The sequence below is a fragment of the Gossypium hirsutum genome, chromosome A05 (genome assembly GCF_007990345.1).
Source record: "Gossypium hirsutum isolate 1008001.06 chromosome A05, Gossypium_hirsutum_v2.1, whole genome shotgun sequence".
Taxonomy (NCBI): domain Eukaryota; kingdom Viridiplantae; phylum Streptophyta; class Magnoliopsida; order Malvales; family Malvaceae; genus Gossypium; species Gossypium hirsutum.
In genome coordinates, this window is record NC_053428.1 from 6,407,151 (window position 1) to 6,477,367 (window position 70,217).

General features: G+C 32.8%; 10 protein-coding genes and 1 long non-coding RNA gene across 16 annotated transcripts in view; 6 read left to right on the forward strand and 5 right to left on the reverse strand.

Moving 5' to 3' along the window:
* Positions 1–7,387: 7,387 nt before the first annotated feature.
* On the reverse strand, positions 7,388–13,196 carry LOC107959332 (zinc finger CCCH domain-containing protein 14). Its single transcript, XM_016895368.2, has 3 exons — positions 12,944–13,196; positions 11,202–11,262; positions 7,388–8,396 (listed from the first exon to the last, which is right to left on the reverse strand). Exons 1-3 carry the CDS (start codon positions 13,023–13,025, stop codon positions 7,640–7,642), a joined length of 900 nt encoding a protein of 299 aa, XP_016750857.1. The 5' UTR covers positions 13,026–13,196; the 3' UTR covers positions 7,388–7,639.
* Positions 13,197–14,053: 857 nt separating this feature from the next.
* Positions 14,054–17,675, reverse strand: LOC107959331 (non-structural maintenance of chromosomes element 4 homolog A). Of its 2 annotated transcripts, XM_016895367.2 has the most exons (8): positions 17,157–17,655; positions 16,935–17,015; positions 16,341–16,593; positions 16,121–16,214; positions 15,103–15,319; positions 14,924–15,015; positions 14,682–14,733; positions 14,054–14,506 (listed from the first exon to the last, which is right to left on the reverse strand). In XM_016895367.2, exons 1-8 carry the CDS (start codon positions 17,350–17,352, stop codon positions 14,415–14,417), a joined length of 1,077 nt encoding a protein of 358 aa, XP_016750856.2. In that variant the 5' UTR covers positions 17,353–17,655; the 3' UTR covers positions 14,054–14,414. The 2 variants fall into 2 exon arrangements, with proteins under 2 accessions (XP_016750856.2, XP_040968982.1); XM_041113048.1 differs by lacking the exon at positions 14,682–14,733 and having other exon boundaries at positions 17,157–17,675.
* A 2,003-nt stretch (positions 17,676–19,678) lies between these two features.
* On the forward strand, positions 19,679–21,745 carry LOC107959330 (uncharacterized). Its single transcript, XM_016895365.2, has 2 exons — positions 19,679–20,217; positions 21,291–21,745. Exons 1-2 carry the CDS (start codon positions 19,872–19,874, stop codon positions 21,611–21,613), a joined length of 669 nt encoding a protein of 222 aa, XP_016750854.1. The 5' UTR covers positions 19,679–19,871; the 3' UTR covers positions 21,614–21,745.
* A 74-nt stretch (positions 21,746–21,819) lies between these two features.
* On the reverse strand, positions 21,820–26,917 carry LOC107959329 (protein EMSY-LIKE 3). Of its 4 annotated transcripts, none has more exons than XM_016895363.2 (11): positions 26,398–26,917; positions 25,321–25,393; positions 24,795–25,003; positions 24,590–24,699; positions 24,249–24,486; positions 23,949–24,143; positions 23,807–23,875; positions 22,947–23,192; positions 22,794–22,862; positions 22,648–22,711; positions 21,820–22,205 (listed from the first exon to the last, which is right to left on the reverse strand). In XM_016895363.2, exons 2-11 carry the CDS (start codon positions 25,346–25,348, stop codon positions 22,081–22,083), a joined length of 1,353 nt encoding a protein of 450 aa, XP_016750852.1. In that variant the 5' UTR covers positions 25,349–25,393; positions 26,398–26,917; the 3' UTR covers positions 21,820–22,080. The 4 variants fall into 4 exon arrangements, with proteins under 4 accessions (XP_016750852.1, XP_016750851.1, XP_016750853.1 ...); XM_016895362.2 differs by having other exon boundaries at positions 21,820–22,208; XM_016895364.2 differs by having other exon boundaries at positions 21,820–22,208; positions 23,949–24,134; positions 26,398–26,834.
* A 6,781-nt stretch (positions 26,918–33,698) lies between these two features.
* On the forward strand, positions 33,699–38,374 carry LOC107959328 (protein adenylyltransferase SelO). 2 transcript variants are annotated; one of them, XM_016895360.2, is made up of 8 exons: positions 33,699–34,079; positions 34,401–34,510; positions 35,423–35,479; positions 35,573–35,872; positions 35,992–36,239; positions 36,830–37,136; positions 37,216–37,489; positions 37,852–38,374. In XM_016895360.2, the coding sequence occupies exons 1-8, from the start codon at positions 33,864–33,866 to the stop codon at positions 38,104–38,106; spliced, it is 1,767 nt and encodes a 588-aa protein (XP_016750849.1). In that variant the 5' UTR covers positions 33,699–33,863; the 3' UTR covers positions 38,107–38,374. The 2 variants fall into 2 exon arrangements, with proteins under 2 accessions (XP_016750849.1, XP_016750850.1); XM_016895361.2 differs by lacking the exon at positions 33,699–34,079 and adding an exon at positions 34,889–34,994.
* A 12,633-nt stretch (positions 38,375–51,007) lies between these two features.
* On the reverse strand, positions 51,008–52,209 carry LOC121229263 (uncharacterized). Its single transcript, XR_005926993.1, has 2 exons — positions 51,665–52,209; positions 51,008–51,379 (listed from the first exon to the last, which is right to left on the reverse strand). It is a non-coding gene; the product is annotated as an uncharacterized lncRNA (long non-coding RNA).
* A 4,994-nt stretch (positions 52,210–57,203) lies between these two features.
* LOC121203409 (G-type lectin S-receptor-like serine/threonine-protein kinase RLK1) lies at positions 57,204–58,556 on the forward strand. Its single transcript, XM_041114141.1, has 2 exons — positions 57,204–58,054; positions 58,103–58,556. The coding sequence occupies exons 1-2, from the start codon at positions 57,204–57,206 to the stop codon at positions 58,554–58,556; spliced, it is 1,305 nt and encodes a 434-aa protein (XP_040970075.1).
* Positions 58,557–58,587: 31 nt separating this feature from the next.
* LOC121229541 (G-type lectin S-receptor-like serine/threonine-protein kinase RLK1) lies at positions 58,588–59,623 on the forward strand. The gene is given in 2 exon segments (XM_041114142.1): positions 58,588–59,564; positions 59,566–59,623. Coding segments are annotated over 2 exon segments (1,035 nt in total).
* A 2,880-nt stretch (positions 59,624–62,503) lies between these two features.
* On the forward strand, positions 62,504–65,342 carry LOC107960862 (G-type lectin S-receptor-like serine/threonine-protein kinase LECRK3). Its single transcript, XM_041113050.1, has one exon. The coding sequence runs from the start codon at positions 62,636–62,638 to the stop codon at positions 65,051–65,053; it is 2,418 nt and encodes an 805-aa protein (XP_040968984.1). The 5' UTR covers positions 62,504–62,635; the 3' UTR covers positions 65,054–65,342.
* An 877-nt stretch (positions 65,343–66,219) lies between these two features.
* On the forward strand, positions 66,220–68,176 carry LOC107959327 (pentatricopeptide repeat-containing protein At5g59600). Its single transcript, XM_016895359.2, has one exon. It carries the CDS (start codon positions 66,282–66,284, stop codon positions 67,899–67,901), a length of 1,620 nt encoding a protein of 539 aa, XP_016750848.1. The 5' UTR covers positions 66,220–66,281; the 3' UTR covers positions 67,902–68,176.
* LOC107959326 (linoleate 13S-lipoxygenase 2-1, chloroplastic) overlaps positions 68,174–70,217 on the reverse strand; it is a 10,886-nt gene continuing 8,842 nt past the window's right edge. The window contains exons 6-9 of the mRNA XM_016895358.2: positions 69,868–69,978; positions 69,487–69,788; positions 69,127–69,393; positions 68,174–69,048 (exon numbers count right to left, since the gene is read on the reverse strand). Of these exons, the coding sequence (XP_016750847.2) occupies positions 68,289–69,048; positions 69,127–69,393; positions 69,487–69,788; positions 69,868–69,978 (1,440 nt within the window). The 3' untranslated portion in view covers positions 68,174–68,288. The remainder of the gene's footprint in view (positions 69,049–69,126; positions 69,394–69,486; positions 69,789–69,867; positions 69,979–70,217) is intronic.

Consider the following 70,217-nt stretch of genomic DNA (forward strand, 5'->3'; position numbering starts at 1 on the left):
CCTTGTCTCACAAAATTCATTATATCTCAAAATTTACAAATCTATTGCTTACACCGTTTCTTCTATGAGAAACTAGACTCAATGATATTTAATTTAATATTTTTTTCATCTTCTAATTCGATTTATACAATTTATGGTGATTTTTCAAAGTTAGTCTACTGCTGCTGTCCAATACTGTTTTAGTACAAGATATTAATTACCATGTTATAACATCCTTATTTTCTTTTTCTACACCATTTCTCATCACTTTCTCTTATTTTCTCTTCACTAACATATCAAGAACATAAGACCTTATGTAAGAAAACTCTACTATAACATCATTTCCATGTTTTATCAATAATAACAAACTTAAAAACATATTGAAATCTTGATATACTTACCTTGTTCTATTGATACTAATCTTTAACTTGATTTTCTCTCTCCTCCAGCTTCTATTTCTTGAATCCAACTTGATATTCTAACTCCCCATGGCCTCCTTAACATTTCTCTCTCTTAGTAGCAATGGAAATTCTTTTGATTTCTGGGTGGAAATGGTGAATTTTTTGTGGAAGGACCAAATTGTAAAGAAAAGAAAATTTCTTTCTTTTCCTTCTCTTCTAACGTTGGCTGCATGCATGGAAAGATGATGAAAATTCTTCATCTTTCCTTCCTTTTATACTAAATAATTAATAATAAAATAATAATAAAATATCTCATTAAAATAATATATATCTAATTAAATAATCATAAAATATCATCAACATCATCATTACTTTCTAGATTTCTCTCTCTTCCAATTGACCATTTTGCCCTTTATTATCTTTTAAAATTCCATCCTTGAGTCATCATTTAATTTTGGTAAAATTGCAATTTAGTCCCTCATAGTTCTTCACCTATTCAATTTGGTCCTAATTCATCCATTTTCCTTAGTTTCTAGATCATTCCACTCTTAAAATATTTACACTATTGGTCCTTTAACTTTTTTCATATTTACACTTTAACCCCTTAAATTTTGAGTATTTACTCTTGTGCAACAAAACTTTTCTCACTTTTACAATTTAGTCCTTTCTTGAATTAATATATCATAATATACTTCTTAATATTGACATAACTCAAAATTTCCCTTTATGTCACTTTATTTCCTTATTTTACTATATCAAGGATAATATCTTACTGTAAAAATTTTCAGGGTATTACAGTCATTCTATACGATGTTATTGATATCAGAGCTGTACCTGGAATCACATCAATTACGAATTCAACCTCACGATTTAGGGGTAAACCATATAATTCCTCAAGAAACACATCAGTAACTCATTAACAACTGGCAATTGTTCCATCTTCAATTTAGAACCCTAAGTATCAAGAATATAAGCTAAAAATGATTCATTACCCTTCTGAATCAATTTCCGAGCCGTAAAGACTGAAATAATTCTGACATCATTCTTTTTATCTCCAAACTCAGCTGAAACTATTTCCCCTTTCTGACATTTTAAATCAATCCATTTTTCTCTACAATTCACTATGGCATCGTGTTTAGTCAACCAATCCATTCCAAGAATAACATCAAACTCTCAGAAAGGTTACAACATTAAATTAGCAGAGAATTCACAGCCTTTTATTTTCAGTGGATAATTCCGACATATTAAATTAACTAACTCACTTTGCCCTAGCGAATTAGTGCCTTGCACATCAAGGTCAGTGGACTCAACAGTTATTTTCTTTTCTGACACTAATGCAGTGCAAATATATGAATGCGTAGATCCAGGATCAATTAAAGCATACACAGAATCATTAAAAAGATAAAAAATACTAGCTATCACATCTGAAGCAGAAGTTTCTTCCCTTGCCCAGATAGCATATGTACGTGCAGGTGCCCTTGTTACTGATCGGACTACAGTATCTCTCATTCCCGAACGAGCAGTCCCAGCAGTACTGCTTTGACTCAAACGTTTACTTTTTTGAGGAGTATTAGCTTGCTTCTCACCTTGTTCTTTATCTTCTTTTAACAATTGAGGATAGTCCCGAATAAAATGATCAGTTTCACCACATCTATAACAAGCTCCAATTCTTCCCCAACATTCACCAATTTGAAATCTACCACAATTTTTGCATCTAGGTCTTGGAATATTTTGCACACTACTAGCACTAGCTGCTAGTTTATTAGTTACTCCGATATCTTGTTGAGTTGTTTTACTTTTATTCGATTGTTCTGGAATTGTAACAAGTCGACTAGAATCATCTCTGAACTTTTTAGCTAGAAAAGTCAAAATTGGTCTAGAGAAACTTCGTTACCTCTTCTTTCTCTTTGCATCTTTTTGTTATACACTTCTTCTATCTTTTGAGCTCGATCAGACAGAACCAAAAATTCTTGAATCTCTATGCCTCCAATTATTATTTTGATTTCATCATAATGCCCTTCTTCGAATCTAATGCACATTTCTTCCTCTATCGGTACAACTTCCTAAATATATCTACTGAGATACACAGATTCTCTATCATATTCAGCCACTGTTTTATTCCCTTGTCGAAGATCAAGAAATTCCCTCTTCTTCTTATCTAAATATCTCTTTCCCACATAATTCGTTTTAAACTCATTTTGGAAGAATTCCCAGGTAAGTTTATCTGCAGGTACCACTGCCTCAATGGTTTCCCACCAATTATACGCTTCTTCTTTCAATAGTGAAACTGCACACCTTAGATAATCCTTCGAAGAACACATAATCTGTTTAAAAACTCTCTCCAAACTCTTTAACCAATACTCTGCTTTAACTAGATCATCGTCTGATCTCCCTCGAAATTCTTTAACTCCAAAATTTTTGAGTTCTCAATCGGTGTTCTTTTGCTAGATTATCTATTAAAGGGGGAGCAACCGGGGTTGTAACTGGTGGTACAGTAGGGGGAGGAGGAGGTGGTTGCACTTGATTTCTTCTTTTATACCACTGATTCATTAACTCGTAAATCATATTTTTAAGTTCCTTCTCTCTCATCAAAGAAATCGAAACATTACTACTTGTTCCTTGCTTAGAAGTCTGTATTCTACTATTAACTTCCTCTTCTTAACCAGCACCCTCGGGTCTATCAGACATCTTTACAATCTATATAAAAAATTACTAGTTAGATCGGATTATTCACATCACATTATCACAGATTTATATGGCATGTATTTCCAGACACTTTACATATCACATTCGTCCTGAGAATCGACTAAACAAAAAATCTGATACCAATAAATGTAACACCCCTAACCCACATCCGTCGTCGAAACAGGGTTACAGGATGTTACTAAAATTTACAGAATAATTACACATAAATTCCATTATTTACTTATAGTCACATCAAAGCTTTCCACTTAAGTCATATTTACTAAATTATTTATATCTTAAGCTACAGAATTATAACTTAAGATCTGTAAAAGCATTTGAAACTAAACTCATATAAATTTCTACCATAAAATTTTTAGAATTTATGGATTGGCCAAAAAGTACAGTTTATTCTTGAAAGTTACCCATGTTCTGCTGTTTGACAACTTCGACCTTTCTTTACTAAAAATTAATTATCTCATAGTATGGAATTTGGGTGATGTTCCCATTTGTTTCTTTTGAAACTATACTCATTAAGGATTTTTTATATAAATTATAACCCATAAATATTTTTGTACAATTTTTAATGATTTTCCAAAGTTAGAATAGGGGAGCTCGAAATCACTCTAACCTTGTCTCACAAAAATTCAAATATCTCCTAATATGAAAGTCTTTTGCTTCCACCATTTCTTCTATGTGAAACTAGATTCAATAGCACTTAATTTCATATCTTATTCAACCTCTAATTCTATTTCCATAATTTATGGTGAATTTTCAAAGTCGAACTACTGCTACTAACCAAAAACTATTTTAGTACAAAATATTGTTAACTAGTTTATAACATCTTTACTTCATTTCATATAAACCCTATATATGCCATATAAATCTTTAAACATAAAACAAAAGCTAATGAAATTGATCTGGATAGTGAGCTTTGTTGTGATGATCCGATCTACCAACTTCCCTTTAATTCAATCTACATAAAAATATCAAACACACACAAATAAGCCTGTTGAAGCTTAGTAAGTTCATAGGTTTAAAAGTAATGCTTACCCATAATATTTCCAAACAATAACAAAATATTTACTAAAGTTCCCTGCCATTCACAACCATTGTTATAATACTTCACATAGTTGAGCTCAACATTAGCAACTACACGATTCTTTTTCATTTTATTTCACACCTCATATATTACTTATTATCAAATTAGGAAACTTCTTACGAAATTGAGTACGTTGTTGCTGAGTGCCACGATTCACAACTCAGTATGGTTTTCCTCATTGAAATATCATACCTACATTTCACAACTCCGTATGAAAAATGCCATATCTACGTTTCTTAACTCAGTATGGATAATATCATACTTACGTTTCACAACTCAGTATGGTTAATACCATACCTATGTTTCACACTTTGCCATGGATCAAACATGGTCTTATCCGTCAATTCATCACATGTCACAATACGAATGTACTTAATCCTGTGTTTTTCTTAATTTAAATTTCCACCTTTATTCTTTCATTTTATCAAAATTTTCACAATCCCACAGCAAATTCATATTTAATAACATATTATATCATTCAATTATTCAAAAATAAACATGTAAATTCAACCATATGAACTTACCCGGCTGATTTGTAGAATATATTGAAATTTAGGGATTATTCCACTTCTTCGTTTTTCTTTGGATTCCTGATCTATAATGTAAAATATTTTCACTCATTAGCATTTATTTCATTTATATTTCACTTCATAATTTATGCTCTTCAATTTTTGAAATTGCATTTGTACCCCAAAATTTATAGTTTTTACAATTTAGTCCCTGCTCAATTCACCCATCAATTGAACTAATTTTTCTCAATTAACACTTCATTTTATCATTATAAACTATTTCAAAACCTTTTATATTCTTAATTTCAACACCAACCTCTAATTCACAACTTTTTCCCAATTAGGTCCTAAATACTATTTTCTATCAAAATCACTTAATAAAACCACTTTAATATGAAATTAGAACTTAAATTTCATAATAATTCATCATAAAATTCCCTTACTCAGCCAGGGTAACTTCCAATTTCACCCACCAAATCAAAAACTAATGAATTCTATAAGTGGACCTAATTGTAAAAGTCATAAAAACATAAAAATTATCAAGAAAAAGCAAGAATTAAACTCAAATGATGTAAAAATATGAAAAAAAAAAATCTTCCTCCAGACCTCCTATGGCGTTTTGGCTGAGAAAATATGAAGAGATCTCTAGATTATTCAAATTTATCCTTATTTTATATGTTAAAATTGTGAAATTTCCAATTTTGCCCTTATTTCTCTTATTTTTCTATTGATTTTCTTTCCCTTTCCGTCCAACCTATTCACTTTTAGGCTTAATTCCCTTTAAATCCTCTTTATTTTAACACTTGAGCTATTTAATCCTTCTAGCAAATTTTGCATTTGTTACAATTTAGTCCTTTTTATTTAATTGACTACCCAAACGTTAAAATTTCTCAACCAAACTTTAATACTAACTTAGTGATACTCCATAAATATTTATAAAAATATTTATGGCTCGGTTTTCAAATTCAAGGTCTTGATACCTCGTTTTTGACCCGTTTAGCTTATTAAATTCTTTTAATTCACTCGATTCACCAATTACAAATTCTTCTAAATTCTTAGTTGACTCATAAATATTAAATTACTATCTTGTTCAATCCTACTTGTCGAATTTATTAATCTCAAATCACTATTTTCGACACCATTAAAAATTACGCTGTTACACTCTGCATCTTGGAAAAATTTTGAGATTTCGCGAAAAATCTCTGAGTACTTGGTTTAGTCTCGTCTTGTTTCTAATGTATGTTTTGGGCCTCGAGGGATCATATAAGGGACTTTATGAATAATTTCTAACATGAATGTTAAATAATATGAAATGTCTGTATTTGATATGTATATTCTGGTAATGGTCCGTAATCCTGTTCCGGCGATGGATACGGGTTAGGGGTGTTACATTCTAAGTGCTTGAAAAGGTGGTAGCGTTCTCCCCTCCAAATATCTTAAATGCTATAGGGCATGGGCTACGTATGATTCACCTTCTCAGGCATATAATGAGGCTCGCTCTCATTACCTATTTAAGCATTTAAGCTTTTGGTAAAATGGATAGGCAAAGCTCTCATAGGAGATAATATAAGACTTGTTGAAAGATTTCGTCGATTTCAAGAGAACCACACTTACGTCTCTAAAAAGAATAAAAAATCTCTCAGAACATGAAAAAGGATTTTTATATTGATAAAGTTTAATAAATAAAAATGTGATTTAATATATCTCTTTTGTTTTTTTGAACAAATATATAGTAAAATTTTAATAACTTAATTTTAACAGTAAATATTAAATTGTAATGACCAATAATTAAAATAATTAATATATAGTAATCCATTATTTTTGGAACAAATAGGAATGATGTGTCGGTTCCAAACATACCTTAAAGAGGTTAAGGCCATGTATTTGGAGGATTGTCCTTTCCTTTGATTCAGTCCTTGCTAGAAACAAATATATTTTTAGATAAATTGTTTCCTGCATTTTCGTTGCTTGGCGTAAGGGCATTTTGTTAATGAATATGATATATATGGCTCATGAGCTATTTTATATGACCCACCGTCTTAAATTTTGACAAAATACTACTCTTTAGATCAATTGTATTTACGAACATTAGGATACTTATTTTATGACTTCGTACACTCTTAACCAAGGAGGACTATCCACCATGACCTGTGATCCAGGCTAACTGTTAGTGTCCTCATCCACTATGATCTATGATCCAGGCTAACGGTTAGTGGCGCAGTATGAAATCCAAGGCGGTTTTTATTTATTTATTTATTTATTTTACTTTAAGAACTAAATGATATTTTAATTTAAGTTTTATTTCATATTAAATTTAATATGCATTTATTTAAATAAAAAGACAACGTGTCACAACACCAAACTAAGAGAACAATTTTTAACCAAACTAAACAATTGAATAAAAATGTAAGGAAATCATAATTTAATAAGTACACACTTTCCAGTTTCACACACACACACACACACAAACACAAAAAACAAAAAAAAAACATACTAACTTCACTCAATTTTTCAGACTCAAAAAAAAAAAATTGGCCAAAGTGACAATTTGTCATTATACAAATTTTGCATTAATACAATTGAATCAATATTTCAACTAAAACTAAAATTATATAATTGCATAAAATCAAAACATAGGACACAAAGGGCAATTTTGAAATTTATCACAGAAAGGAGAAAGCCAAAGAGAAAGTTTGGTTTCAAACAATGAGATGTAAGGTTAGAAAATCATATTAGGCACCTCCAGAGCCCATCCATACATGCATACATTCATTCATACAGAGAAAATCATTATCCATAAAATATAAAGAGGAAAGAAAAAAAAAATCCTAGAAGAAAAAATTGTTGCACTCCAAGCTACCTTTGCATCCGGCAAAAAGACATTATCAGCTACACCAAAATTATAATATAATCCAACGGCTAAAGCAAGAGTGATTACCTAACACAAAACAACATTATTGAGGAATTTACATTCCTGGCTTGCGCAATTCTTCTGTCCCATGCGCAAAGTGGCACCTTTCACCAAAAGTGCAGGATCCTTTAGAAAAGTTCTCGCACAGCTTAGTCTTAAAGTTGTTCCCTGAACCGGATCCACTCTTAGCGGTGTTCTTCATGCTACTTCCAGAGGCCGAACCAACATTTATAATCAGCTCGTGAACCATTGCACTGGCTTGCTTGATCTGATCAAATGTTCCCTCCAGCTCAATGTTCCTTGAACTAGGATCCGATTCATTCTCCCTTATAGAAAGTTTGGCTCCTGTAACCCTACAAATATGCTTCGAGTTCACACCATTTTTCCCAATAATAGCTCCTGCAAGAGATGCATCAATGCTGATCTTGGCAGTGGCAGATGCTCCGAAGCTGGCTGCAGCACCAAAACCTGGTGAGGGAGGCTCCAATCTGCCAGCCATCCTCCCAGGCATTGGTCCCATGGAACGAGGGTCTTCGTAAGTAGGACCAGTCCGCTTTCCAAGCTCCCATTCGCCATGAGCAAAATGGCATTTATCACCAAACTTGCAACCTTCAGGGGTGCTGAATTTGCTGCACAGGCGGGTCTTTACAGCTGGAGGAGATGAGCCATCAGGAAAGGATGGTGGGACTACTGAATTTCTGGCAGCGGCAGGAAGAGCTGGGTTGTTACCGAGCATCTGAGACACTGCTTTGATGCCACCCGGAACATAATGCAAGAAGTGGCAGCTCTCACCAAATTGGCACCCAGAAGTGCTGTGAAATCAACAAACTCAAGAATATCAAAGCTAATATCAACGCAATACCGTTTTGTTAATACTGTAATATAAGTACTAGTACAGTCTATGAGACGCAATTATGAATTTATTCAAGCTCCGTGTGCAGAGACTATAGCTCATACAATACAATGAAATTGGTCTTACTGCATGTAACATCAGGAATCACGCATAAAAGAATCTTATGTATTACCACATCATTGAGTAACAAGCACTAAGAACATGACACAACCCTTAACTATTGCCCAGAACCAAGCAAATCAGCAATCCTTTCTCCACAAAGCCACTTTCTTGAATGTATATATAGAAAAAGCATATCATATTAATTGACACTTCAATCAAGCAATCAATTCCTCTCCCTTAATATAGTCCTAAAACTGAAGAGATTAGAAGAAAAGTTTTCCATATCAGTCTAAAGGAAAATTCATAATCTCCCGTGCATCTAATAAGAAAAGCCAGTAATAAGCTTATCCCTATGATAAAAATAGTCTTGACAGATTGAATCCATCCTAAAATCAATGCTTTCTTCTCCTACTCAACATTTGAATCCATCCTAAAATCAATGCTTTCTTCTCCTACTCAACATCTCACCACAAGCAGCACTAGTCTTATACGATTACACTACTAATATGTTCATTAAACCTAATGCACAACTCACTTGATCAGGACACATCATATCTTCTTTTACAATAATATGGCAACAATCCATGTTACAATTAATTGTGCCAACGGCAAATTGCTATGAATTCTTGGATTGTTTGGGATTTGAACTTGATAACTTATCTGAGACAGCTTATCAGGGATAATTCGATCATCAAGAAGCAGGGGATAAACAATTAGAAATGTCATAAATCCACCCAGCATCCAGTGATATCAATCCAAAATATTTTGATCTTAATCCATGCTTTGAGAGCTTAACCAGAATAAAAACAGAGCTCATATCAATCAAGCTACTCATCATATATCTTTCCAATCTTACCATCAATTAGCACCCATGCAAAATATATACCAAGGACCCCTCCAAGCACAGTAAAGATCAAATTAATAACTTTCCTATTTAAAAATAAAAAATATATCAGCTATCTCAGTTAATGCACTTTTTTCTAATTTGCTGTAAAGTTCGGATCGATATTAGTGTACTGAAGCACTGCCAATTCCATACACCCAGAAAAAAACAGCTACTCTGCATCCTACTCTAGCTGTCATTTCTCAAGCATTTTCATTTTTATAAAATTAAAAATGGGTTTATCACTGGATAAATAGTTACCAAACTGTTTGACACAGACAAGAAAAATGTTCATAACTACCATTATTTCTAGGAGAGAGAAAGAGAGAGATTGATGCCCTCAATGTAATAACAGTAGTCATAAAAATACCATCGCACTATCATCCTCAAATTAATGAAGAAGAGTTTTATCAAATTCAATTACATTTCATTAACTGAACTGCTTACAAACTTCAATTGTCTATAAGCAAAATTTTCAAACAAAACAAGCTCCAGTGCCTAGAAAAATGCAAATATGCATTATCTTTCCCCCCAAGAAAAAGATATAAATTGATTCACAGGTAAAATAAATGCACACAAAACCAAGTACATAAATTCACTTAGTATCAAATCTTACTTACAAAAAAGAAACCCAGCTTGTTTCAATAGTTTCCCATAAAAGCATTAATTACTGTTCAGATGTATGACTTTTAAAAGTCTTGTATGAGTCCTACAATATGTAAATGATTATGATGTATTTTGAAAAGTAAAGGAAAGAAGTCTGTGTGGCTTTTACAGAGGATATATGAGACTCAAGAAACTTAAATCTTTAACCTTCCAGAGCAAACTTGACTAAAATAAGTTGACATATACAAGAATGCAACAAATGAATAAAGGCCCTAGATAAACATGCTACTCTATGAGTACATCCAAAAAAGTTTTTCCAAGAATGTTGGCCTTATTTTTTGACAAAGAAAATTTAATCAAGATGGGAAAACAATACTCATAACATAAAACAAAATTCTATATGGGCATGAATTATTAATCAAATAAGAAAAAAAAAATCTCAAATTACACAACAATATATGTATATATATAATAACAAGCGTTTCCTACTTTTTCCTTCCCTCTTCAATAAGAAAATCCTCAAAATTTATAAACCAATTAAGTAAAAGAAAGGAATTAAGTAAAGCTTACTCAAGCAAAGAATTGGAGGACAGCCTCCAAATATTTAGTTGGAAAAAGCCCATTATCAAATCCATGAAATACCTTATTATGTTACATATGCTGTTTAGAACTTAATAGCCCATAATTTTGCATCAGAACAAGGAGCCCTCAAATACAAGAAGCAACATTATATTCTAGAGTAAATTTAGGCTTAAGCCATTCTATTTCCATTATCTAGAAAATAGACTACCATGTACCAAATTTTCTGGTACTTACTAAATATTCCACACATAACACCTGTGTTTAATTGAAAAGATTATAGAAGTACACTATAATAGAAAAGTTTTGAATCCTGCATGGTTTCTTTCTGTTTACATATAGGCCAGTATGTAGTTAGTCCAAGAATTCACCAAGAAACAAACCATTTTTGTCCCATAGTCTTTCTTATCATGATTAGAGCCAAGAGCATTACCTGTATGATCATCACTTAACTGACCAATTAATTAGTCATAATCACATAAATTTTACTTCAGAAGGTTGTTGTCAAAGGAAAAGTTTACTTGTAACTTATAAAAATTAGAAAAAGATGGAAGTGCATTAGGCTAATTATTTTGTATAAGTTAAGATTTGAACCTGAAAAACTTTGTGCATGGCTTTGATTTGCTTCCTATACCAGTTGGAAAGGACTCCATTTCTGTTGCAGAACATTAATTAATTTATCTCAGTTACAATTTCAGAGATAATTAATTTTTAAAGTTTACAAAGTATTTAATACCCTGTTGACATTTCTTATCCTACTATAAAAGAAAAAATGCGCTTTATTAAATATGAAAAGTTGGTCTAGATAATTTTTAAAGTCATTAACCTTACTAATAAATTGAAATTATTGGATAGTTAGCTAACAACTTAGCAACTACTCCCACTACATACTTTTAAAAATGTTCTGTCCACTGAGTAAATACTTTGTTTCCTTCAAGAAAATGAGGAAATAAAGGGATAAAAAGATATTTTAACACATTGTTTTATATTTTTGGTTCCCAGAAAAAAAAACTCAACTTTGTGACTTTGAAAGTAAGTTGAGCTTCCTATTTTCCCAAGAACTGAGTTTCAGATGATTTAAAGAAAACAGCTTTCTGTTCTTTTTCTTTTTCCATGATGAAGAAATCAGATTTAAGGCAAATATCTATTCGCTTCAGACATTAATTCCAAAAACTTCAACAAGAATAACCATGAAAGAGAAATCTTCTAAATTTTCAAATACAATGTTATGTATGAAAAATCAAGACTATAACATGCGCCAAATCATGTATAAATATAATACTACATTCACTAACAAAGTAAGACATCATTGATGATCAAGTAAGAAAATCTTAACCATAATGACAAGGATCAATGAACTTAACATTCAATCTTTTACCCAAATAATAGAGGGATAAAGGAACAAGGGACAGAAAAAAATTCATCACCACAACCAATACAAGCCAAGCTATGCAACGACACAAGATGCTAATTATCATCACCAAAATACAAGAGCAATCATATGCAAATTCACTACTGCTTAAGCTCAGGAAACCCAAACTACAGGAGATAACACACACGGGGAGTGGATGATACCTTACACATTGGCAAAGGATTCAAAATGTCTACAAGCAAGTTTAACTGGTTGCTACAACCATGAATAAGTAAACAGCACATGCTATTAAATGAATCTGACAATCAACAACCCATTTTGGAGTATTTAAATTTTATGTTTAAAGAAAAGGAAATTTGCAGTAACCCCCCCCCCCGCCCCAAAAAAAAAAAAGAGTTCATACGTCTACCCAGTGCCAGGTAATTTGCTAATTCAATACTTTTTACATTGCTTTCTATAACTCCACGCAGCATGCATAAAGCTGCTCGTAGAGTTTCAGAACTCCACAACTGTGTTTGTGATTGAATGGGATAAAAATAAGCTAAATCTGAACTCAAAATGTCTTCTTTTTTTTATAAAGTTTATTTTCTCCTTTCACTAAGTTCCGATAGTAGAATTAAACTAGAACATAAATCAATCAATTGATATTTATCATCATGCATACCCAGAAATTTTTTTATATCCATTTACCAAAACTAAATCTAACATTCAAATCTCCATTAGTTACTTCCCAAGTAATCAAACACTCTTAAGCTACGGAAATTCCAAGCTTCCCACTTTCTCAGTACCTCGAGAAAGAAAGCGAAGAAAGATCATAAATAAAAAAGAGAAGGCAAAATAAAAGTGAAAGGAAAGTTCTCCAAACCCTAGAAATCACAATTTCATCACAAATATAGCACAAACAAGTCATATAAGCATAAACATAAACAATTTGACATACATATAAGTAGCAGAAAATTCGCACCTTGCTTGGATTTCTTGAAGCCGCCATTGCCGTTCAAGGCAGCCTCGGGCCTCACTCTCTTGCGTCCACCACCAAACTCCATTGGGCGAGCAACGAAATCCAAGAGAAAGAAACAAAAGTGAGAGAAAATGGAAAGCTAGGGTTCGGAGAAGAAGGGAAAGCGCGGAGGGAGGAGAAAGGAAAAGGGTGGAAATAGGTTTAAAAGTGGTTGATGGTGATGAATGAAAGAATGATGTGTCTGAAAATTATGATTTTTATAATCCCGAAAGGACAGGGAGAAAATACTAGTGGCGTTGATGATCACGTGACTGCTCACGTGCTACGACTGATATCATTACTTCGCAATTTTTTTTCCTTTTTCTTTCTTCAGAAAAACAACAAACTTCTTAAGATTAAAAAAAAAACAAAAAAAAACAAAAGAGGAATGGGAAAAGAAATATAAAAGAGAATTCATAGCAAATATTAAGAGTGTACTTCGATAAAAATTTTAAAATATATAAAAATTTTAAAATATTTGAAAAACGTTAAAATATATTTTTATAATTATTTAAAATTTTCATCTAAAATACACTCTTAGTTGCAAAAAAGTATAACCTTTGTTTGTAAGAATTTATAAATATTATTAATAGTATAAAAGCAAACAATATTATTATTAAAAATTATAGTTTCTTGAGACTTGTATCTTATGTTGTGCCATATGGAAGAAAAAAGGTGACGGAATTTGAAGAAAATTTGAAAAAATCTTTATAATTTCAATATCGAATTTGAGATCCTCAAATTTTATTTGAAAAAAAAACAGAAAAATTGCTTTATTGATAAATAAATAATTCTGTAGGTAAAGATATTTTCATTAATTATTTAAGATGTTCAAAGTTAATTTTTTCAAAAATATTTTACAAATAACTAATACGTGTATATGTTAAAAAAACAAATTCATCAATACATCAAATATGTAATATTAGAAGGTCAAAATTCTCAAAATATTAAGGCCAACATAATACTCAAGATTAAGATATGGTAATAAGAGACAGACATAAACAAGCAACTCAAATGCATGGTGAAGTACAATATCAAATTACTTAATTAGTCTACTCCAAAAACAGCATAACCTAGCGAAAATGCATTCACGTATCTACGAATCCAAAAGTGAACATGCTCCTAGTTAGTAAATAGGTCAGAGAGTTGCTCCGGGCTCGTACAGCAGAGGAATCTACTACAAAAAAGATGAGTGTTACCGATTTGAGATTAAGCTACAGCTATTTACATTACAACATTCCAAATAATTGTACACAATGTGCTCTCGAGAGGAAAGTCAGTTGGTCAATTGAGCTTACGCCGGCATCTGCGAATACCAGGGCCTTTGTTGGCATCATCTGGTTCAGGCGAGTCGTCTACAATGGATTCTTGCAAAATCAACCCTCGGTTCCTAGATAATTTTCGGATTGGTGTTGTGGTTGATGCTCCTGAACTGTTAGCTGCTGGTTCCGCCTGGGACAAAGTCGGGTGTGAATCTTCCCTGTGAGGCATCAACTCGTCCCCAACTGGAACCGCATTCATCATTACCTAAAATCCCATTCATTCAAAAATGTAAATTAGAAGGTAAAACAAATTAGCCTAAAACTGTGCTGGCAATTTTTTTTTGTAAAAACAAGCAACTGATGTATAGAGTTTAGTCAACTTAATACTTCACTATTTAATTATAAAGAATATCAATACCCATACACTATTTCTCCATTACCTTCCCTATGTGGCATTAGCTCCTCACCAACAGGTACCACATTCATCAATAACTGAAAGCCAGTTCATTCAAAACCAGAACTAAAAGGAAAGAAATTAACCTATAAACACTATACAAGAAAATAATAATTTATTCTAGCCAATTAAAATAGTTCGTTACACTGATAAAGCAAAAGCACTGAACATAATACTCAATAGTTCTTGCAATATTGGGATTATATATGATGATAGCACATTCCATACCTTCCAGTCCTTAAAATCGAATCTGAACACAAAATGGCTGTAAGCAGCCTCACCACTTGCTATGGACGAGGCAGCAGGGGCATTTTTAGGTGCTGAAAGAAAACAGTAAATGAGACAATAGCATTATCAAGGTATAATGCTAAGTGAATTGTCTATCAATTGTCTTGATATATACTTACAGACAATATGAGAACCAGATCCATTCACCACTATTTTGGCTCTTCCATCTTTAACTAAGAACGAAAGGGCAAATAAATTCTCGACAGTCTGTGCAAATGAACTTCTATTCAAGATCAAACTTTCAAGCTTCACTTGTCTCTTTCTCCTTAAAATTTCAAACATCACTGCCATATTCCTGTCAGTATCAGTTTTCTCTTCAGCACCAGTTTCATCAACCTGTAGAAAACGACAATAACTCTTTGTCAACAATGGTTGTTAAAAGAGTATATAGACACAATACAAATTATGATTGCTAAGCTTATGGTACCAAATAGTAAACATTCAACCACACAACGCTAAACACTGCACATCAGGATACACGTTTCATTTACTTCCACAACATCTCTAACCATCAATTAATAGAAACCAAACAAGAAAGGGAAGTTTGAATATTCCCAAAAGATAGGGTGTGAATAACTCAAAAACACACCATCTCCATGAGATATGGCTATTACCAAGTAACTCAGCTCCAAATTATACACCTTCCTGATCATGCGTTCACTTAAAAATTAGTGTATTCCGTTAAATTCAGCAAGATTTTAACGGAAGTTTATACTGAATCAAATTATTGTAGTTAAATGAAGAAAACAAATCAAACCAAACTCTCTGTAAGCCACAACAAATTGAATACAGTTCTGTTTCATTATTCAGTTTTTAGACTTAAAAATAGTTAAGAGTTCGATAATATAATTCACCTAGTGACACAAAGAATAAATACTATTTTTATTTCATAAAAAAAAAAAAGATTAACAAAAGTCAAGTTGGTTAGGTTAGGCATGGCATGAACATATTTCAGTTTTTAATAACAAGAACTTTAAAGTGAACTGAATAGTTTTATCATAACTTGAAAAAAAAATTTTAAACTAAGAGACCAAAAAACAAAATGAAACGAGCACAATGATTTTATTGAGATTCTTCAACTATATTTCACAACCCTAAATGATGCCTAAAAACTAAAGACCAGAGAACACACTTCACCTCATCAGGCCGAGTAGTATCAGTTGGTCTGACAGCACGCTTTCTAGTAACCATAGGCTTCCGTTGCTTTAACTCATTACTCATAGGTCCAAGCCTAAAGATCAGCACAAAGCAAAACAATTCAGCAAGAATCCAACAATCCTTAACACCCAACCCATTAAAGACCAAAAAGAAAACTCAAAACAGTATCTATAAAAGAACTAACTATAAAAGAACTAACATAGTGCAAATTCCTTTGCAGGTTCTAAAGAATGGCGAAACAGCCACCCCAATTTCTTTCCAATCAATCGATATCTGCTCATTTTCTTGTGTTTCAAGGCTCCTGGTGGATTTCCCAAACTCCCTAATTAAACAATTGACGAAGTCTGCTAGGCTGATTCCTTCACAAGAGATGGACTTAACAGAAGTTGCCAATGTATTGGCTAAGTCTAACAATGCCTCCGCATCGGCTACTTGTTCACGTGGCTTCGACACTACAAGCACGAAAAAGAGAAGCACCAAAATTAATTACAATAATATATATATTTCTTTATGACCAATGTGAGTCTATCAGCAACACTTTTGCAGATTAAATTCTTTCGACTTTTCCACATAAAAAAAAATGAACAAAGACTACTAAGTTAATTAAACTAAAATCTAGAAAATCTCAAACAAATTCAACGAATCAACGCTTAACGGACTTCCTTTAAGAAGTTAAAAGAAATGTGATAATTTATGAAAATGTTCAAAAATTAAAAAGCTATTCAAGAACAACAAAATGAGACATAACAAGTATACAAATTCTCTAAAACTTAAAGGAAAAGCATAGGGAAACCTTGTTGATGTAAGTTGTCGACTTCATTAATGATGATGTTAAATTTATTAGAATCCACGTTCGATATTTCATCCCTTGCATCTGCACCGCCAAAAATTCAAGTTAGAAAAAGCAAAAAAAAATTAGCTAAAATCTGGAAAGAAAATTAAAACAAAAAAAATAACTTGTGAAAGGAGATTAAATTGCTTTTAGGAAAAGAAGAAGAAGAAAAAAAAGAATAACCGTTTATTTTGGTCATCACGGCAAGGTATTTGGAGCGAAGAACCCTCCTATCTGCCACATCCTCTTCTTGATTCGGTTGATTCGACTCAACATCCGCCGACTCATCTCGGGCAACTCCCGCCACCTTGGCTCGAACCGGTTCAGCAGCTGCATCGCCCTTATCTGTTTGCTTTTCTTTCTTCACATTTCTCCTCATAATTTCAAAGAATTTGAGTCTTAAAAGAAGAAAAAACTAACGAACAGACCAAAACCCTAGACAAATAAATTACCAACGGAAGAAGATTTTCTAAATCAACAGTAAAAAGAAAAAACAGAGAGAAAGAGAGGGGAAAAAAAGAACTGAAAATGATTACAGTTTAAAACATTTTAATTTCTCCCTCCCATTCTTTCTTTTCGATACTCACTTTCCCGCTACTAATTTTTCAGTACTCTCTTATATATATATATCAACATGGCTTCGGCTTTGGGCACCAAATTGATGGACCAAGGTTTCTGAGTGGTCTCATCTTGCCCCGGTCATAGTTAATGTAAAATAAAAAAATCTATAAATTATCATTTTTTACATTTTTTAAGTTACTCAAAATTTTCAATCACCTGTATTTTCTTTTTACAGTGCAAGTATTACAAAATTGAATGTCAGAATGTCATTAACGGGATTTAAATGTTAATTTTTAAAATGTAATTTTTTTAGGTTTTAGGAGTTATTTTTTAATTTTCAATAACTTTTAAACTATTTTCATATGTTAATTTTAATTAAAAGTTATTTTAAATTTTATTATGGTAGATCATAATATGAATAAAGATAAATATGCTAGTTATCAAAGTATTGTCAACTCTACTTCATACAATGTGAGACTATCTATTAAACTAATAATCAGTAAACAATAAGCATGAGCACTACCAATTCTATTTGGTACAATATAAGACAACTCATTATACCAACAACTAATAAGAAACAAGCTTAGGACCAAATATATCATCACCTGATATTATCCCTATGTTATCTTTTTTTATTTTTTTATCTAATTCGCTAAATTAGTACATTTTATCTTCATAACTATGAATTTTCAACTAAATTATTGGAGAGAGATTTCACTATTAACTTATTTTGTTACATTTACAAATCTTGCTATCTTCCAAGTTCCTTGCCAATTTAGGGTGGTTTAGATAAACGGTGTGTTTACTTGCGGTTAATGTAAAAATAACGATGATAATGAGATTTGATACTGTAACTGAGATAAAAAGTAAGTTAAACGCACAACACCGCACTTCGTCGTCCATCCAAATCCACCATTAATTTCATTCTGATACAAAAAACACATTAACACATTGAATGTTCTTAAGGTAACTTTCACTCCAAATTCATTACACATTGATGTTTGGTTAGTTTTGTCAATTGAATCTTTATTTTTTCAGCGAGAGGTAAAAATGATCTAATTCCATTTCACAATATTAACTTGTGCTAAGTTCCATTTTATACTTAGAGTTGTCTATAGATCGAGTTGCTCGAAAAATAAAAGGATTTGAGAAAAATATAGGTCTAGAAAAAAAGTTTAGGCAAAAAAAAGTTCCTTTAGAAAATGGATTGGGTCTCAAGTAAGTTTTTTGGCCTAGGTCCAATCTAGTTCAAATCTTTAATAAAAAAACTCTAGTTGTTTTTTCATGTTTTGCTGATGTTTTCTACTTTTTTTGCCACTGTTTTGTTATCATTTCAGTATTATGTTATTACTATTTTATTTTTAATATTTAGATATTATATAACAATTATTTTATTATTAAATTTACTATTATTTTAGAGACATTTGCTTGTTAAGTTTTAGTATTTTGAGTGTCATTGGTGTATTATATTTTAAAATTATTTATATAAAAAATAAAAATTACAAAAAATTAATACTGGCCAAGCCTAGATTTTAACAATTTTATTTAGGTTGAATTTGAACAAAAATTTAAACCTATTTCTCTTGCTGGGACGGGCCTAACAATCGAACTTAAATTTTTATTAGACCAAACTAAACTTGGCCCGACCGGTAGACAACTCTTTAATAAATCTAGGCTTAATTTTTTTTTTATTTTTTTAACTTTATATAAATTTTTAAATTTTTTTTAACTTTATAGTTCCATCTAATTTTAACTTCACTACAATTAATTTCCTGTGTCATCTTTTAGGTCGTAAACATGAAATTTATGTAAAAAAATCAAAATTTGTTATTAATCATCGTATTGTGCTTATGTTTTTCATTTAATTATTTTTAGTTATCATATTTTAAAATATAAAATTTTAATCACGACTAATTAAATTTTATTATTATATTTTTTATAAAAAAAACCACCTCATTATTATTAGAAAGATAAAAATATTGGAAATAACCAAAACAATTTCCACCTCAACAGTTTCCAATCAAAGCAACTAAAAAATTAATATTCTAAAATTTTAATAAAAATAAATAATAATGTTAATAGTTAAATATGAATTTTAAAATATAATTAAAAATATAAATATAAAAACCAAATTCCAATATTTCAAACAACATGTTTTAACTAAGAATTAAATTCCCCACTTTTCTCATCAAACTTCCAATATCCCGTGGGCCGTTTTTTCCTTTACCTTCTTTCGAAAGTTAAAAACACAAACACGCATTTACATAGCATCTTTTCGTTTCATTTTCTTCCCGGATTCAATTCACCATCAACCTTTCCCTTGAGCTCTCTCCAAGAATGTCAAACTACACAGTGGAACGCATCAAAGTTGTAACTCCTGATAAAGTGGAACTGATGCCAAAAGTTTTTAAACCTAATGAAGAGATCAAAGACAACTTAGTGGTAGTCCTTGTCCATCCCTACTCGATCCTGGGTGGGCGTCAGGCTCTTTTGAAGGGGATTGCTTCTGGATTAGCTGAAAATGGTCATAGGGCTGTTACTTTTGATATGAGGGGAGTTGGAGAGTCCACTGGAAGAGCTTCTCTTACAGGTTTTGCTGAAGTCAAGGATGTTATTGCTGTCTGCAATTGGGTTTCTGAACATCTTGATTCTCACAGAATCCTGTTGGTGGGTTCTTCTGCAGGTATGTTATAATTATTCTCTCTCTCTCTCTCTCTTTCTCTCTCTCTCTCTCTCTCTCTCTCTCTCTCTCTCTCTTCTTTTCTGCAAATATCTTTGATTTGGGCGTGAAAAATTATTATTAGGTTCTGGGTAGTGTTTAGAATCCTTTGTTTAAAACTCAGATCTCATTCATGATTTACTTCGAAAAGGAAGAAGGTTAAAATAAAATGCAACTTCTTTCTAGCATTGAAAGGGATGTTGATTGGTAAAGTTCTGTTTCTGTGATTACAAGAGGGTTAAAACGATCTCAGTGTTATTTGTTGACAAAAACTTTCATTCAGGGTCACTTCTGAGCTTCTTTAGGAAAATAATGTTTTCAGACTTTATGATCAGTATCTAAAAAATCTCTGGATATGTAGATCAGTACTCTAAATGCTGGAGGTTGTTTTAGGAATTTTATTGTTGTTTCTAAAGCTCAAAATTACATATGAGCTTTGATGCAGTATGATCTATAAATTTTGATTTGGTCTAGTTATGCAAAAGATTATGAAAATTGTTTATTTTCATATATGAAGTTGCATAAAATTAAAATTTTTGTATAAAATTACATATTAAATCAAAATTCATAATTTTAGGATTTATCTCTTTTTCCATTTGGTTTTTGGAGAAGCGTGAGTTTCACTAATACTATTAAATCAAAATTTATGTATAAAATTACTCGTTTATTATATAAGTTGGACTGAATTTTTTCCCAGTGATAGATATGGTATTGGATGTGTAGTTTTTCTTCCTAGTATTCACTAATACTAGGTTTGGTATAAGTATTGTTTTTTCCATATGTTTTAGTACATAAGTTAGCAATAAACTAATTATATTTGGTTATTTTTAGCCACTAACATGGCTTGTCGGTGGCAAACAAGAGGAAAATTGTTTGCTTATATTTTTTACTAGAGGTTTTTTTTGTATCTTTTTAATTTCAAGTTTAAATTTTTACTTATTATTCTTTATTTTATGTCTAACTATTTTAACGTACTTATTAAATAAGCTTTGTCTTCGTACTCATCATCATTTATTATTTGCATTGTGTGTTTTTAGGGGCGCCAATTGCGGGGTCTGCAGTTGATCAAATCGGGCAAGTTGTGGGGTACGTAAGTTTGGGGTACCCTTTTGGCATGATGGCCTCCATCCTTTTTGGAAGACACCACAAAGCCATCCTCCAATCCTCAAAACCCAAACTCTTCGTCATGGGAACTCGGGATGGATTTACCAGTGTCAAGCAGCTCAACAAGAAGCTTAGTTCCGCAGCCGGGCGCAATGAAATATATTTAATGGAAGGAGTTAGCCACTTTGAAATGGAAGGCCCTGCTTATGATGCTGAGATGGTGAAGCTTATCCTTAAGTTCATTTCCTCATTGTAAGACATGTAGCCACTTCTTTAAAAAGATTAGTGCTCGATGAATTGCTATTAAATTTACTTCCTTAAGCTCTGTTGTTGTTTGTAGAAAAAGATGCCAATTTTATGTGATAATATATAATGTTATTTTGTGCAATTTGCGGGAAATTAGACCTTCGGTTTCCATCCTGTCTGTCAAAGTGAAAAAAAGAACATTGAGTTCCACTGAACTTGGCTGCAAACAAAATGAATATAATAAACTTTTTACATAGTCAGCACTCAGGGATATCACCAGTAATATATTTTAAAACTTTATACAAAGCATTTACCTAGACTACGTTTAGATTAAAGTTACAATACCCTGCTAAGATTAGGAACCAAAGAAATGGCCATTACAAAAAGTTCTTCATTCAGTCACTGCTAAGGCCACGGCTACAGCTATTTATACTGGATATACTAAGCTGGTTATTCGCTACCCAGAACCTACGCTCGTCATTTGATTGCGCCATCAGACCCTTCAATTATTCTACCCTCACCCATCTCATCATTGTACTGCCGTTTTCTCCATGCTCTTTCTTGATCCATTGACTGTCCTTGTGAGAACGGATGCTCTCCATCTGCTTTGAAGCCAATCAAATAAATATATAAATATAAATAATGGCAGCCTCTTAACTGCTTTCAGCCATATAACTTATTATTTGAGATAAATATCTCCCTCGGAATTGGTGGCATTTCCATATGTAATATAATACTGCAAGTATGTACTCATCTTGCTACTGTTGATGTTGCAGGTAGAGCAGTTACTTGACAAGTTAAATAATGTGGCAGCAGGCTTAAGACAGAAGCTATGCCATACAAGTTAATTTGAACCAGTACTTTCATTCTTATGCAAACTGGAATGGCCAGGACAAGTGGACAGCATTTAATCAAATGAAAACTCGTACAATCTTGTGACAGGTAAACAGAACATCCAAAAGCTACAAATAAATTGTACAACAAAAGATGGAGCATCCATATTTTAACTAATCTACGACATAATTATATGTAATTAGTTATTACCACTTTCACCGTCAGATGCACCTTCAAGTCTCGCAATTGCATCAACTAGGGCTTGTTCATGCTCCTGTAATGACAAATATCCATGGTGATTGCTGCTGCAATAGCTAATATGGAACAATGCAACGTCATTAGAAGACAATACTTACTTTCAGCACTTTCTTTGCTTTCTCAATTTCTATGGAATCAGGGTGGCTTGCACCAAAAACTTTTTCCACCTGTTCAACATTTCCACAATTAGGAAGTACACACCACATCTGACAGTTGCAGTTTATTAGATGATCTTCCAGTAGCAATTATACCTCCTTAATTAGAGTATCTGTATGAAGTATCTCAATATCCGCCAAAACCTTTTTTCCAACACCATTTTGCATCAAAGGAAAATCTTTTTTAGCCTGACCCTTTAAACTCCCCCTACCTCTTCCAGCTCCAGCCACCCCACCACCGCAAGCCATGGACTTCTTAATCCCACGGCCTGGACCAGGGTGGCCACCTCTACGGGATATTCCAGGATCATCACCTTCCCATCTAATATCTTCAGGAGATATCTATCATTATATTTATAAGAAATCAGTGTGTGGCATGAAAGCATAAGTAACAAAAAGAGCAGCATTGTTACAAATGACAAAATTACCAGTTCACTATGCTTGAGCAAAGTTATGTATGGCGATCAGAAGTACAATAGTTAAAAATGTGGACTCTTATAATTGATGAATAACCCTAACAAGTTTGAAAGAATGGAAGTAGTGGGAGAAAGTTGTCAAGATATACAGACATGAACCTTGAATTCAGTTAATATATTGATCAACAATGAGGAATTATATTACTCTATCACATTACCCTTGTCATATTAGACATATCAGAGTAAAAAGGGAGCCTCCTAAATCTCATAATTCCTAGACATATACTGCTTGAAAATTCATGAAAATTATATTTATCACTGGCAATATACTGTAACCTTATGAGATGTAAACCCTATCTAGAGAAGAATATGGTTCAAGATAGAGGGCTAGACCATGCACATAAATTCTGCAGCGTATGATGAATGACATAAAAGTTCTTGAGGCACATATGCTACAAGCTTAAAAGTTGATTTTGGTAAAAAATGGTATACAACATACTAATGGAAGGTAAATCAAGCTGTACAAAGTAACAATTATACCTCTTTGAGATTGACCCATTCCCAGGTTTCATCTGCAGTATTTATATCATAAACCAAAGCATGCCGCCCCTACCAACATAGAAACATAGGATTACAGCTCCATTAGTTAACAGCTTATTGTATAATCAACTAAGAAACATACCTCAACTGAGTTATAGTCTGTTATAACAGCCTCATAGAAATGATTGTCTTCAGGCCACCTTGTCCAAACTTTCCTTCCAATTAATGGATCATATGGTGCAGCTTCAGCACGTACATTTGCAGCAAATGCTCCTGTTGAGGTACGATTAGGAGCCTGGGGCTTTCCAGGAAGGCCTCTGGAAGGATGCTGCATCAACTTCGTTGGGGATGCAGCAAAACAACAGACATAAATAAAAGATGAAAAGAACACGCATATCCCATTCATTATATCTTCTAAGTATCTTAAAATGAATTAACTCACAGATTTTGACTTCTTGCTATTTGCTCCTGGCATAGGACCTCGTCTTGAGGCTGATGAAGATGGTTGCATAGATGGATGCAATGCAGGAGATGGTGCACCCATGGATAATGAAGCTACTGAATGTGATGTTTTCATTTTCTTGCGTGATCCTGATACTGAAGGACTAGGTACAGGGTCAAGCATAGGCTGACTTGTACTAAGCATTCCAGGCTGGAGGCCACTTCCCGTTCTCCATTCCCTAACAGCAATGAAAGATCATAGTTCCCATTAAAAAGGAGAGATAACCAGAAGTCATTATATGATAAAAGCTGCTCATAGGAGCATGGCACAGTATATCAGACCTTATCCTCCGAAGCATGTCATCAGCATTAACCCTCAATAGAAGCTCCCTATGTTCCTCATCTGATACTCTCAACTCCTTTCTTAGTTCAGTAATTAAACTTTCCTTCTCCTGAGGGGTAAAACACATTTGGTTTAAGTACCGTTATAACCTGCTTTACATGATTTTTATGGGATAATTCATTGATAATTTTTTTTGACAAATACCCAAGTTAAAGCATCAGATTGAGCTTTGAAGGCCCGCAAGATCGAACAGTATGCTTCCTGCTCAATGAGATGGATTTGTGTTTCCATGTCACCATGCATTCTAGGCAAAGGAGCAGAGCCTATAACTGCTGATCTTCCATTCCCAGCAGCAGTACGACCCCCTCTTTGAAACCTGTTCTGATGTGAAGGAGGGAGGTCATCATCTGTTCCTGCAAGGGTTCAGAAGTGATAACAAAATCATTTACAAAACTGATTAAAAAGAAAAAGGCTGATTAGAGGTTATACTGTTTCCTACAGTTACCAGCAGTTATATTGTTTCTTCAAGCCACCCATTAAAAACATTACAGAACACTTCCTAGCAATGTACAAGTTTCATGAACCCCAAAATTTCACTCAAGATAAAAAAGGAAGCAGGTAACTTTATCATCAATTAACCAAGCTGGAAAAAATGTTCTCTCCCATCTTAAAATCATCAAATTTACAGGGACAAAAGGGAACTTGAAACGAAATGTTTAACTCAACTCACCACTGCTATCAGAAAGCCCATAGTCCATGAAGATCCTTCAAAATCAATCTTAAGAAAAGTCTATGAAAATGATCTGAACCAACAGAAGCAAACTGATAAGTTGTTAAGAAAGACAAGGTACAACTACCTGGAAACAATAAATAATACAATGAATGCATAAACTTCAGCTAAAATGTGAACTTCAATCAACTAAACTAGCTATAACCTTGCTAATCTATTTTTTATTTTGCTACAATAATCTAGATCGATGGATTTGTCAAAATACACCATAGCTGAACCCAAAAACCTCTAAACATCAAGCACAGTTGGTACCAAATATATATAATAAGCATGGAAATTCAATTGCAACCTATTGCTGCAAACCAGTACGAAACTAATGACTTTAAAACAACGTTACAGAGTTTTTGGTCTTTGACAAGTGAAATTTTGTGATTTGGTTTCTTGGCTAGAGAAATTTGTCTTACTTAGAACTCCTAATTATGCATCAAAATGCCAATTAAGAGGAACCACTTGTCACTTTCGATACTTGCTTTTTGCTTATATATAATATATGCACGTTTGAATACAAAGGCAAATAATATTTTGAAAATTTAAAATTTTTATTCTTTTTTAAGAAAGAAAATACGTGATATTTTAACGCTCAAATAAAACATTTATGTTAGAATTGTCGTTGTACTTTTTTCACTTGTTGATTTCTGGAACAATTATGATTTTGCTTTTACTATTTACTTTTACAGTTTACTACAAAACAACGTGCTTTGACGAAACAAAAGGCTAATTTCAAAAAGCAATATCATAAATATAATAGAAACATCAATTCAACTATTCAAGCAATTTCGTTAAAAAAACCCTAATTCCCAAAGGCACGATCATAAATAAGAAAATAATGCAAAGCTACGAACTATCGATTCTAAATTAAGCTTCACGAGTTTTAAACCAGTCTCGCCGCTTTAAAATCAAACTGGAAACATATAGTAAAATCAATTTTAAGTCAAGTTCATCAAAGAAAAACCCTAAATTCACAGTATTAAGCTCCTAAAGTTACTCAAATAAAATCAAGAAATCTAACAAGCTAACCTTGCCCGTCAAACCCCCTCCCATTCTGAGGATCGAAAGCCAATTATTTCAGCGAAATTCTTCAAATTTGAACCAAAAGTTCAATTCTGGTCGGCTTTGAGATCAATAAAACCCAACCAAACTCTTCCACAGTCTTACTCCGAGCAGCTCCAATATGAAAAAGGACGATGCTTTCCAACAAATTTATCGTACTCCAAGCAAAAAGAGAATAAAATATAAGATACCAAAAGGGACAACAGTTGTTTTCCAATATTTCGAATTCAGATTGAAATTTGAAGGGAGAAATTGAGATTTAGAGGGATTAATGGGAGAAATGGAGATGGGAATAAGAGATAAAATTATGATTAAGCACGTGAATTTTTGTGAGTATATTTGGTTGGGATCGCGGGAGAGTGTGCTTGAGAGAGCATAGAGAAAGAACACGGACTTGAAATCTGTTTTTAATTTAAAGTCGTTAATTTTTATTCAGTTTTAGTTCCGCTCTCCACGCACATACTGCATGCCGTTTTGGTTAATTGACGATTCTTTTCTCTTCGTTATCTCTCAAATACAAATTTTGGTCTTTGTACATTTAAAAAAAAAGTCAACTTATGTATTTATATTAAATATATGATTGAGTTCACTTATTAGTAGATGTGTTTATAGGTTGGCTTTGGTTGGTCTATGATATTATTTTATATTGCCTAAATTTGGCTTGCCCTTATATTTGAGCTTAAAATTTTACTTAAATCTGTCCATATTTATAAAAGATTAATTTTATTTTATTTTATACTTGTCCATGTTATTTTTTATTTTTAAATATTTATATTATATTATTTTAATATTTAATAATTTCATATATTTTTTATTTATTAAAAATTTTTATAATCATCTTAACTTTTTTAATGTTTACATTAGAGTAGTATTATATATTTAGTATAAATTTTTTTAATGTCTTCTAAAATATATAATATATAAAAATAATATAATATAAAATATTATAAATTTAAAATGGGTCAAGCCGGGCTAGACTTAGGCCCTGAATGTTAAGCCCAACTCATATTTTAAACGGACCTAATTGTTTTGTCCTATTTTATTTTTCGGACATTAATATTTTTACTCAAATCCTCCCGAATTTCTGACGAGCCTTTAGGCCTGGACAAATAATCTGATCTATGAATAGATCTAGTTACAAGTCATTAAAATATTTTCTTATATATAAGGTAAGTTATATAATTATAATTATGTTTTAATTTTTTACATTTTATAAACCAATAATATCGTAATTATAATAAAATTTGTATGATAAACTTTGAATATTTAATTTTTCCATTTAAACTGAAACAATATTTAATTTTTGCATAAAATTTTAATAAATATATTTATTATATAATTGTTTTCATTATATCGTGAATTTGCCTTAATATAGTATTTATTAAATAATTTAGAAAATAAAATTTGAATATATAAAAAAGTCACCATAATATTAATCCGAGTATTTCTTAGAAAAACATGGTTCTGTAAAAAGTGGACCATAAGCTATGGTTGAATAAGTAACGAATTCAGTATTATTTAAAAAAATTTCCTGCTGAGATTGTGTATACATAAAAAGTTGGAAGAGCTTACCAAGTCGGTTAGTCCAATTCCAGGTAATTTCAAATTTAATCCAAAGTTAAATACACTATCTAATATTAAATTATCTCAAATGAAAAATAACAAAAATCACAGTTTTTTTATTTAATCAAATTTTAATAGTTTTTCTAATGAGTTAACTTTTTAAATTAAATTAAATTTAATTTTTTAATATATGTCAAATTATATCTTTTAATTAAAAAAATTAATTTTTATATATTAAATTAAGGAATAAATTAATTATTTTGATTAAAAATTTTATTAATTTATATAATTAAAAATTAATATGACTGATGAAATAACTAAACATCATCACATTACTGTCATATGTAATTCTTGTTAATTTGTGAAAATTAAAATGTATGTAATTCTTATTAATTTGTGAAAAATAAATTTTAATAATAGAAGTAGTTAAATTTTTTAATAAAAATGGAAAAAATATTTGAGTAAATTACACCAACAGTCACTTAACTTTGAGGTAGCTAACAAAACAGTCACTTAGGTTTCATTTCAATCACTTAACTTTTGAAAAATAACAAAACAGTCACTAACGTTATAAAAAAGTGACAAAACAGTCACTGATTAACAGTTTCAGTTAGTATTTTAACAGAACTGCTGATGTGGCAAGTTAACTAGCTGATGTGGCCAGTTAACTTGCCACATAGAATATCCACATCAGAAATTGAAAAAAAAAACTAAAAAAAACCTTAACAAAGAAGAAGAAGCAGAAGCAGAAGAAGACTGTAAAAAAAAAAGTCTTATTTGCTTAATTTGTCGGGGTCTGATTCTTTGCCATTGAAACACCATGTCTTTGCTCTTCTTTTTCTTCTTTTTGGCTCTCTTCCTCTGTAACTCTGTAACCTTTCGCCATTGTTGGCGGGGTCTTGTGGTTTAGCCAAAAAAGAGCAGGATTTCGAAGAAAAAGATACACCGAAGGGAAGCTTCATGCTAAGGAATTTGCATATTTGTGTAATATCCTGATTTTGGGCCTAGTCGGAATGGTGGTTTCGTGACCACAAAATCCGAGATAGAAATAATTATTTTATGATTATTTTGAGGTCTATGATATGATTGCATGATTGTGTGAAAATTTCCTGAAGAAATTTTATGCATAAAGTGCTTAAATTGAAAGTAGGGACTAAATCGAATAAGTTGCAAATTGCATTCTAGAAGTTTTTATTATGAAATTGCATTGAAATATTAATTAGGAGATCTTAAATAACAATTTGACCAATTTTAAGTTCATGGACAAAATTAGGACATGGAAGGAATTTTTGGAAAGATTAGTAGTAAAGGCATTTTGGTCATTTAGGGGTAAAATAAATTAAAATACAAAATTAAAAGCCAATTTTGCTCATCTTCAACCCCATGGCCGAATATAGCAAGGAGAAACCGTGGCTAGGGTTTTTCAAGCTTCCAAGCTCGATTGTAAGTCCATTCTAGCCCCGTTTTTCAAGTTCTTTACGTTTTTGGAGTCCCGGTAGCTCGATTAAGCTTATGCTAGCAATAATTCAACCTAGGGTTCATATTTGGAAAAATACCCATAGGTGAAATTTGTGTATTTTGGTGTTTTGTGATAGAATATGAGGTTTTAAATTATGTTAGACAACTTGTGCTACTCGGTTTTAAGCAAAAACTAGCAAAAGGGCTTAATCGGTAAAAATACCTAATAGTCATAAGTACATGTTAGAGTGAGAATTTGATGTTTCCATAGAAGGGAAAAATGATCAGCATGTCATAAAATATAAGAAAATAGGCTGAAGTTTAATTTACGAGCTTTGGGGCAAAAGTGTAAATATGCAAAAGTTTAGGGGTAAAACTGTAATTTTGCCAAAATATGATTTTGGGTCAATTTGAATAATGTGAGTCCTAATTAGACTATATTTTAAATGATAGAGCGAGGAAAACTAAAATTCGGGCTAAAATGGGGAAAATACCAAGTTGTGGACGAAATGGTAAAAGTAGCCATTTTCGCATATGAGGTAAGTTCATATGTAAATGTTGGTAACATAGTTATTATTTTAAATGTTTTTATGTTATTTAAATGATATGATAATTATTATGAAATATCATACTTGTGACAATTGTTTGATAATATGTCAAATTATGTGATATACTTGGAAAATGAAATGTGAAATACTACCGAGTATCGATATCGACATTCCGTAGGAGATGGTTGAGACACATAATTGGGAAAAAGGTCCCGTTGAACCTTAGGAATGGATTAGGATACAAGTGACATGTCACTAGGATGTTTGGGCATCCGAACTCGTTGAGTTGAGTCCGAGTTCACTTATGGATGCGAATGTCCGAACTCGTTGAGTTGAGTCCGAGTTCGAGAGATGTAACTAGGCATCCGAGCTCGTTGAGTTGAGTCCGAGTTCACTTATGGATGCGAACGCCCGAGCTCGTTGAGTTGAGTCCGAGATCGCTTATGGGCGGGTTACATGGTAGCTTGGCTACATATGTGGCACTTATGTGCAAACTTTCCATGTATCCGAATTATATTCCGATGTGTTCAACGGGTAAAGTTCTACTGAAATGGAGGAATACTCAAGATGAAAGGGACGTATTGGTAAGTGTTGTGAAATGAATACTTTGAACAGGTATGTACTTAACCCTCGGGTTGAAAACTCGATATAACAACAATATGGTAAGATGATAAATGAAAATGTGATATGAATGTCTCGGTGATGATTATGCAAATGATGTTTTATGTTTGCTTATATAGTTATGTTACTTGCTATTTGCATGTGAACTTACTAAGCATTTATGCTTACTCCCTCCTTTTCATTCCTTGTAGTTTTGAACAAGCCAGCTCGGGAATCGGGACGGGTCGAAGGTTCGATCACACTATCCAAAGGACTTTCATCTGGGTAAATGGCTTGTAAAACTTAAGTATGGCATGTATAGCAATATATTTATTTTGTGTAAATAATTTTATGATATGGCCATGATTGGTTGAGAAAATGTTTGATATTGATAATTCATGGTGATGGTAAAATTTAGATCATGTTTGATATCATGGAAGTTTAATAGGTTATCTAGTTCATAACAACTCATGAAAAGATGAAATTTGCCTTAAAACAGAATATTGCTGCAGCAATGACATGAATTTGAAAAATCAATAAAAATAGTATAAATGGAATTAAATTATGAATAAGTTATGGAATCGAAGCTTGATGAGTCTATTTTCATATGGAAGAAGCGAAACAGGCATATGAGCTATATTTTATGAGATGTTTAAATTTTTGTGAAACAGGGCCAGAGCGATTTCTGGATCCCCTGTTTTGACTTTGGAAATTCACCATAAATTTTACAAATATAATTAGAAGTCATTATTTATATGTACAGATTCATTATTGAGTCTAGTTTTATTAGAGACAAACGGCATAGTCATTGAAGCTCTGTACAGGGAGATATCTGATTTGTAATACACAGAGGTCAGAGTAGTCGAACCCTGAAACAGGGGAGACTTTAACTAATAAACTGTACTAATTGGCCCGACCAAAAAATTCTAGAAAAAAATTATTAGATATATATATGAGTCTAGTTTTAGGAAAAATTTACGGAATTGGATTTCGAGTTTCGGAACTCGAGATATGATTTTTAAAGCGACTATGATGCAGTTAGCCAGCTTGTCTGGAAATTTTAAAAATAAATTGTTTGAGCTGTTTAAGTAATGAATTAAGTCTATTAACACCTCGTGTTCGACTCCAGCGAAGGTCTCGGGTACGGGGCGTTACAATTTTCTTACTCGATTTGATTAATTTTGGCATTTTCATCTTCTTATTGAAATTTAATCAACCAAATATGTACCAAAGATGAAATGGTTTAGTCGAAAGTTCATCTTCTCAATAAGAAGCAGTACACTTAAGCACGCTACTCAAATGATGCCTCTTCGGTTTTCTTCATCTCAGATTGCTTGACATTCAACGAAACACAACCATATCTTCAAGTGAATCAATTCTCCTACAGCATATACCACTCACTGCATATTTTCTTCTAAAAAGTTTGCTAATAATATCATTCAAACACTCTAAAAATGATTCGTGCACTGGGGTAATTTTAGCAAAATTATTGGAAATTATCATTAGTTGTTTCACTGTAGACTTTGATACTCCCTCATTTAACATACAGTCTTAGGCATATTAAGGTTGATTGTACTCACCAGTACTGATTGTGAAATACAAATGAGTTAGTTGCCACTTTTTTCCCCTCATTATTGCAGTTCCAATGGTAGAATGCATGGGGTCCTATTTTGGATTTCTAGTGTCAAATGACCATAACTAGCTTCTCGGAATGCAGAATACTCTGGTTGGGGATCTAAAAATCTGCAGAATCAAAAAACCATTTGCTTAATTTAGTGAGGTATTTAGTTTGTAACAGATTAACTGTAAACAAGTAGCTAAATATCATTCCTGTATTTGTTGCAATATGCCATCAAACTAACCTTCCAGCTAGACCTTCTTGATTTCCACCATCTCCGACAGTGATGTAAATTGGAGTTGATTTGTTTGGTACAGGGTAACGTTCGCCACTTGATAATTGTTCCTTATATTTGAGATTCGAACATGAAAATTCAGAGGAAAGAAGCATGAGCCCTCCTTCCATAAAATAAACCAATGATTGTACTGAAATAGATACAATGGACAACAAACTATGCATGAAAGAGTTCAGTATAAAGAATTCAGGTGGCTCAAAAATGACTTGAATCCATTGATGATCCAAGGCCTTCAGCTTTCCTGTGAAATGCATGAAGGAACATGTATCAGTGGAGATGACATCCACAATCTCACATCACATTAATTGAGTTTCACACAAAAGATGAATAAATTGGATTCTAGGTGCTAATGCATGAACCAACCCATAAGTCAATTTTGGTTATTAGTCATAAAATTACAATGTGGCAACATGGAAATGCTAGTTAAAGATAAACATGCCGAAATTATATAAAGTGATGACTAGTGAAGTTAGCGTAGGGTGGGAGTGGCCTTACCATTCAAGGAGACCTCTATATCAAGAAACCCAAAAACAGAGAATGAGACTTTGTTTCGTGCAGAGTCAGGAGCTTCAACAACCTGAACCATGTCATTGGTCTTGAAGAAAAGGCGCCCCAATGTACTTCTGTAGCCGCCTCCTGCTCACATGAGATTCGAATAGTAAACCACACCCCAATCTAGAAAAATCATAAAACCTCGCCAACAATGGTAGAAGGTTACAGAGTTACAGAGGTAGAGAGCCAAGAAGAAGAAGAAGAGCAAAAACATGGTGTTTCAATAGAAAAGAATCAAACCCAAACAAATTAAGCAAATAAGACTTTTTTTTCAGTCTTCTTCTTCTGCTGCTTCTTCTTCTTCTCTGTTAAGGGTTTTTTTTAGGATTTTTTTTCAATTTCTGATGTGGACAACCTACGTGACAAGTTAACTGGCCACATCAGCTAGTTAACTTGCTACATCAGCAGTTCTGTTAAAATAGTAACAGAAACTATTAATCAGTGACTGTTTTGTCACTTTTTTATAACGTTAGTGACTGTTTTGTTATTTTTCAAAAGTTGAGTGATTGAAATAAATCTGGGTGACTATTTTGTTAGCTAGCTCAAAGTTAAGTGACTGTTGTTGAAATTTACCCAAAATATTTTTATGTTTACCGTATATCCATGCTCCAATATAAATATAAATCCCGAATGAAAATACTTAATTGAGAAATCTACTCTCAGTTTCTGCTTCCTTAGGCTTTGCTTTTGCCTCCGCTGCTTCTTTCCCTCTTCCACCGTATTACTTATTTCACCTATTCATTTCCTCGAGCCCCACTTCTCCCTTGCACGCCACGTTTATATCGGCGGCAGCCTTAGAATGGACCCTTCTTTACCCGACCCCGCCTCCTCCCTTTCTGTCGATTCCGTCGCCGACAGTTTGAAAAGTCAAAGCTTAAGAGAACAAGGTAATGATCGCATAAACAAAGAAAATAAAAACAAAAAGGTTAAATTGAGCCTTGAAGATCTCAATTGGGATCATTCCTTCGTTAGAGAGCTCCCTGGGGACCCTCAAAGCGATTCTATTCCACGTCAGGTTTAATTTCTACCTTTTTCTAAAATTCCTTTCCATGTTCTAGTTTTATTGTTTCTTCTTAGTTGAATAGAAATTTGTTGAAAGCATATCTTTCGGTCCTAAATTTGGAATTTTTAGGTCTTTTATTATGTAGTCAGTGTTTGTTCCGCTAAACTATACTATTAGTTTAAATTTCATTTTTATAAATTTAATATACAGAATGGAAGAAAGATAAAAATGATCTTTATGCTGTTTAAAGAGCGAGGAGCGAAAAGTTTGTATCTGTGATTTGTATAATTTGAGATGGACATTTAAAAAAAAAGTTTTCTAATGAATTTGCAGGTTTTTCACGCGTGTTATACGAAAGTTTTACCATCGGCTGAAGTAGAGAATCCGGAACTTGTTGCTTGGTCAGACTCCGTGGCTGGCTTGCTTGATTTGGATTCTCATGAGTAAGTATTGCCTTGCACTGTACTCGTCCTTCAAAAAACAGTAGCAAATGAATGGTGATGGGTATCTAAGTAATCTGTATTTATACTTTTTATACGTATTAGATTTAGTGTCTGAAATGCTAATCGAAATTACCCTAGTTGAAATGATTCTCTGTAGGAAAACCGTGCTAGCATTTGCATCCCTGTTTACTTCTCACTTTTTTTATTTGTTACTGTTGTTGTTATTATGAGCTTGCATATGGGACCTTGGATTGACTTTGGTATAGTACTTGAGTACTATTAAAACTGTGAGATGTGATTTTTATTTCAAAATTCGGATATGCCATAAAACATTTTGTTTGTTTATGTTCGGTTATCCTTGGAATGTTTAATTTTCAGCATCTGATTGAAAAAATAGAAGGAAGGGGAGGGTGGAGGGAACATATACGGATTTGAAGCTACTGATGATTATATGCCATTTTGATTTACCAAGATGTTTCTCAAGGTTTGCTTATGTATTGGATGACTTCTTATATCTTGCGATATTTGTTATTTTGTTATTGTCTTGAGTCTTGTAATGGAAGAATTTGAAAGTCAGTTGGATCAATTATCATATATGATAAAATACATCATCTTAAAGAGAGGGAGAGGATTGGTAATGCCTATATAGATAGGATTATGAAAAATAAGGTGAGGGCATTTTGTTATGCATGCCCCAAAATAACAAAAAAAAGTATCACGTACCTATCAACTTTGCCTTGTTATACCAAATAAAAAGGAAAAACCCATAGGATTAATTCATTGCCACAGTATTGAGAATTTTTTCTTTCATGCCTTGGCTTTGATTGTTATTGACTGCTGTTTTCTGTATCCCCTAGTATTGCATTGTGTTGTCCAAGTGATTAACCTTACAGCTCTTCACTGGAATTGCAGATTCGAAAGACCAGATTTTCCTCTGAAATTTTCTGGGGCTTCTCCTTTGGCAGGAGCGTAAGTGTTTGTCTCTAGAACTTTTTACAAATTACTATCACTTTCTTTCTTATTTATTCTCCTCTTGATCTTAGTTGATTTTCTCTCTGACAGGGTGCCATATGCACAATGCTACGGAGGACATCAGTTTGGCACATGGGCTGGCCAACTGGGTGATGGCCGTGCTATTACTCTTGGGGAGATTCTGAATTCTAAATCCGAAAGGTGGGAATTGCAGCTTAAAGGGGCTGGGAAGACTCCATATAGTCGATTTGCAGACGGCCTTGCGGTTTTACGAAGTAGTATCCGTGAATTTCTTTGCAGTGAAGCAATGCATTTTCTAGGAATCCCAACTACTCGTGCTCTCTGTCTTGTCACCACTGGAAAATTAGTAACTCGAGACATGTTTTATGAGTATGTTCATTTTTTTTTTTAATTAAGATAACCATGGGCTAACTAGACATTTCCTGCATAAAATGTATAACCTTTTGGGGTGTATTTTCAGTTATAATTGTTTATATCTTCTACTGCAGTGGTAATCCAAAGGAAGAGCCTGGTGCAATTGTTTGCAGAGTTGCACAGTCTTTTCTGCGGTTTGGTTCATTCCAAATACATGCTTCTAAGGGAGAAGAGGACCTTGGTATTGTATGTTCTTTGGCAGACTATGCCATCAGACATCACTTCCCTCATATTGAGAACATTAGTAAAAGTGAGACCTTGTCTTTTAGCACTGGTGACAATGGCCAATCGGTTGTGGATTTGACTTCAAACAAGTATGCAGGTAAATATAAGGATTTGTTATCATATGTGGTATTAAGGGTAAATGTTGAGCAATAGAGTTGTTTTGGCGAGATTAGAGTGGATAGATGAAAAATCAGATTGTGAATTGAGTAGGTCTTGTTTCTCTGTTCTTACATTTTTACTTCTGGATTTCTTTTTTATTTCTCTAGTGGCCCTGAGCACACAATTTTGTATTGCTTTTGATGTAAGCTTTGTGACATTCAGAAACGGTAAGGATATTCCTAAATTTCCTTTATATTGAGTACAGTGGCCAAACCAGGATTCTTGGAGAATACCTTGCTTGTTGCATAGTGCACGGTTTTGGGTCAATGAGGAAGCTTAGATTTAGTTTGAAAGCAGGAACCTGATAAGAATTGACTTTCTTTACATAAACCCATCCATGCAGGGCATGAGAGCTTCCCTGCAATCCTTTATGCAAATTTTGAATTTGTTTACTAATTATCATTATTATTGTCAATCACTGCAGGTAGTTGTCTTGAGTATTGCCTTGAGCATGTTTGTCTGTAAGCTAGGATTTGTTGATTTTGTGGTAATAGTTCTAGTTTTCACTTCTTTTTTGTTTACATCCAGCATGGATCGTGGAGATTGCTGAGCGCACTGCTTCTTTGGTTGCAAGATGGCAGGGAGTTGGCTTTACTCATGGTGTGCTAAACACTGACAATATGAGCATTTTAGGTCTCACGATCGATTATGGTCCTTTCGGATTTCTGGATGCTTTTGATCCAAGTTACACACCAAATACTACAGATCTTCCTGGGAGAAGATACTGTTTTGCAAATCAACCTGATATTTGCTCGTGGAATATTACACAATTTGCCTCGACTTTGATGGCTGCACACCTCATAAGTGATAAAGAAGCCAGTTATGCCGTGGAAAGGTATGTCTGGTTTGAGTTCTCTTTCACTGTAATAGTAAAGTTTTCCATGGTAGACCATTAATACATTGTTTTGCTGCAGGTATGGGACAAAATTTATGGATGAATATCAAGCTATAATTACCCAAAAGCTTGGCCTCCAAAAGTACAATAAACAGCTTGTCAACAAACTTCTTAATAATTTGGCTGTGGATAAAGTGGATTACACAAACTTCTTTCGTTCGCTTTCCAATATCAAAGCAGATCCTGGCATTCCAGAAGGTGAGTTGTTAGTGCCACTGAAGGCTGTTCTACTGGATATTGGCAAGGAACGCAAGGAGGCATGGGCCAGTTGGGTACAGTCCTATATACAAGAGGTACAATATGTTCCTGGTCATGAATGTGTACTCACCAATGATTATGTGCATGTCAGTAGTGATGTTAATTTTTATTTATTAATTTCCTTCATTGTTGGCTGAAAATAAATCATAGCCAAATACCCATGGTAACCTTATAAACCTACTTGCGGCGGTTAAAAAAAAGACCAGCTTTCCTACATATGTTTCCATTTCGTAAATATGTATGTATAACTATTTTTTTCTTTGTATCATGTCCCATTAACAGTTTATAATTATGGTATTTGACAAGGAAACAATGATTTTCTGTGTGCGTTCCTCATCTTCTAATTTGTTGGTATCAACTGCTGTAATCTCACAAAATCTCTTTTTTCTTTATGCAGCTTGTTGCCAGTGGCATCTCGGATGAGGAGAGGAAAGCCTCCATGGACTTGGTGAATCCTAAATATGTGCTGAGGAACTACCTATGCCAGATTGCGATTGATGCAGCCGAAATTGGTGATTTTGGAGAGGTCCGAAGACTGCTTAAAGTAATGGAGAGGCCGTATGATGAGCAACCAGGAATGGAAAAATACGCTCGCTTGCCACCAGCATGGGCTTACCGGCCTGGTGTGTGTATGCTATCTTGTTCGTCTTGAGTTTACTGAATGACTGTTATACAAACCTTACAAATACCCATAAAGAAAAACCATTGTACATAAGAGCGGAAAAGATTTTTTATTTCCCTTTTAATTCTACAACAAAGTGTAGCAGCGTTTTATTTTTATTTTACCTTTGTTGCATCATCCATTGATGAGCGCTTTTACATGACTATTCATGTTTTTATAATCATCTATTTTCCCGTTTGTTGTAATAGGATGATACAGTAGAGAAATGAAATAATGGGCATGAAATGACTTATGATGATGATGATGAAAGGAGAGTCGGCGTTGCAGTTCATATAGTGGGAACAGAAATTGTGTTCTAAATGAGTTGTAATTATAGAGATGGCTTAAGAGATGTTTTGCTTGTAGCATCTTTGATCATATATCTTGTCTGCAGTTTGTCCATAATTCTTTTGCAATGGTCTCATTTTAGTAGGTATCAAACAAATCAAGCGATAGACCATCATAATCGTTTCTTCTGCTCTAGGAATATCTTCAATGTTGACAGTAGGAAATACTTGCTTTTCTGCCAAGCTGCCTCACTTTCATGTGATGTAGCAGTTATCGTAAAAATGAAAAAGAAATGCTACTTTAAAATTGTCAGTGCGAAATTTGAGTATTATTTGCATTGTATGTGACCACTAAATTTAAGGTAAGGATATAATGAAGCCTAATTCTTATTTGCGTTGGTACGGATGAACGGAAAATGCTTAAGGATAGAATGGAACAAGTACAAAAGGAAAAAAAAAAAAGAAGAAGAAACCCAAAACCGATGGAGGAGAAGCCAAGCCAACATCATGATTTCGGCCACTATGAACTCATATATAGTGCGTTGACTCTAGGAAACCAATGTCGCCCATCCTATGGAAAGGAAGGGAAGTAAGTGTCGCTCAACCGCGAATCCAAGGTTTTTTTTTTAGTCCGAAATTAGATTAGAAGTTTTTTAAAAAATATAGCATAATTTTATTATTTATCATTTTATGATTTCATATTTTTTAAGGTTAAGCAATTTTGTTTTTATTTTTTAGATTAAAATATAATTTTATCATATTAATTTAAAATTTCATTACTTATAAGGAAACTAAATTGCAGATTTTTCATTTATTGGGCCATGCCCCTTGTAGGCCCAATTCCCTTAAATTTGCCGTTGTGGCGCCAAACGACCAAATCATGCTAGAAACTAGAAAAGCCCATCCATGAACCTTAACAAAAAATGTGGAGGAGCGTTATCAAACAACCGACCGAAGGGAGTCACAAGCCTACCTTCGCAAGGGAACCCAATCAACCGCTACTTGATGACCGGAGGCTGAAGAAAAGAAAGTGTGGATAGGTCCCAGTTTTATTCATTCGAAAGCATGGAGTAAGGAAATAATTTGCAAAGAAGAGAGAGAGAAGTAAACTGAGGAGGGCTGAGCAGACACCGGCTTGAGTATTATTTATAAGAACATAAAAATTCGATACGATTATCCAAATTATTTTTTATTAATAATCAAGAGAGATAATTTAGGTCTAGGGTTTCCTTTTTGTAATGGGCTTGGGCCTCTTCTTTGCTGCTATGAATGAAATAACTTATGGAAGGAAAACGTATAGAAACATAAAGTTAAAATATGCTCTAAGTCCTTGTATTCTTTATGCATTTGAAATTTAGTCTTATCAATTTCATTTATAAGAATTCAGTTTTTTTATTTCTAGATTTTAAATTTTAGCTCTAATTGTTAAAATTCTTCTATTAAATTCGTTAACGTGAAGTTTTGAAATTTAAAAAGTTCATTTTGTAGCATTGTAACAAAAAAATACACTGTAATGAATTTAAATTTAACAAAAAAAAATTTATATTGTTAACAATTAGACTTGTATTTTTAAATTTGAAAGATAGAGAAACTAAATTCCTTGAAATAAAAATACGACAGAATTCTAAATGTACATAACTTGAAGGGACTTGTAGCCTTTTAACCAAACATAAAATATGGGGGCATAACATCATGCAGACGTTCATTTTTCATTTTTGTGCGGTGTTAAGCATCGAGTAAACTAAGGTTATGCTGCTACAGGTGCTACGGCCTACGAAAACAAACTTAAAGCTGAGCTCATCTTCCTTCACTACCAGCACCTGCAGCAAGGAACTCATCGTCGTCCCAAAACCTCGCTGCATGTCAAGCTGCCCAACAAGGACAATATGATCATTAGCTGAAAAAGGTGATCAGATCACCATGGAAATCCGACCAGTTACGAGGAAAAAGAAAATCATGTGTCTTCTGCAAAGTACACATATTAAGTTAATCTATAATGATGGGTGAAAAAAATCTTGTTACTAATGACTAGAGATAAGATATATAATCCTTAATTAAACATTGCACCCCTTATTCATACAATATGAAAGTTTAAAACAATCCATAATTCTTCCTCAACCCTTAAATAAAAGGATAATACGCTTTAGCGCACTTGAATCTACGCCTTCTTGTACTGATAAAAATATCGACGCCAACTAAATTAAAACTCAATATGCAAAAAAATAATTAAAAATTATACAAATGAATTCTAAATAATTTTTTTCCCTGCTTTGTATATTGGTTACTATCCATCTCTTCTTAATTTTTTTTTTCTAATAGAAACAACAACAAACCTTAACAAAATGAAGGAAATAAAAGAGTGAAAAGGTAAGATAATTCGACTTTTGAATCTTTACTGCCCTTCTTACAAAATTATCTTGAAAAGTTTTAAGGCGAAAAAAATGTTTATACCTTCCATTTGTGTCCACTGAACCACATATAATCAATCATCACAAGGAACAAAAATAATTTTCATTTAAAAAAACAGTTTGAAGCATATGAGTTGCCTATTGACCCTAATTCAAACTCATGCTATTATGAGATACAGGTAGATCAAAACGTATGTACTTACGAGTCAGTTTTGAATTTGACTAATCATTGAAACTATTTTGAATGCTTTCAAGAAAAGAATCACAACGTTAGCTAGTTTTAGGAAAACCAAATTCCAATTTGCTTCTTCTCATCTTTACATATTTACATACTTGTATAATTTATGGTTGAATGCATTATAAAACATAAAGAATCATTTATAACAAGATATCCATTCTCTTGTAAAAAGTTTGCACATATTCCAATTCCTGATGACATGGTGACCATCACTAACATGGAAAGTGTTCTTTTAATAGCCAATCTATTAAAGGAAAACTTTTGCAGAATCATCAAAGCAATATCATTGCTTTTAAAATCACAGCTTTCATGAGTTTAGATGTCACTTCTTCACTGCAAGTTGAGTTGTGAGCCATATTTGATAGGCTGTCATTAGCTCGGAGTGAAGTTATTGCAAAGCACTACTCTAAATTAATAATTTGCAAGCGGTTTGTATGCTTAACAGTAGTGATGAAGATGATAATAGCATTGCTTTAGTACGCAACATCATGGAGTTACGAGGTCGTCAATGGGACATCAACATTGAGAATGTTTACAAGGGATTTATGCTTCCTTTGTGAAGCACTATGATTGTTCTGGCATTACATGTGAGCGTTTGTGCTTAGAAGTTATGCCAAGGCTTTAGCCTTTTTCTTTTATAAAAGGAAAATGAAATCACAACTTCCATTAATTATTTTTAATCTTTGAATTTATTGTCTTTACAAAAATTATAATCATTTTTTTGAAATAGAAAATAATTAAAAAAGAAGGAGATAGTAGTAATTGATTTATATGGGATAAAGTGAAGAAATGCCGGATGAAAGAGAAAATCGTTATGGAACATTCCACTTGTATAATGTTAACCTTTTTTTTTTTGGAAAAAAAATTTAAAGTGTTCCGCTAAGAGTTAGTTATTCCTTGCTTTTGAAAAGTACTATAAAAAAATATTTGGTTTGAGAAACATCTCTATACTCCTTGAGTCAAGGAACTGAGTCAATATGTTAGAATTTGAAAAGGTAATAAGTAGAAATTATCAGTGTTAGTTGATGGTGAAAAAAGATACTGAAGGCAATTGAAAAGGTTCGTATATTATGAGAAATAAATTTAGGGTGTTGACTAAATTGTAAGAGAGTGAAAAGTGTTAGGGTAAAAGTGAGAAAACTAAAAGTTAGAATTATTAGATTGAATTGAAGGGAAAAACAAGAGAGACTAGAGGTGAAATTTTACTTAAAAAAATACGACTCACGAATGGTATTGTAGAGAAAACTAAGAGACTAAATGGTCAATGTTCAATTTAGATAAAAATGACATAAATAATGATTAAGGACTAAATTGTATTAAATTATGATTGGTTGGAATAATTTAGAACTATTTTATTTTGCTTAATTTTTAAGTTGATAAAAAGATGAAAGAAAAAAAAATGGTTATCATCATTTTTGTGTCATCCTTCCATGAAGAAAGAAACAAAAAACTTTGCAAACCTTACATTTTAGTCCTTATTCACTATTTCCAAGCTTTTCAAGTTTAATTCCTCTAATTTCTTTCATGAATATCTACTAAAATCAATAGATAAGCCTAGTAGTTATCTTCGTTTTAGGAGAAGGACATCCATAGTTGCCTTGGAGGAGTGAGAAAATAAGAATTAGAATTTGATTACAAGAGATCAAGGTAAGCATGATTAGTTTGATTACAAGAGTTTGATTCCATGTTAGTTTTATTTTAAAGATTATAAATATGGTATTTGATTATAATTTTGATAAATAAATCTTGTATGTTTTGATATGGAAATGAAGAAAAAGAGAAGAGAAGTGATCATTAGGAGAAGAAGAAGAAAGCTTAATCCCAACCCTTTAGAAGTACAACTAGAATTTTATTTAATTTAAATAATTTTAATGAGCAAGTTTAATTAGATGTATAAATGTTTACATGATTTTTAATTATTAAATATTATGGTATGCATAAATAAGAAGTTGATTAAGAATGATGGAATTAATTATATAATTCTATTTATTAAGTGATTTGTTAAAGTGAAATGAAAGAATAGTGAGAAAAGGATTAAATTATAAAATATATAAAAGTTTATAGAAAAAGGCAAATATTATGATTTAATGTATAAATGAAGTGATATATACTGTTAAATTACATATGGAATGATATGGAAATGTTATGATGGTAATTGTTGAGTTTTGAAATAATTGGGATTAAATTGAAAAGAAATTAAAAGTATATAATTTCTGTTTTGAAATGTAAATGAGAAATTGATTTTGTTACATTTGCCCAATATGAACTAGTAGGACATAGATGTAATATTATTAGGAAGCATTTAACGCGCTCTTTGTTTTGTTATTGTACTTCGATGTCACTATATTTTGATTAAGCACTTTAGTGCTATTTTGTTCTAGCATTGCACTTTGGTGCTACTCTATTCTGTTATTGCACTTCGATGCATCTCTGTGTTATTTTCACATATCTTGCACGTTTTACATGGGGCATTAGATAAATTTTAAAAGATAAAATTAATGTTACGAATGTTGTGACGAGATTAAGTGTAATTAATTGGAATGATAGTAAGCCCAAGTATAATGAATGTTGTATAGGATAGAAATTTTATTGTAAATATGTTCTAAACTTATTTATTACAACATTTATTTTTATTTTGTTTATCTTTAATTAATGAAAAAGTAAGTTTAATTTTTGTTTTACTTACTAAGTTTTAAGATGGTTATCGTGTTATATTTAATGCATAGGTAAAGACCTGAGCTGAGAATTTATTGAGGATCTTTCACATGTCATCTCATCTTAAGAGTTTGGAGAAGAATATGTTTTCTCCACTAATTCTGTTTTAAATAAATGACATGTACTTATATGAATGTTTATGTAAGTAAATAGGAAACTAACTGATTCTTATAATTGTGTTTTATGCGTTTTGGTGAGTAAATATAAGGTATTATTTGATATATGAGTTATGGATAGTGATTAGAATGATTACGGATAATTTTGATATCAGTTTGGATGTGTTCCGTATAACCTTTATTAGGAAAAAACTGCGGTGCCTACTACAAGCTCCGGTGCAACGATGATCCTCAACGGTGCATTATTTGAACCATGACCGTGACGACCACCAACTTTTGTCCCCCTAACTATGCTTTATCTAGTGACAATGGCGGCTGGTGCAGTCCCCTTGAGAACACTTCGATTTGGTCGAACCGGCATTCTTGCAGATTGCGGAATATCGAGCTAAAATTATTCCTGTTCTCTTCAGAAGGTGGTACAACCCAATTCAAATCATCACGATCTTTAAGGTGGCATTAGGTCCATCATGGATGGAGGCATTAGGTCCACCATGGATGGACATTCCTACAATCCTACTTCAACCTGGTGCTGATAACGAAAGTGGGAGGTGCAGGGGATATATCGTCGGTGTCCATCAAGGGTTCCAAAACAGGGTGGCTACCTATGTCTAGAAATCCGCTGTACGTGTTCTTCTCCACCTGATCATCAGGTTTCGACAGCGTCCGATCGCCGGGAACAGCTCGGAATCAACGTTGTCGTCCAATATGAGGTAGTTGTCCCACCACTCCCTATGCATGCTGCAATCGGCGGGGGACTTGTGGCAGTGGCAAGTGAAGAAAATGGGTATGGAAGCTTGTCGGCAGAGGTTGATGGTGGTGATTGCGTTGTTGAGAATAGGTTTTACCATGAAGGAAACTTTTTTGCAATTTTACCCGTATAGTGGAGTTTGGTGTCAGTAATTAGTTAGATGAAAAAACGTACTAATATTTATTTTAATTATAGCAGTTTTCTGCAGAAACTAGGTGAATATTGTCGCTATATTACATTTAGTTTGCTTTCTTTGATATCATCTTAATTTCAGGATGGACATGATTCACGTAATTCATGCTTGGTAATAGCCAATGCGTACTAATCTGTTCTTCCAAGTATTGGAAAAAATAAAAAATCTGTCCTTCCAAGTATGGTAGCTTGTGCTGTAACTGCACCACTGCAGTTATGAAGTTTCCTATTACCATTAATTATGATTATTGATAATAATAATATTATTTTCTAATTTTTTTTTATCTTTTGCATTAATTATTTACATCTGGCCAGATTTTTATTCTAGATTTAGAAAATTGACAGATTGGGGGTCAAACAAGAAAAGAAATTCATTTTGACAGATAAGTAGTGTGAAAAATTTGAACTTCGAATATTGTTTTTTTTTTGAGAGTAAATATTGTTTATTTTTACAACTGAATGCTACCGTAATTGAATTATGAACCTGGAATCATGAGCTCTCTTTGGCTTTCTTACTATTCGTGTCCTCTTTATGCAAACGTTTCCATATGTATGCCAGCATAGTTTTCCTCGTAACGACTTACCGCTCACCAACCTTTGCATTGTGAAATGTTTTGAGGACTCGAATTAAATAAATTATGATCATACTGTAAGAAGCGATAGCTAAATGAACCGTGACTTTATAGCATTTAATGATTAATTGAGCTGTAAGTAACAGACATTTAACAGATGTCGCATTCCTTGGTTAATTTTTACTTTTGCCTTGGTGACATTTATAAACTAAAACTCAATTATTTTAAAACACGAACTTTTCTTCTTTCCCTTTCTGTCTGAAATATATATAAATGAGGATTAGAAAGAGATTTCCCTCATATCCAATCGTGCCAACTTCAGTCGCTTCTTCAACAGAAGAAGAAATGAAGCCATCCTCTCTTCCAAAATCTACTGAAGGAACAGCTAGAGAAGCATCACAAGAGGTGGTACTCACTGATTGGCCCTCTATTGTGGCACAAGCACACAAACTGCTAGGTTGTTCATCATCTACCTGTAGGTATCACCCCATCTGGCCCCTTGTGCAAGAGGAGCATTCCATCACCAGCCCCGTCCGTAATGGAGAAACTGTCACTGAACTTCAGTCAAGAAATGAAAGGAACAAGAGTCCGTTGGACCAAAAAAATCCAACTCAAACAATGGTTTTTCTTTACTGATTTCTATTCATTCATATATTTCCCTTGGATTTTTCATTTCTTGGAGTTTATCTTTCATGAAATGGTGATCTTTGATCTTATAGGTTTCATAAATTCCCATCATCAGTCTATTCTTAGACCTATAAACGCCTTTTAACACAACTTCTACCGCTAAGGTTGTTGATAAGATTAAGTAATTGATATATCATTTACTGATTTTTCTTTCGTATGATTTTTATTATAGGTCATGGAACAAGGAGGTGGAATTGCCGGAAAACAGATACTCGATCTCTTCTCCAATTCTCCAATGTAAAATTTTGATTCCCGACCTACTGTTATGTATCCATATTAGAACTAATAAATTAAAGAAAATTATCCATTTGCTTAGCATTTAATGTGTGTAAAGAGTACATGGTATTTGCTTAATTTTGATGTTCTAGGAAAGAAAATGACTCTGGTATCGTTACATCAAATCGCAAGGGGACAAATATTTCATCTGCTTCTTGGAAAGGTATGCTTTCTTCCCTCTCGTTTAAAATGGTTTTAAGATTCAGTTTTTTTCGCATCGTTTAGTAGTTTGCAAGGTAATTATCCAAGGTTATAAAAAAATATGTATATGATTCATGTAATTAATTTAGGTGTCCAACCAATTAAATATGTGAGCTCAACTATTATATTTTTAGATTAATATTTGCGTTTATGTTTGGTAATGAAATGATATTATAAATTATGTTTTTATTTTTTAAAATAATTATAATTATTTTTATTTTTATTTTTTTATCATAGAAAGTTGCGTCTAAATTAGTATGAAATTATTGAAATTACACAACTTTAATGAAAAGTTTCAAATGAAAAAATATAAGTGCTAGTATTTGATACACTAACAGTGTACTTTTTTATTTATTGACAGTATACTAAATATTATTCCAAAAATATAATTATCAATTGAAGGTGTTGTGCTATGAAAAATATATACATTGTGTCATGTACCAAGAGACACATACTTTATCAATATATGAATCAAAACATGCCATTTTCACTATTATGCTTTTGTTCCTAGAAACAAATTAAAAGTTTTTAAAAAAATTAATTCACTCCTCTAGTTTGATTTCATTTAATTTTGATTTTTGCTTAGCAAGTTTTTCTATCATAGGACGTTAGTAATCGTTAGCTTTCCCTTTGTACGCCAACAAGCGAAGGTTGGTACTAAAGCTTAGTTGTGATATATTTCCATTAACAGCAGTCCGAAAAAACTTGAAAAATACTAGATAAGCAGAATCCTCCAATATTACGTACTATGCAATGTTCCCTTGTTATGCAAGTATGGATATATATTGAACAATATTGCATGCTATGTAGTGTTCCATTGTAATGCAAGTATTTTCATTTTCCTGAAAGTCCTTTTACATATATATGAGCTGTAGAATCAGAAACTTAGGTTTTGCATGTGTTTTACCCCTTTAGGACTTAAGCATCAATTGTTACAAAGACCTAAATTTTGCTATTCTGCTCAATTCGTAGTGGAACCTTTGTTTGTTTCTCGAGAACTAGGAATGTAGGTGAGAAAAATTAGTGTAAAGAATAAAAATATAACCCATTTTAGATGAAAAATGCCTTCGACATATTTCAAGCTTAATTAGATATATTATATATAAAATGACACTGTTAATATTACTGCAGAGTTTTATAATTAAGTTCGATCTTTACGTCTTCATTCCTCGATTATTTCTGGAGCTGAAAATGAAATATATGACCTCTTTGTTTTATGTTTTACTTCATTATGTGTGCTATTCAGAGAAACTACATTATGTTTCATCATTTCTATGTTTACTTCTACGTACCCCAAAACTTGTAAAATTGAATTTTCAACTGATATATGCATGCAATCAAGGGAAGGGAGTTCATGGATTGTTTGCTTTAAATTTGTTCCTTAGGTGAAAAGGGGATGATTCCGGGGAATAGCGAAGATGGAAAAGCTGAAACTTTTGTGAGGATTGGCTGTTCACTGACGGAGGTAGGCTCATCCAGAGGTGGTTGTGCCGAGGGTAGGTCCCGAAAAAGAGACAAAGAGGAAGAGGAAGGCTCCTCCATTAAGAAGAAAGTTAGGATGAGGAGCTTAACCAGCATTTATGAGGACATCCGAAGCCTAATGCCCAGCTCTTCAGAGCTGAACACACATCCAGAAAATTACTAATGGAAAGTCCGTAGGTGAAGAAGATCAGTTCAGTGAGTAAAGATATTTAAATGATATATATGGTGCATGTATGTCGGTTCATAATTGAGTTATATTAAACTTTAAAAACTATGGAAATTTGATGGTATAAAATAAATGCTAAACCCAAAACAATGGCTTTGATTAATTTCTTTCTCTGGTTTATTATGAATCCTGAGGACTGATAGCTTCAGGAAATTGAACTAGGTTTGTTATAATTCGATGTTTGTCTATGTTAATTTTGAGTTTTAGACGGTAACAGGTTTCTTTGTTAATTTTTTGCGAGCGTTGGGTATCAATTTTCACCCAATTATGACGTTAATTTTAGGTTTTGATTTTTTTTCATCAATTAAAATCATCAGAAGTAAGGTTAAATAATTTAGCTGTTCATAATAGCTAAATTTAAGATCGCAATCTATATGTACATTAATTAAATTTACAATTTATAAATGAGTTATTTTAAAATAAAAAATTTTAGAAATTTAGAAATTTGTCTTTTATAAAACATTTATTTTGCGTGTTTGTTTATTAAATTTATATTTGTTAATTAAACGAGATTTAGTCTAATTTATAATAAAATTTAATTAATTTGAAAAATTAATTTAGATAATAAGATAGCATTTTAAAGTAATAAAAATTAAAATTTAAAAAAAATCAATAATAAAATATTAAGTAATTAAATAAAATAACTTATCATTCAAATATAATTCAAATTTCACATAAAAAAACAATATTTTAATATTTCTTTATTTTTGACATAATATTTAGTAACAAAATGGTAAAACTATTAAAATCATATAATAGTAAAACTAATAAATATAAAATAATAATAATTATTACATTTATAATGAAAACATTGTTAATAAAATAATTATAATTATAATTATTTTATATTAATAATTTTTTATGAATGTGATTTATATTTTTAATTTAATAGAAACATTATTAATAAAATAATTATATTATATTATTGATTTTATAGATTTAAAAAAATATGAGAAAAATAGATAATAAAAATATTAATTCTTAATTATTCAATTTTCTTTATCTTAATTTCTCAAATAGATATGAGTCATATTATTTGACGAGTTTGAATTTGTATTGAATCGAATAATTGATTTAATTTTTGTTGTAAAAAATAATAAGTTGATTAGAAGCATTTACTATTTATAAAAAAAATTATTATTTTAATTTAATTATAAAATATATATATATTTTTATTTTTTAAGCACAGTGGAAGAGTGTTTATCCAACTACCTAGATATTTCAACTAAAATAATAGAATGCAAAAAGACAGTCTTGAATGTTTTTAATCCTTATAAAGTTTTCCATTATTCATCTCATCGATCAACTTATAAAACTTTGTTGCTTCTCCATTGGGCTCTCATCTGCTACATCTCTTGTTCCATCTACACGATTATGGAGGAGCTTCATTACAAGTTTCAGAAATATGAACGTGCATATTAAACACATATCACAACATGCCTTCCATATTATCTTATCCTATATGGTCATGTTGATGCACATTAAAATTACTAAATGAAGTAGTTTTAGAAGAAGAACTACAATATGAAGACTCTTCTTAAAAAATCCAATTTGTGTACCCTCACATATCAAATGTTCATAAACAACTTTGCATTTAAGCCTGTGAATATTAGTACATGTCACACAAAAACAATATTTTATATTATATCTTTAGTACCATTCTTAAATGCAAAATCAAATAATTTTTACACTCCATATTTTTGACTTAATCTCGACAGCCGTATCCAACTCTTATCTATAAATAATCAATAAAATTTTTTTTGCAAACCAAACGTCACAAATAATTAATTAAATTAAAAATATATAAATATTTGAAAATAAGCAAAAGTTTGAATTAAGAGTTTAATTCTCTTAATTTATATAATAGATTTTAAATGTATTTGTTCAAATTAATTAAGAGTTATACCAAATCTATTCATCACATTAAAAAAATAGCATTATTTAAATTAATTACCTCACAATAAAAATGTATATCATTAGACATTAATTTAATCACATGGCAACCTAGTTTGGCCGGCTGTTTTAGTCTAAAAATGCCACAACTTATACTAAAATGGTAAGTGTTGATCTGGACAAAATGGATTTAAGGGCCAGGACTAAAATTTGTTTAAGAATTAGCTTTATACTAAAGGGTAAAACACATAGGGTGCTTTTATTTTGATCACTCAAAATAAAATCCTTGCAATTTTATCACTCAACTTTTAGGGCGTTTTCATTTTAGTTGCCCAAAACTTTTAAGGCGCTTGCCCAAAACTTTTAAGGCGCTTTCATTTTAGTTGCCCAAGCATTAAATCTCTAACAGTGGTTCACCATACACACCGCGTCGTGTATTGACTTTCATTTTGGTCATCTAAAAAATATATTTTTTAAGAATTGATTAAAGTAAAAAAAATCAAGAATTTAAGCAAAAACGTGATAAAAACTAAAATAATACACAAAATTTGTCAAAAATGTATTTGTTTCAAAAAATTTTAAATTTAGGTTTTAAAATATAAATTTTTAAATATCAAATTCAAATTTATAGTAGCAAATAAGTTGATATTATCAATGGATAAAAAATTTTCAACAATTTATTTCAAAAAATTATTTAATTTATTTTGATGTTTTGAAATTATTTTCCAAAATCATCAATGAAAATTATTGTAGTTACGAAACCCAAATTTCTTTTAATTATATGATCTTGAATCTTCCATGCCAAGCTAAAAACAAAAAAAATACTTACAGTTAATTAATTTTATCTTCCATTCAAACCAAAACTCATAATTTATCATCACTTCTTTACCCAAACGGAAAATAAGCAAATAATTTAATTAATGGCAAGTGTTTTTTCTTTTACTTTTAGCTTAGTGTGGGTACCAATTTTTGCCCGGGCCCATTTACCATTAAAGCCCAAATTTTTAAACCAAAAACAAATCCCAAAGACCAAAAACAGACCCAATTTTGAAGCCCAAATACTTAACCCTAATCCACAAACCCCAGAAATATTTTTCAGCCAAGACCCTAGCCTCCAACTGCCTCCATGCTTCCACTACCCACGTTCTCCACCACCACGCACTCCACGTCGCATGTCCGGCCAACGAGCGTGAAGCACGACCCACGCCCCACGTCCATTATACCTGCGACTTGAGCAAAGAGATAAGAAGAAACTGTTTGTATTTTGGCTATAAAGCCTTCATTTTTTTTTCATGGAAGGAGGGGGTTTTCTTTTTTTCTTTTTTTCCAGAGAAATAGAACACGAAATACAAAATATACACAAAATCAATTACAAAGAAATAAGTGCAAAGGAAATTTAAAGGGTGATCCTTTAATTTTGATCTTCTATTACTTCAGTTCATTCTTTTTTTTTCCTTTCTTTCCATACATACAAAAATATAAAAAAAGGAAGAGGAGAAAGATCTTACCTGAACCCACCGTCGCGGCATCGGAGAAGCCCTCTCTGAAATCGAAGCTTGGCTCAAAATGGCGGTTGAGCTGTTTCTCTTGGATTTGTCGAAGAAGAGCAGGAAAGGGGGGGGTTTCAAAGATGGAATATCCTTTGTTTTAAGCAGTAAATGAGTTTTAATAATTTTTTTTTTGGTTAAAAAAGAGACAAATCAAACGGCGCTCTAAATGGGTGAATTTGTGCATTTTTACCCCAAATGGGTAAATTCACATCTGGTTCCTCGCTTTTGTGTCCTCATTTGATTTTTGCCCTTTTTGCATGCCTTTTGTTTTTAAATTTTTTCCCTGGGATTTATGCGCTATTACAGTTTGGTCCACGTTGAAATGCTGCGTACAGGGGGCAGGGGATAATTTACGTTTTCAATCCTTATACATTCACACGCATTGCGTTTTGGTCCTCAATTCTATTTTAATGATTTGTTTTGTATATAAACTGTCCCTTTGATTTTGTTTTTCTTTCAATTAAGTCTTAGTTGTTATTTTTAAAGAATAAACATTTTTTTTGTTGATTTCACACTGCTCTTTTTTTTTAGTTTTTTTATGTACGTATTTGTTTATTTTAAACACTTTCATGTATTATGGTACTTTAATATATATATTATTTATGTTAGGCTTTTTCCATTTCATATATTATACATGTCTATATTTTTACTATGTATATTACTCCTATGTATTATTCATTTTGAAACTTCATTTATGCATTATTATATAATCTATTTTTTGTACATTTCTAATTCCATGTAAATTATTTATTTTATGGTATTGATTTTAAAATTCATTCGTATGATACTGTTTTATTATATTACTTATTTGTGTTTTTTAAGTTTTATATCCATTATTTGTTTAAAAGTTTTGGTGTTACCCCTATAGTAGTGTCTAATGTTTTTAAAAAAATTTCCTATCTTTCCTATTGTTCATTTTATTTTAAAGCTTGATATTTTATTTGGGTATTTTGCTTGGAACCTCTTTTAAGTTGGCGGTTAACTCATTAATTTATTATATTATTTTTATCATTTTTTACTACTATTGTACATTATTATTATTTTGGGTTACTTTTTTAAAAAAAAATATCTTTATATGATATTCATTTTTTTTATCTATTTTATTAAAAGTTAATTATTTTAAATATAGTTTATTATACTTATTATTATTTATTATTTATCATTATTGTTAGCTTAGCATCATTATTATTTTAATTTTACTATTATTATATTTAGTAATACTATTGATATATTGCTATTATTGTCATGTTTATTATTATCATATTTATGACTATTGTTGTTTCCATTTTTTATTATTTATTGAAAACTTTTTTTTATATTAATATAGGGTGTAGCATGATTCGCATATTGTCATTTCTATGTCATCCATCATTATTTATCGTTTTTCCTCCCCAAATTTTAATTGTTTTAGTTCTTTTATTCCATGATGTATTCTCAACTTGTTTTAACATAAAAACAATTTTCTATACTTAATCGTTTTAAAAAAACGTGTCTTACCGTATTGGGTTCGTCTTTTTTTATTCGATTTAAGTATTTTATTCAACATTTTGTTCCCAAATAGTTTTTAATAAAGGCAATTTTCTATACTTAATCGTTTTAAAAAACGTATCCTATCGTACTGGGTTTCATTTTTATTCGATTTAAGTATTCGAATATCCTTCTTAATCAATTTATTCTTTAAATTTTCTCCTAAACAATGGCAATTTTCTATATTTGGAAGCTCGAAAAATTGTACCCTACCGTATTGGGTCTCGGTTTTTGTTCGATTCAAACATTCGAATATCCTTCTTATTGAATTTCTCCAAGTTTTAAAAAGTGGAGGCAGTGTTCTATATTTAAAAAATTCGAAAAATCATGCCCTGCCATACTGGGCTGTGGCTTTACGTTTGATTTAAATATCCGAATACCTTTTCTTAAAAAAAAATAAAGTGCTCGAATGTTTTAAATAAAAGACAAGCTCATAATCGGGGGTCAAAAACGATATGTCCTACCGTATTGGACGTGACGTTTTACCTTGAAGCGAGATGGTATTTAACTCATGTTTAAATTACTCAAATGTTTCAAAAAGGATGATCGTACTTTAAAATATTTTCAAATTTTTAATTTTCGACATTAAGAAATAAATTAATCAATGAAGTACTAATTTTGAGCGTATTGGGTGTAACACCCCTTAACCCTAAACCATCACCAGATTAGGGTTACGGAGCATTATCGGACATATTGGACAACTTAGAAATAATTCATAAATAAATAACATTCATAGCATAGTTTAACTTTTAAGTCTTTATAATAGACCCTCGAGGCCCAAAATACGTATTAGGAGTGGAACGATTTTTTTTTCAAAATTTCGGCAGCATTTCTGCTTATTTTGTATAAAACCCCCTGCAAGTTCAAACCAAAAACAACCAATACCATATATACTATATAAACTTTTGTACCATTTCATTAGTATAAACATTAAAAATACTAATTACCATTTTTTTTTACAACAAAAGTCTTGTAACGTTCTGATATGATCAAAATAACACCTTTGTACATGCCACTTTTAATTCAAAATATGGTACCTACTTATGAAGCTCTTGAGGATGTGATGAGATGAGAGATCTTCTAGTCGACGCTACCTCTTCGAGTCTAACTGTACCTATGCGTTAAAATTAAACGCGTTAAGCCGGTGAAGGCTTAGTAAGTACTACAAGATTTTTTTTAAAATTAATTTTATTTAGATGTTTATATTGTAGTATAGAATTATTTAGAAATAAAAATGTAATATATATGTATATATTTAAATTTATAAGTAAATAAATAATAATAATAGATTATGGAATTATGAAATTTGAAGAGAAAATTATAATTGGAGAATATAAGAAATTATATTGTTTGAACATTAAGTAATAATGTTGTGACAAAAGTATATGTGTGAAAAAAGATGTGATATTTGTGAATTGTGTAATATGTACTAAATTGTAATGATGAAGAAATGAAAAATCTTTTTCGAGATATTTATGTAAAGTATTTAAATGTATGAAATTCAATTTTAATGCCCAAGTAGATGAATCTAGAACTACTTGGATTTAGTGGCATGCCATTAAGGAACTCTAGCGCGCTCTCTGATTATTAGCACATTAGTGCTCTCTGTACTATTATTAGCACGTTAAGTGCTCTCTGTTTAGCACATTTGTGCTCTCTGTTCGTTTGTGCATAATAATACACTTCTGTATTTGTTCCGTATATCCAGTGTGTTCTATTAAGTCTACTTTGGGCTAAAGTTATAAGTTGTGAATCAAAGCGAATTATCAATGTACTAAGGTAAGTTTTATAACTTATTAATAATAAATTAAATTTTGTTATTATAAGATACAACTAAAGAAACTTATATGCATATAAATATATATTGATCAAAATGGATTATAATATTTTAAATGGGATTTATTTGCCTATTTATTCTTGTAGTGCTTACTAAGCCTTCACCGGCTTAACACGTTTAATTTAACGCGTAGGTACAGTTAGACTCGAAGAGGTAGCGTCGACTAGAAGATCTCTCATCTCATCACATCCTCAAGAGCTTCATAAGTAGGTACCATATTTTGAATTAAAAGTGTCATGTACAAAGGTGTTATTTTGATCACATCAGAACGTTACAAGACTTTTGTAAATTTTGAAAGTCAGAACAGAGGATACTTTAATTAATAAACTGTACTAATTGGCCCAATAAAAAATTCTAGAAAAAAATTAGTAAATAGATATATGAGTCTAGATTCAGGGAAAATTTACGGATCTTGATTTCGAGTTTCGTAACTCGAGATATGATTTTTCTTGTAACTGTGACGCGAGTAGCTAGAAGCTGTGAATGTAGAAACAAATGATTTGAAGTTCTTAAATTGATAAATTATGTTTGGTAACCCCTCAAGCTCGACTCCGGTGATGGTCTCGGGCGTGGGGGCGTTACATTGGGGGTGCTAATCCTTCTTCATACGTAACTGACTCCCGAGCCTATTTTCTCAAAATTCGTAGACCAAAATGTTTTATAAGGTGGCCCAATCACACCATAAAAAGGATTGGTGGCGACTCCGTATCTTCGTTTTCAAAAGTCGATTCCCCGTTTTTAAAAAAAATGATTTCGATACTTAACATTGAAGATTCAAGATTATATACTCAAAAGAATTTAAGTTTCGTAGACAATTATTTTATATAAGTTATTTGAGTTAATTTTGTTAAAGATAATCTAGAAACATAAAATAAATTTTTAAAATTTAAAAGGAGAATTATAGTAATAAAATGGTTGACATTATGAGCGGACAATTTCTTTTAACAATTTATTAATTTATTTTAATATTTGAAATTTGAAAAATAAAATTTCAATATTGAAAAAATAATTTCAACAATGGGATAAACAAATATATTTTGACAAAAAAATTGTATTATTTTAGTTTCTTTTGCTTTTTCACTTCAATCTTTAATTTTTTTTTACCTCAATCAATACTTAAAAAAAAAAATCTTGGGGTGACCAAAATAAAAACGACCTAAAAGTAGGGTAACTACAATGAAAGTGTAAACATGATGTGGTGTGTACAGTTAACCTAGAGGTTTAACGCTTAGGTGACTAAAATGAAAGCATCCTAAAATTTGAGTGACCATATTACAATAATTTCATTTTAAGTGACCAAAATGAAAACACTCTAAAAATTAAGTGATCAACTAGAAAATTTACCCTAGAATAAAATAATAAGTGTTGATTTGGACAACATAATGGGTTTTCGTTTGTTTAATAAAAATGTTCTTCGGTGTACCAAGACTCAGTCACAGCTCCTGTTTTCGTTTCTTCTATAAGTTTATATATTGTTTTACTTAATCCTTAGGAACATTTCTAGCTCGCTTCAACCTCTAATGTCATTAAAGTTTAAATAAAATTAGAATAAGCTAAATGTCGTAAGCCTGGAAATACTAAAACATGGCTTGGAAAATAAATATTAAAAAAATAATATTCGTGAGGAACATCCTCGTTTTAATTTGGGAGGTATGGAAGATTTGATTATATAATGAAGTAGTAAAGTTGACTAAACCAAAGTATGGAAACTATTTTTGTAATAGATAATATTTTGTGGCAAAACATTGTCATTATGGTCCCAACGAAATTCAACCTTGATGATATATTTTGTGACATATATCATATTTTATTGACAAAGACACCCACGAAAGAATTCCCATCATTTTCCTATATTATATTCTCATTCTCTCTCAATCCCGCTGGAATGAAGTTGAAATGTCATCCAATATATTTTATAATTAATGTCATCGAATTTTCACAACAATCCAAACCAAAAAACCAACTGTATCATAAACACAAAAGTAAATGCAAATAGTCAATGCCTCACCTCATTGATTGGACGATTCAACATGTATACAACATACGAAAATGTTGGAGATTTCGACCAGCCTTTTCTGTCTGCCCTATGACACTATTTTGTGAATCCATCTATCCAAACACTTGATTCTTCTGATGGCTTTGGGTATCCTTCCTCTCATTTCCTTTCTACTTTTGCTGCCTGTTTGGGCTGATGCTCAAACTGTTGGTAGTGTAACGGTGGGTGCTTTTCTCTCTGCTGATGAAACTCAGATTCATGGGTGTCTCCCTCAGGTGATTTTGCCTTTGGTTTTCACCAACTCAGCAACAACAAGAATCTCTTCTTGCTTGCTATCTGGTATAACAGAATACCAGAAAAAACTCTTGTTTGGTATGCAAATGGGCGACAGGCCCGCACCAAGGGGATCAAAGTTACAGATAACTGCTGATAGGGGGTTTGTTCTTAATAGTCCTCAAGGGGAACAGCTATGGAATAGTGAGACCAGGAGCGAGGCTGTTGATAGAGGTATTATGGATGATAGTGGTAATTTTATGCTTCTAGGAAGTAATTCTATACTCTGGGAGAGCTTCAAAGATCCTGCGGATACTGTGTTGCCATCACAAATACTTGATAAGGGGGTAGCCCTTTCGTCCTGGCAATCGGAGACCAACTTTTCCAAGGGGAGGTTTCAAATGGTTTTGCAATCAGATGGTGATCTTGTTCTTGCTACTGTAAACTTGCCCAGTAAACATGTTAATGACCCTTACTATAAAATTGTCACTGCTGGAGATTCCAATTCATCCAGTCCTGGTTTCCAGTTAATCTTCAATGAATCAGGCTACTTGTTTGTTTTGAGAGAAAATGAAGAAAGATCCGTTCTAACACCTACAATAACTGGCTCAGCTAAAGACTTATACTACAGAGCAACTCTCGATTGCGACGGAGTTTTCACACTCTACTCTCACCCCAAGGCTTCCACTGGGAATGATACGTGGACTAGTCTTTGGTCTGAGCCTGAGAATATTTGCACATAAACTCCTGTTGGTGCAAGTAGCGGCGTGTGTGGTTTCAACAGTATATGCAGTCTCAACGAGGACAAGAGGCCGAGTAGTAGATGTCCCAGGGGTTATGCTTTAGTTGATCCAAGTAACCAGTATGGCAATTGCAAGCCTAACTTCACTCTGAGTTGTGAAGAAGAGCCAGGTCCCGTGGAAGACCTGTATGAGTTTGAAGTGCTAACAAATGTGGGTTGGCCGCTAGGTGATTATGCACTCTTGGAGCCATTTACTGAAGACCAATTCAGACAATCTTGCTTGCATGACTGTATATGTGCCGTCGCCATTTTCAGAGAAGGTGTTAAGTGTTGGAAGAAGAGGCTACCACTGACGAATGGAAGACCCGTTCACAGTCACTTTGGGGCAAAAGCTTTTCTCAAAGTTAGGAAAGGAGATCGACCTCCTTTCTGTCCTTATTTTCCCAATCAAGAAAATAAGAATCAGGAAACTTAATTTGATCCTTGCATTACCAGTACTTCTAGGCATGTCTGTGTTCTTTATTTTCATTCTGGATACCGCAACTTGTCTAGGATTTTACTTCATCAACCAAAAGAGACTCAAACTATTGCCAAAGAATGAAGTTGCCGTGGAAACAAATTTGCGTACTTTTACTTACGAAGAGCTTGCCAATGCTACAAATGAGTTCAAAGAAGACTTAAGAAGGGGATCTTTCGGTATTGGTTATAAAGGGACGTTACCTGCGAGTTATGTCAGTCAGGTAGCTGTGAAAAGATTGAATACTGTGGTACATGATCATGCTGAGAAAGAATTCAAGACTGAAGTGCATGTAATTGGTCAAACGCATCACAGGAACCTCGTCCGATTGCTCGGATTCTGTGATGATGGAGATAATAGGTTACTGGTTTATGAGTACTTGAGCAATGGCAGTCTAGCAAGCTTCCTTTTCTGTGGCTCAAGGCCTAGTTGGAGCCAAAGAACTCAGATTGCTTTGGGGATTGCAAGAGGGCTCCTCTACTTGCATGAAGAATGCAGCACGCAGATTATTCACTGTGATATAAAGCCTCAGAACATTCTGCTAGATGAGCATTACAATGCAAAGATTTCAGACTTTGGATTGGCAAAGCTTTTGTTAATGAACCAGAGCCATACTAATACTGCTATTCGAGGAACCAAAGGATACGTGGCAGCGGAGTGGTTTAGGAACCTGCCGATAACCGTGAAGGTGGATGTTTATAGCTTAGGAGTGCTGCTGCTGGAACTCACTTGTTGCCGAAAAAGTGTAGACATGGAGAGCGACATGGAAGAGAGAGCAATTTTAACTGACTGGGCTTATGACTGCTACTGCGAAGGCGCATTAGATGCACTAGTTGAAAACGACATTGATGCCTTGAATGACATAGGAAAAGTAGAGAAGTTTGTGCAAGTTGCCATCTGGTGTATTCAAGAAGATCCGTCGCTGAGAGCCACCATGAGAGCAGTCTCACAGATGCTTGAAGGAGTTGGAAATCCCTTTTCCACCATGCCTATGCCCATGCCCATATCCATACCATATGCTTTAGCTTCATGAAATTCTGTCGTCTTTTGTTTCAGTATGTCTAAATACTACACAAGGAATAAGTTTTTAGTTTAGTCTTTCTTTTTTCCTCTTATCTGTAGGCTTAATTTCAATTGAAACTATTGATTTCAGTTTCCCGCAATAATTGCGAGTCAAGGTTACTGCTAATATTTACAGGACTTTTTGATTGCTTGCTTCAGAAAAGCTAAAAGATCTACAACAACCCTGAAAATTTTACACACATATATACATAATTTAGATATATTATTATGGTTTAATATTTGTTAGATTGATAGTGTGTATTTTTATTTCACAATATTTTTACAAATTTGTTATGTATTTTTTAAGTATTTTATTATATTTTTATAGGATATATATAAATTATTAATTTTATTTACCAAATTTAAAAATTCTATTAACAATATAATAAATTATATTTTATTATTTATTTATTCGTTTTCATGTTGCTTTTGTGAATAAAAGTCAAATTAGATTCCTATATAGTGAGGTGAGGAAGAGTGAATTTACGAGTAATTTAACCTTTGTTTTATTAAAATTGAACTTTTAGGGTCCAATATTAAAACTTTTTTACCGAACAAGGTCTGTTTTAGATTCGTTTAGGAGTGGATTCATGCATGCACGGAATTACTGCTTGAAGTTTCGTAATCTGCATGCAACGTAAATAAGGTATAAAGGGGCCGATGTGGCGATTAATATATATATTTTTATAGTTTTTAGTAGGGTGAATATAAAAAAATTTTAAAAAAAATTAAATTTTGAGTTAATTAAATTAATTTATTCAATTTTTCGAGTCAATTCAATATTGAGTTAATGGAGTTCAAATTAAATTTAATTTTATAATTCGAATAACTCAAATAACATATTAATGTAAATACGTCTTTGGTCCTATCAATTTTGAAAATGAGTTAATTCACATCTCTCACAACTAAAATTAAAAAAATATATATATAATTTTTAAAATTCAAAATATTTATAATAATTCCAGAATTTATATTTTAATAAAATTTAAAAAAATTAAGAACTTTAAAGAAAAATCTAAAGAGTATATAAATAAAGTTATAAAAATTTTTAAAAAATCTAAAATAATAATTTTGGGACCTAAATAAGTAAATTAACAATAGAAGTTTATTATACTAAAGTATTTTTTTTTCTTATTTGCCTTTGAAAGAGTTTCAAATATATATGGTTCAAAATTATGTGCTTGAATATGGAATTAATTATATATTGTAACAATATTTTAATTTGTCATGTTTAATTTTTTTTAATTTAATTCGATTCAACTCGACTTAAAATTTATTTCACTCGACTCGATTTGAATTTTTTCAAATCGAGTTAGGATGATAAGATGAGACTAACCAACTCGATTAATTCAAAATTTTTCACTCGATTCAATTGAATGCTTACACTTAATTTTTAGACTTCATAAAGTTAGGGGTTGACAAATATATTGTTTAAAAAATAGAGACATGTCATTTCTTAATGCTACTTCTTCTAGTGTATCAAATAGCAGCTCATAATTTTTTAACAAATCTATTGATGAATATATTAATATATATTAATACAAAAAATTGTTTCATTAATATATATTTAGGAATTAAATTTGTTTAATTTACTTAAAACAAATCATTTAAGAATTTTATTTTACTCATAGTAGGAACTTAACAATGAGAGTGAAATAGTAAAAATATTAATTATTATGAAAGTGTGTAAATTTTATTTGAGTTTTACATAATGTAATGGTATAATTATATGTTAATTTCATTATTATGGGTAAAGTTATCTGGTAAAATTTCTAGATGATTCTTTTGTTTTACATGTTTTTTGGGGGGTAAGAAAAGGAGAGCAAGCTCATAACTACAGAACACTGGTCAACTCCGGACTTACTAATAGCACCGTCGTACGTAACAGTCATTAAGCAACAGATTGCAAACTCCTTCGGGTGGATGCTCAAAACGCTGCAGCAGGGAATGCATTGGCAGCTGTGGCTCCTGCTATATAATTATAGGCAACATATATGAGTGAACCTCAGTTGCAAAGCTCAACGATGTCTCTCAGTAGTTGTCCCCTGAGTTGTTTCCTTCGATTAAATTTATCTCCGAAAAATTGTCACACCCCAGCTCGATCATGTGAAAGCCAGCATCCCAAGCAACAAGCGTCGCCCATAGTTCAGCTTTAATCACTGAGCTTACCCCGATTTTAATGCAATTTCTACGTAGCTTTATGGTTTGTCATGATATTAACTCTACTATTAAAGGACAAAACTTTTTTGCTCATGAAATTTTAATTAAAAAAAGTTCCAATAATTTTTTTTGGGTACATGTTCCAATATTTTCTACAACCAAATCTTACACTTTAGTCTGGTAGTGTTTGCATTTTGACTGGTTGTTTTGTTTTTTATTTTCTCCATTTCATTTAATGTTTCTGGAAGCACTATTTACTCCGATTGACAAGTTGACTCCTCAAGTGTTTCTTATGTTACTGTTATTAGTCTGAAATAATTATTTCCCCCACTTAGACGGTCACTGAAGACTCTAAATTCTTACAAAGGAGAAAAAGTATTATTTATTTATTAATTATTATTATTCCTGCATGGTCATAGACTTAATTTTTGACAGGTGTTGCCCCCTTCTGGCTACAACATTTATTCGATTTACAAATTATAAATATTTTTTAAAATAAATAATAAAAATTTATAAACTCTTAATAAAATTATTTATAAATTATATGTGGTTGCAATAATAATTAATATTGACTAAATTAGATTCGTCATGGTACAACCTTTATGATGTTGACAAGATACAACGTGTAAAACGAACGAAAATGTTGAAATTTCTACCATCCATCTCTATTTCAGCAAGCCTATGACAGGACGCAGGAGTTTCTCTTGATGTAAGCAAATTCAACAACTTTTGTCAAGTTATAAGCTTAAAATATCTATCATTCTTTAGCTTCACTAATTTTACGAATCCATCTATCCAAAAACTTGTTTCTTCTGATGGCTTTGGGAATCTTTCCTCTCATTGCCTTTCTACTTTTGCTGCCTGTTTGGGCTGATGCTCAAACTGTTGGTAATGTAACGGTGGGTGCTTCTCTCTCTGCTCATGAAAACTCCCATCCATGGGTTTCTCCCTCAGGTGATTTTGCCTTTGGTTTTCACCAACTCAGAAATAACAAGAATCTCTTCTTGCTCGCTATCTGGTATAATAAAATACCAGAAAACACTCTTGTTTGGTATGCAAATGGCGACAGCCCCGCACCAAGGGGATCAAAGTTACAGCTTGCTGACAGAGGGTTTGTTCTTAATAGTCCCCAAGGGGAACAGCTATGGAATAGTGAGACCAGGAGTGGGGTTGTTGATAGCGGTATTATGGATGACAGTGGTAATTTTAAGCTTCTTGGAGGTAGTTCTATACTTTGGGAGAGCTTCAAAGATCCTGCGGATACTGTGTTGCCATCACAGATACTTGATAAGGGGGTAGCCCTATCATCCCGGCAATCGGAGACCAACTTTTCCAAGGGGAGGTTTCAAATGGTTTTGCAATCAGATGGTGATCTTGTTCTTGCTACCGTAAACTTGCCTAGTAAACATGTTAATGACCCTTATTATAAAAGTGGGACTGCTGGAGATCCCAATTCATCCAGTCCTGGTTTCCAATTAGCCTTCAATGAATCAGGCTACTTGTTTGTTTCAAGAGAAAATGAAGAAAGATCCGTTCTAACACCTACAATAACAGGCTCAGCTAAAGACTTTTACTACAGAGCAACTCTCGATTTCGACGGAGTTTTCACACTATACTCTCACCCTAAGGCTTCCACCGGAAAGATTGCAAGCTGGACTGCTCTTTGGTCTGAGCCTGATAATATTTGCACAGCAGCTCCTGTTGGTGCAAGTAGCGGCGTCTGTGGTTTCAACAGTATATGCAGTCTCAACGCGGAGAAGAGGCCGAGTTGTGGATGTCCCAGGAGTTATACTTTAATTGATCCAAGTAACCAGTATGGCAATTGCAAGCCTAACTTCACTCAGAATTATGAACAAGAACCAGCTCCTGCGGAAGACCTGTATGAGTTTGAAGAGCTTACAAATGTGGATTGGCCACTAGCTGATTATGCACTCTTGGAGCCTTTTACTGAAGACCAATGCAGAGAATCTTGCTTGCATGACTGTATGTGTGCCGTTGCCATTTTTAGACTAGGTGATAAATGTTGGAAGAAGAAGCTACCACTGTCAAATGGAAGACTCGATCCCGGTCTTGATGGTGGAAAAGCTCTTCTCAAAGTTAGGAAAGGGGGTCGACCTCCCTTCTGTCCTTATTTTCCCAATCAAGAAACGCAGAAGAACAAGAACAAGGAAACTCTGACCCTTGCATTATCAGCACTTGGTGGCTCTGTATTCTTGAATTTCATTTTGATTGCTGTGACTTGTCTAGGATTTTACTGTATCTACCAAAAGAAACAAAAACCCTTGCCAGTGAATGAAGTTATCGTGGAAACAAATTTGCGGTCTTTTACTTACAAAGAGCTTGTGGATGCTACAAATGAGTTCAAAGAAGAATTAGGAAGGGGAGCTTTCGGCATTGTTTACAAAGGGACATTACAAATGAGTTATGTCACTCAGGTTGCTGTGAAAAGATTGATCAATACTTTGGTACAGGGTCATCATGACAAAGAATTCAAGACTGAAGTGAATGTAATCGGTCAAACGCATCACAGGAACCTCGTCCGATTGCTCGGATTCTGTGATGATGGAGATAATAGGTTACTGGTTTATGAGTACTTGAGCAATGGCAGTCTAGCAAGCTTCCTTTTCGGTGGCTCAAGGCCTAGTTGGAACCAAAGAATTCAGATTGCTTTGGGGATTGCAAGAGGGCTCCTCTACTTGCATGAAGAATGCAGCACGCAGATTATTCACTGTGATGTAAAGCCTCAGAACATTCTGCTAGATGAGCATTACAATGCAAAGATTTCAGACTTTGGATTGGCAAAGCTTTTGGTAATGAACCAGAGCCATACCAATACCGTTATTCGAGGAACCAAAGGATACGTGGCAGCGGAGTGGTTTAGGAACCTGCCGATAACCGTGAAGGTGGATGTTTATAGCTTTGGAGTGCTGCTGCTGGAACTCACTTGTTGCCGAAGAAGTGTAGACATGGAGAGCGACATGGAAGAGAGAGCAATTTTAACTGAATGGGCTTATGACTGCTACTGCGGAGGCACATTAGATGTACTAGTTGAAAACGACATTGATGCCTTGAATGACATAGCAAAAGTCGAAAGGTTTGTGCAAGTTGCCATCTGGTGTATTCAAGAAGATCCATCGCTCAGACCTAACATGAGAGCAGTCTCACAGATGCTTGAAGGAGTTGTGGAAGTCCCCATTCCACCATGCCCATGTCCATATGCTTTCACTGCATGAATTTCTGTCAATCTTTTGTTTAAATATGTCTAATTAATGCTGCAAAAGGAATAAGTTGTTAGTTTCAATATGTCTGAACGCTATTCTAGCGATAAGTTTTAGTTTAGGCTTTTTTGTTGCCCTATCTAAAGGAGATTTATGAAGCAATAGATCTGAGTTTCCTTGAATAATCGTGCAGCAGGGATGCTTTCATGGATGATGGCACCAGGGACCAGCCCATCCATACCAGACGAAGTTGATTTTATGTGCAGCCAATATTAATAAATATGATTAAGTTTTACTTTTCAAAGCTTTTGGTAAAGCAAACCCAATCTCATTCATATTTTGTTGTGCTCATTGTATAGACTTCAGACGTTTTTACTGCCTTACTCTATGCTGGGATTATTTTCATAAAATCATTTTTTTAATATTTATATGATCATTTCCCGGTTCATGTTCAAGGTTAGTGACTATTTCTTCCAATAATATCATTTCTAAAGTAGATGTCTTTTCATTACTTACAATCACTTATCTATTTAGAATTATATCTATACTATAACAACAAAAAGATATAAAATTATAACCTAATGTATATATTAAATTATTAATAAAATTATATAAGTGTTTTATTTTAAACAATAAAAAATCATTTACCTATTTTTCCATTCAAAACCTCTGTATAATTAATTACTTTTGTTCTCCCACCACTTGTTTGTAGGAGGGACAATCTCAGCTACAAAGAAATTACCAAAGTTATTTGTTTAATCATAAGAGAAAAATGAAAAAAATAAAATAAAGGACATAATAAAAATATTATAAGTTAGTATTAAGGATGGTTGATACTCATATAATAAATTTATGCATATAATAAATTTATGCACCAAAATAAATAGTAAAAATAATTTATTTATTTATTTATATTTTGTAACTTGGACGTTTCACTTGAGAAATAAAATAAATAAATAATATCTAATATCATTAAATTATTAATAAATTTAAATTATAATTATTTAATTTTAAAAATTATCACCGAACAAAAACTTTAAATAATTGAGTTATTAATAATTATTTTATAATTTTTAAAATTTAAAAAAAAATTAAACTTATCAATACTTTAATAACTTTAGATTTAGTTTAAAAGAGATGGCCACGTTACCCTCTATTTTCGGATCTCTTCCAAATTAGAAATCAGTCACAGATTAATGGCTGTTACTAATGTATGGGTATTCACTGAAAGCCTTGTACAACAATGAAAAATACGACGTTTTTCAGACAAACCTTCTCTTTAGATTACATTGCTTTGTTGTTGCAGAAGTGCTTAAAAGCCAAAGCCTTGAAGCCAGGCAAGCAACTTCATGCTTGGTTGTTACTTACTGGGACTGATTTGGAAATTTTGTCTTTGAGTTCAAAGCTTGTTGGGATGTACGCTGGTTGTGGAGATTTGAAATCTTCAGGTTCCATGTTTGGAGAAATCAAAACCCCAAATGTTTTTTCCGTGAACTGGATGGTTTTAGCCTCTGCTTTTAATGGCTACTTTAAAGAGGCAATTGGATACTTTTCTTTGATGTCTGAATCAATAAACCTTTGCAATAAGTTCACGTTTTCTGTTGTTTTGAAAGCTTGTGTCGGGCTCATGAATTTGAATAAAGGAAAGGAGGTCCATGCTGTTGTTAACAAGTTGTGTTTGGAAACCGATGTAAATGTTGGTAACGGTTTGATAGATATGTACTGTAAATTCGGAAATGTGAGTTATGCAAGGACAGTGTTTGATAGAATGGCTGAGAGAGATATTGCTTCCTGGACATCCATGATTTCTGGTTATTGCAATGTGGGAAAGAACGAAGAAGCTCTGAGTTTGTTTGAGAGGATGAAATTGGAAGATTTGCAGCCTAATGAGTTCACTTGGAATGTGATGATAACAGCGTTTGCTAGAAGGGGAGATATCCGTACTGCATTGGCTCTTTTTGGTAGAATGACTAAAGAAGGTTTGCTTCCTGATTTGGTTACTTGGAACACTATTATTTCCGGTTTTGCTCAAAGCCATTGTCCTTTTGAAGCATTCAACTTGTTTCGACATATGTTAGTTTCTGGGATCAAACCAAATCATGTGACCGTAACTGGATTTCTCCCAGCATGTGGATTGACAGGTTCTATTGAAAAAGGTAGAGAAATTCATTGCTTGATTTATAGATTGGGACTGGATGCCAATGTGTTTATTGCTAGTGCTCTTATTGACATGTATTCCAAATGTGGCAGCGTGAAAGATGCTAGGAATGTCTTTGATAACGTTCCTATTAAAAATGCAGCATCTTGGAATGCTTTAATCGGATGCTATGGGAAGCATGGCATGGTTGAATCCGCAATAACAATATTCGAAAGGATGAAGGAAGAAGGGGTGCAGGTAAACGATGCGACTCTAACTTGTGTTCTTTCAGCCTGCAGCCACGGTGGTTATGTCGAGGAAGGTTTGAGGATATTTGGGTCGATGAAACAAAGTTATGGGATTGAAGGTGCCAAAGAACATTATGCTTGTGTTGTTGATATGTTATGCCGTTCCGGAAAGATCGTAGAAGCTTATGAGTTGTTGAAGGAAATGCCATTCGGAGTTACAAACTCGATCGTTGGTGCTTTCTTCAATGGTTGTAAAGTTCATGAGAGAAAAGATTTGGCAAAGTTGATGGGCGAGCAAATTCTTAAAATGGAATTGAGAAGGCCGGGTGGGTTTGTTACACTATCAAATATTTATGCTGCTGATGAAGAATGGGGAGCTGTGGAGAATATAAGAAAGGTGATGAAAGAAAAGAGAATCCATAAGAAGCCTGGCTTTAGTTGTGATCCTTCGCAATTCGGTGGCTTTCTTGGAGAATAAGAATTTTGGCAATGTGGAGGCATGCCATGGTATATGTGCAAAACTGTGAACTTCTTTTTTTCCTTTTAAAGCGGGCTAAGTGGGCCATGAGCCTGACCAAGTTGTTCAAGAATCAAGACAAGCCTATCCCCATCTTTAATTTTGATTGGATAGAATAATTTATATTCAAATACATGGATGAGTAATTGTCTTTCAGAGGAAATTTGACCTTTAAGTGTTGCATTACGTTTATGTGATCGCTTTTACTTGTTTCAATTCAGATCCTTTTTGAGTTATTTCAAGCTCTCAATTTTATTTTTATTTTAAAGAGGTCAAATAGACATATGTCCATACCATACCCCGAAGGCATTCGAGCATCCCATAACAGAACAATTTGAGATATTAAGCTCAGATGGAGATGCTATATGGAACTCCCTTCCCAGTGACCCCAGGCTCAGAGAATGGCTTCAAAAACTCATATGGCACAATCCCAGCACCATTTCTGTTCCTCAAATCCTTGTTTGCATTCCTCTCATCAATAATCCCTTCAAGCTCCATTAACCTCCCATTAAATTTTTCAAATGCTGCTTTTATCACAGGATCTTTGGCCCATGCCAACTCCGATTTTTCTCCCAAGTATTCCTCGTCCGGAGAATGGTTCGATAACACATCCAAAATAGCCATCACCGTGGTAGCTTGAATTTGTGAAGGGAAGCACAGTAGGAGTAAAACTTCAGGTTTATTCATGAAAAACTCCCAATCTCTTTCAGTTGCCTCTTCGGTTGGCATATTCTTTCTAGCAATCGTTGGCCTGCTGGGAAAGTAACCAGCATAGGTATATTGTCCAAAGTTGACAGATGCATGATGACCTGAGGTTACCCAAGCGATGGTTGTAACAATTTGGATCAAGTCTTGTGGTGTTTTGAGGACAGGCCACCAGGGTTCATCTTTCTTGTCACCATGCCCAACCGTACGGATTTCAGTCCACCATGCTTGAAGCTCTTCGTCTGACTCCACTAGGCTTGCCTCTGGATAGTAATGGTTCACATAATCAGAGACCCATTCTTTGAGAATATCCCAGAGAACCAGTCCATCATTGGCAAAAGGGTAATCCTTGATCGTTAACCTTAGGCCATGAGGAGCATCTGGATCTTCAACAGCCATCCCCCTAGTAATGAAGAAATTTGTTAATAAATTATTGGCTGTGGAAATTTCAAATATATCTGGAAAAGCAGATTCTAAATACCTGCTAATTAGGTCTGCGGGGAGTGCTTCATGATCAAATCGCCATAGAAGGTCATAAGCAACAGAACAAATCTCCATAGAATACTTGCCAGGGCTGAAGGAGGTCTCAATGATCCCATCAGCATTGATTAGATACTCTCGAGCTAGTGCATTGATTTCCATTGTGTAGCGGAAATGGGGATGGAGCAGTCTATAGATTGGATGCATTTCACTGAGTTGTCGATTTGTAGCAATTATATAAGGTTCAGTGCAACAATGGGTTCTTAGCCTGCAACAGAAACTCAAAAGTTACGTGTAACTCTAATTTATAAGGCAATATTGATTATCACATACTTATGAAGAGCTTGGTAGAAATATATACCAGTGACTAATAAGCTGGTGATAGCCGGAATCGTGAGCAAGCACATGAGCTTTAGCAAGCCTCCAAAGCCAGACACCTGAAGAATGCCAAGAAGGCCTATATGCTTCTTTCCACTGTGGCTTCCCATCCATAGGGGGGCGAGTTAGCTCGATGGCCAAAGGCCTCAGAGTCTCGTCTGGGTTTAAGAAAAATAGTGTGCGTGATCCATATAATGTTGTCCCTGGAAGCTGTCTAACTTTCTTCACATATGGTAAAAACAGGTCATGGTAATCTAGGACAAACAACTTTTTTTGCTTCAATGCCTACACATGAAGAACATAATTAATTAAAAAAGTTTGTTTCGTGTCAACATTTGAATGAGTACATGGACAACTTGGGTACCTCCTCCAATGAACAGAAACCTCGGATTTGTTGCTCGACCATCTCTTTGGTGATTACCGATTCCGGGGGGCCGTAGATTGCAGGATCAAGTTTGCTCTTCAGTGGCCATTCCTATAGGGTTTTTTTGGAAACTATCAAACCTTTGGGCCTTAAAACAATTCCATTCTATTTCTTTTTGCATGCCCCATAAAGTATGCACAAATGCAATTTTAACCGAGCTGTGAAATTATCATTTAACCAATACTTGCATAACTATATATATATTTGAGCAAGCATAATTATATAAATTTTATATCGGGCATGGAATGGGTTTTTGCGCGCAAAGTTGGAACCGTGGATATGGTACCAAC

Excerpts from the sequence above, each read along its gene's own strand:
- LOC107960862 (XM_041113050.1), top strand. The coding sequence starts at position 62,636 with ATGGCTTTGGGAATCTTTCCTCTCATTGCCTTTCTACTTTTGCTGCCT.
- LOC107959329 (XM_016895362.2), bottom strand. The coding sequence starts at position 25,348 with ATGGACTATGGGCTTTCTGATAGCAGTG. Across the intron at positions 24,487-24,589 it reads GACATGCTTCGGAGGATAAG|GGAATGGAGAACGGGAAGTG; the intron begins GTCTGATATACT and ends CATTGCTGTTAG. Across the intron at positions 23,193-23,806 it reads AATGGGTCAATCTCAAAGAG|ATATCTCCTGAAGATATTAG; the intron begins GTATAATTGTTA and ends ATATAATGATAG.
- LOC121203409 (XM_041114141.1), top strand. The coding sequence starts at position 57,204 with ATGGCTTTGGGTATCCTTCCTCTCATTTCCTTTCTACTTTTGCTGCCT. Across the intron at positions 58,055-58,102 it reads GATACGTGGACTAGTCTTTG|CGGCGTGTGTGGTTTCAACA; the intron begins GTCTGAGCCTGA and ends TGGTGCAAGTAG.
- LOC107959332 (XM_016895368.2), bottom strand. The coding sequence starts at position 13,025 with ATGGAGTTTGGTGGTGGACGCAAGAGAGTGAGGCCCGAGGCTGCCTTG. Across the intron at positions 11,263-12,943 it reads CTTCAAGAAATCCAAGCAAG|AAATGGAGTCCTTTCCAACT; the intron begins GTGCGAATTTTC and ends GTTCTGCAACAG. Across the intron at positions 8,397-11,201 it reads CCATGCACAAAGTTTTTCAG|CACTTCTGGGTGCCAATTTG; the intron begins GTTCAAATCTTA and ends TTGATTTCACAG.
- LOC107959331 (XM_041113048.1), bottom strand. The coding sequence starts at position 17,352 with ATGAGGAGAAATGTGAAGAAAGAAAAGCAAACAGATAAGGGCGATGCA. Across the intron at positions 17,016-17,156 it reads CGTGATGACCAAAATAAACG|ATGCAAGGGATGAAATATCG; the intron begins GTTATTCTTTTT and ends TTGGCGGTGCAG. Across the intron at positions 14,507-14,923 it reads TCGATTTTAAGGACTGGAAG|GTAATGATGAATGCGGTTCC; the intron begins GTATGGAATGTG and ends ATGGGATTTTAG.
- LOC107959328 (XM_016895360.2), top strand. The coding sequence starts at position 33,864 with ATGGACCCTTCTTTACCCGACCCCGCCTCCTCCCTTTCTGTCGATTCC. Across the intron at positions 34,511-35,422 it reads CTTGATTTGGATTCTCATGA|ATTCGAAAGACCAGATTTTC; the intron begins GTAAGTATTGCC and ends CTGGAATTGCAG. Across the intron at positions 37,490-37,851 it reads TACAGTCCTATATACAAGAG|CTTGTTGCCAGTGGCATCTC; the intron begins GTACAATATGTT and ends TTCTTTATGCAG.
- LOC107959327 (XM_016895359.2), top strand. The coding sequence starts at position 66,282 with ATGAAAAATACGACGTTTTTCAGACAAACCTTCTCTTTAGATTACATT.
- LOC107959330 (XM_016895365.2), top strand. The coding sequence starts at position 19,872 with ATGTCAAACTACACAGTGGAACGCATCAAAGTTGTAACTCCTGATAAA. Across the intron at positions 20,218-21,290 it reads GTTGGTGGGTTCTTCTGCAG|GGGCGCCAATTGCGGGGTCT; the intron begins GTATGTTATAAT and ends GTGTGTTTTTAG.